The 72089-nt window shown below is 39.4% G+C and overlaps 1 long non-coding RNA gene across 1 annotated transcript; it reads left to right on the top strand.

Annotated features, from left to right (window-relative positions):
• The first annotated feature begins 50284 nt into the window (after positions 1 to 50284).
• LOC120869176 lies at positions 50285 to 68627 on the top strand. The gene is made up of 3 exons (XR_005722457.1): positions 50285 to 50295; positions 50592 to 50596; positions 68479 to 68627. It is a non-coding gene; the product is annotated as an uncharacterized LOC120869176 (long non-coding RNA).
• Positions 68628 to 72089: the final 3462 nt, after the last annotated feature.

The following is a 72089-nucleotide window of genomic DNA, read 5'->3' as shown; positions in this document are numbered from 1 at the left end:
TCAATGTAAATGGGATGCAGAAATAGGAATATAGTAGTTTTGATGTTAGCAATACTAGACTTTTGAGTTAATTAATTTTCTATTTGTTATAAATCACTGTACTCCTTTTTCCTTGTTATAAATTGTTGTATCCTTGCTATGTAAGAATGTAACTTTATTTAGTGCTTTCTGAGAGTGGCACCAGACTTTGGGAAGAACAACACTGTTAAGGCAAATAAGTCTTCTGGTTGACAAACCCTTATCAGAAAAGGGCCATAAAATGTTAACTGGCCTTCTGGCCAGAAGATGATGTAAATCACCTAAGACTTATGTATACAACTAGGTATGCAGAGAGAAACCCTGGTCTCGATAAGAGTCAGGGCGGTTGACACTGCATAATTTTGTATTATCCATTGATCTCTATGTAAAATCAAAAGTATATAAGGCCTTTCCAGACAATAGAGGATGGGCAAGTTACTGGACTGGTTTCCCCCGTGTCTTCTTTACTCTATTTTCTGGCTGAATTCCCATCTGGGACGTGAAGGCTCGCCATGTCTACTTACTTGCCCTGGCTTCTAAGATCCGTGAGAGAGGGACCCCAAGGCGGGGCACCCTCCGCTATTCAAACGGGCACCGGTGACCTAACGTAGATGGTGCAAATCTCTTGTCCTGAGATTTTATTAGTTCTCCACGTAAACCAAGTTGTTCAGCCTCTTTTCTCCACTAAATTTTCCTGCTATACTATTTTCTCTTAATTTCTTTTATATTTCTAAATAAATAAGTTTTTCCTCTCCTACTCTGTCTCCCCTTCGAGTTACTCTGGATCCACTGGGGCTGGACCCCGGCAGTCACCAATCTTAAAAGTCACCAATCTTTCAGCTCTTACCTCTCCACTATTCTTGTTTCCCCACTACTGCTAACCCAGTCTATGTGACTGTTGAAGCTCCAGACACCCCTAACATGTATCTCTGTTCCTGTATTTCTGTAACATGTATCCAGGACATGGATTTAGGAAATAACTCCAACTTACCCAGCAAATCACTCTGCACTTTGTGGTTTGTGCTGATTCTGTGATATTCCACTGAGACGACTAACAGGATCTCATTAAGCAAAATGTGCAGAGTTCTGGTGAGGTTGACTATGTCTATGACCCAAGAGCACAATCCTGCAGCAGTTTGTAATTGCCTACCTGCCAAGTAAGAATAGAAGCTACGTGAAACAGGGACCATATTTGTTTCCTCCTGTAAGTTTTCACCAAGAATCTCTGCACAGATGCAGGAGAGCAAAGAAAGACTGAAAATAGTAAAACCTCTTCTGAGAAATATTTGCAGAACTCCATTCACTTGATTACATTGTACACCTATTCTTTACAAACTGTAACATGAATAAGGTAGGACTTCCTCGGTGGTCCAGTAGCTAACAGTCCACCTTCCAGCACATGGGACATAGGTTTGATCCCTGGTTGGGGAACTGGGAACCCACGTGCTGTGCGGCAGCTGGGCTGGAGGGCCACAATTAGAGATCCTGTGTGGTGCAACTACTGAGCCTCGTGCCACAGTAAAGAGCCCCCGTGCCACCACGAGGATCTCGTGCAGCCCAAATTAAATGAATAAATACATTTTTTTTTTTAAAGAAAAGAAATGGATAAGGCAAGATCCTCCCATCCCTGGACTCACAATCAGACAGAGTGAGGTAACAGAGGAGAGGAACAGATCAGCAACATACACGGAGATACAAGACAAATAGTCCTCTAAGAGACCGATATGGATGTGTGAGTATGCAAGGGAAAAGGAAACTACTGACTCATCCTCTCATGTTCCATAACAGCTACTGGCAAGTTGGTTTTTTAGTGAACCTTGATAAATTTGGAAAGATAGTCAAGTACTGAGCAAGACACAATTTGTAATTCTTGGCACATGTTGTGTTATTGGCTCCTTGGGTCTGGGACGGTATTGAGAAGGGAAGTATCTGTAAACAGAATGAATAATGAGTAACCATAATATATTCTCTGTTAGTTTTACATCAGATGTTTGGAATGTTGGCACTAATAAAAGCTAATTTAATTTTGATTCTCTTTTGAACCTATGATGTTATAGTGCAGACCCCTTTCAAACTAGCCATATTCCTAACGATGAAAATTGGGTGTTGGTGTAATAATTAACCTAGTGTTGTGCTTTTGATACCTCTCTTTTAATTAACAAAATCTTTGAAGTTTGCTGGCAATTTTTTATTTTATGAAAAGGCCAATAATGGTAATAAAAAGGTACCCATGTGAAATTGGCCACCCAGTCTTAAAGCTTTTCATCTTTGAATTGATTTTCACATCTCAACCTATTATGGAGGTGGACAGATATTATTATACCCATTTCACAGATGAGGAAATTGAAACTGAGAGCTTTGGAGACTTGCCCAAGCTGGCAAGAATGACTCCCACACCAAGACTCTAAAGGCGCTTCCAGTCATAATAATCACAGTGGTTCAGTTCTCATGACACAACTTCTTTCAAGCTAGGTATTACTGGTACTTGGGACCAGATAATTCTTGATTTGGGGGGCCCTCTCCTGAGTATTGGAGGATGTTTAGCAGCTTCCTAGGCCTCTATACTTAGGTGCCAGTAGTGGTCTCCCAGTTATGACAACCATAAATACCCCCTGATGGACAAAATTGCCCCTGCTTGAGAACCATGGACCACTTGAGAATCAGGATTCATGACAAATGAGTTTTGCTACACAGCTTCCTCTCTACTGAATCCAGACTGAATCCTCAATTTCTTTAAAAAAAATTATAAAAATCTCCAGTGAATTTTGGGCTTCCCTGGTGGCTTAGATAGTAAAGAATCTCCCTGCAATGCAGGAGACCCAGGTTTGATTGCTGGGTCAGGAAGATCCCCTGGAGAAGAGAATGGTTGCCCACGCCAGCATTCTTGCTTGGAGAATCCTATGGATAAGAAGACCCTGGTGTGTTACAGTCCTTGGGGTCATGAAGAGTCAGACATGACTGAACGACTAACACTTTCACAGTTTCATGGTGAATTTACCTCACTATGAGCTGATGTCAGCAGCTTGCAGGTTACTGACTGCACAGTGAGAAGGCAAGCTGCCTGAGAACAGGAGTCAAGTCCATTTTCTTCAAGAACTCTTTGTTCAGTGAATGAAAAAGTGGAACGCTGGTGCCAACAGGGGCCATCACACTCTACACAATTTCATTCTCCAGCCATCTATATTTTAGGAATTAAAAGCCTCTTACTACAGGTGAGGCCAAGTTTAGAGAAATTAAATAACTACTATAACAGTTACCAGAGAAGGCAGTGGCAACCCACTCCAGTACTCTTGCCTGAAAAATCCCATGGACAGAGGAGCCTGGTGAGCTGCAGTCCATGGGATCGCTAGGAGTCGGACATGACTGAGTGACTTCACTTTCACTTTTCGCTTTCCTGCATTGGAGAAGGAAATGGCAACCCACTCCAGTGTTCTTGCTTGGAGAATCCCAGGGACGGGGGAGCCTGGTGGGCTGCCTTCTATGGGGTTGCACAGAGTTGGACACAACTGAAGCAAGTTAGCAGCAGCAGCAGCAGCATAACAGTTACAGGGGCTTCCCTGGTGGTTCAGTGGTAAGGAATCACCTGCCGATGTAGCAGACCTGGGTTCAATCCCTGGGTTGGAAAGATCCCCTAGAGAAGGAAGTGGCAAGCCACTCCAGTATTCTCGCCTAGAAAATCCCACGTACAGAAGAACCTGGTGGGCCACAGTCCAGGTGGTCACAAAAGAGTCAGACAGAAGAGCAACTAAACAACAATAACAAGTTGTCAGCCTGGATTTAGTACCCAGATCAATCTGATTAGAGAGCCTTTATGGATTCTTTCACACCAGTGTCCATTCACATGTAGTTTCATATAACTATTAGATGAAATAAAGTTAATTGGTCAAGGTTAGCATTGTCTTTCTAATGACACAGAATGGAATGGAATAAGAAAAGGATAGAAAATATCTAGTTATGTGTAATTAAGTTAACGTATTATTTGATTAAACTTTTCCTTCAGTTTGTGAGTGTGTTAGTAGTTCATAATGCAAAATACACATCTTCCCTTGTATGTCAGAAACATTAGAAAAGCACTGCCATATTACCTATTCTTTGTTTTCTAATGGCTAGAAAATGTCTTACTGGCATTCTCAAATTAATTCATTTTCTTAAATTGGAGGTTTTCTCTACTAGTCCAGCCTACTTATCACTGACTAGCTGGTATCCTGTGCTAATATTAAATATGGGGGAAGTTGAAGAATGACATCCTGCTTTTAGGGCTATTCTGCATTCTTCCGGAATAGGAGGGTATTTTGTCTCTCTCTCTCTCTTTTTTTTTTCTTTTTTTACTGTTTAATATGGTTTTTTTTACAACTGTCCTTATTTCACCTTTTTCTGTTGTTTTGGAGATCTGTCTATAACAACAAATCCAAATGTATTGCCTTTCCTGGACTGTAGCACATCATTCCACTACACAGATAGTCTCAGTATATGACCATTCCGCAGCGTCTCTTTTTTTCCCCTTTGTCTCTTTTCCTCTCCTTCCTCCTCCTCCCCTCTTCTTTTTGCCTCCTCCTGGTCCTCCCACCCCTTCCTCACATCCCTCCCCCTCTCCTCCTCTGTCTTACGGTTTCACCTCAGTAGTTTCACCTGTTTCACCTCCTTCTTCTTCATTCTCTCTCTCTCTTACCATCACGGTGCCCCTGTAAATACAGAAGTATACCTAAGACAGCATTAGAGCAATTTGGTGGAACTAAGGGCACCTGTTTTAATTTTCACGGATGTTGCTAAGTTACTTTTCAAAGAAATCATAAAAATTCATTTTTACACTTAATTTTTGAAAGTGTATTTTTCCCATAGCCTCATTAACACTGTATAATTAAAACTTCAAGCATCATTTTCCCATTTTTAAGATAGGAAATCATATCTTGTTGTTAATTTATTTTGCATTTTTTCATTACATATAAAATTGAATATTATTTCATATATTGCAAACCCTTTTTCTTTCCTGCTTATGTCCTCACTTCACCTTTTCTATTTATTTGATATTTTTCTTATTGATTAATAAAACTTCCTTCATATTGAGGCCACTAGTTCCTACAATATGCATTACAAATATTTCCCCTGCTTATGATCTCTATTTTACCTTTGTTCTCCAAATAGTGAAATCTTGTTTCAGTTCAGTTCAGTCGCTCAGTCGTGTCCAACTCTTTGTGACCCCATGCATTGCAGCACGCCAGGCCTCCCTGTCCATCACCAACTCCCGGAGTTCACTCAGACTCACGTCCATCGAGTCAGTGATGCCATCCAGCCATCTCATCCTCGGTCATCCCCTTCTCCTCCTGCCCCCAATCCCTCCCAGCATCACAGTCTTTTCCAGTGAGTCAACTCTTCTCATGAGGTGGCCAAAGTATTGGAGTTTCAGCTTTAGCATCATTCCTTCCAAAGAACACCCAGGGTTGATCTCCTTTAGCATGGACTGGATGGATCTCCTTGCAGTCCAAGGGACTCTCAAGAGTCTTCTCCAACACCACAGTTCAAAAGCATCAATTCTTCGGTGCTCAGCCTTCTTCACAGTCCAACTCTCACATGCATACATGACCACTGGAAAAACCATAGCCTTGACTAGATGGACCTTTGTTGGCAAAGTAATGTCTCTGCTTTTCAATATGCTATCTAGGTTGATCATAACTTTTCTTCCAAGGAGTAAGTGTCTTTTAATTTCATGGCTGCAGTCACCATCTGCAGTGATTTTGGAGCCCCCCAAGAATAAAGTCTGTCACTGTTTCCACTGTTTCCCCATCTATTTCCCATGAAGCAATGGGACCAGATGCCATGATCTTCATAATTATATAAATTTGTCACTATAAATTATATTACATATTACCAATATTCTCTTCCAGAACTTTATTTTTAATTACATTAAATAATCAAGTAAGGTGCAATTTATAAAGGGATAAAGAGAAAAGGAAATCCAACTTTGTTTTAAGAAAGATAAACTGGTGTTCCCAGAAATTTTTATTAAATAATCTGACACATTTTTTTTTTTACCATTTTCAAATGTCTCCTTTGATACGTTTTCAAATACCATGTGTATTTTGCATAATTCTTAGACTCTATCATTTTCTATTGATCAGAACATGTTAGTGTCAGAATGTCATTTTGAAAAAAGAATTAATTATTGCTTTCACTGTGATTTGAATTTACTCACACGGATTTGAATCCATAAACAGATGAAAGTTCATTAAAAGTTGGGGAGTGTCGTCTCTGATGGTCTTCAGAAGTGAACTATTAAAAGTTTAACGCCTATAGAAACTGATTTTTCTTTGGGATCTTCCACTTACTGCTTTATGGTTTTCTCTCTGTGTATTATGCATCTGAACAGAAAGGTTGTTGGTTGGCTTGCACCATCTTCATTCGCTTCCTTAATAAACATATTCTAAGACTCTACCATATATAGACACTGTTGTACTTCCTGGGCCTACAACACTGAACAATTAAAATGGATCTTCACAATAATCTTGTAGTGGGTGGAGATAGAGGTCTGGTGTAGAAAATAACAGAATTCAGGTGTACCAAAACCTATGATGGAAAGGTCAATGTTTAGATAAAGAACAACTGAGATGAAGCCAGCTGAGACAGTGTCAGCCAGGAAGGAGGTGACATCTGAGTTGGTGTCTCAGAGCCATGAGAGGCATTACTCTTCCTTGTCAGCATTGTGCTGGGCTCCGCTCAGAGCCTATCATGTCTGGGCAGGTATTTACTGATGAATAAATCAATCAAATATAGCCACAGGTTCTGGCCTTGGCTATGGGAAGCACTTTTAATTTATGTTGCCTTTAAAGTTCTATTACTGAAGAGCTGTTTAGACAAGTCCAATGGTAGTTTTTTACTTTGAGGAGGAAAGAGATTTTCCTTCAGTTTTTATTCATTACTTATTACAAAAGCGATTTTGCAATAACTGATTTCAACATTTCTCCCTGGGTTTCTAAATCATCCTGCTCCCAAACAAGCCTGAGCAAGTTTCCAAAACAGGGTTTTTCCTTCAGGCCTGCCATCCCAATCTGCCACCAGGAAGCTTTACACATCCCACCTTTGTGGGGCACAGAGTGGAAGTGAGAAGGAAGTGAAAACAAGCCCAGCGGGTCCAGGCGATGCATTTGCAGAATCTTGCTGCTCAGAAAACATTTCTTGTGAATGCCAAAAGCTCATGTTTAGATGTTGTTTTTGAGGCTTGATTTGCAGTGGGTTATACAGGAGCCCCATCTTGTGCTTCTCCAAACATATTTTCACTGGATAATTTTTAAGGCAAAGAAATTCAAACACAATTATGAAACTTTCTTTTCATTGGTTACTTGAGTAGCAAGATACACAATAAAAAAAAAAAGAATGCACAAAATGGCAAGTGTTTGAGTCTTGGGCCAGTTTCTTCTTTCATTTTTATTATGATTGAAAGCTAGCTTTTTAAAATTTTACGCTATAGTTTCTTTTTATGATTATTGATTTCTATTAGCATCATAATTGTAAATACTTGATATGAATTTCTCGCTTTGATCTGTCCTACTTGTCAATCAACAGTCTTTTCAGCTCTAGATTCTTTCTTTCCTTCTTGACATTTGCCATTGTTTTCAGCCCTGAATGCCTTGCCTGCTATTCTCAAAAGCTGCCCAGAAACACTAAGAGAGTACATTGCAGTATCAAGTACCATGGCTTCGGGCTTTGCTGCAGCTGCCCACTTTCTGAAAGCTCCCTTTATTCTTTGCAACTACACTTATCCAATTCAGACTGACAAATATCAGTTCTTTCGCCCTACCTTTTATGCAGAAAAAAAAAAAAAATCCCCCAAACAAAATTGAAAACCCTGGAAGTGTAATAAATCCCCCCCTCTGCGTAGCGTACATGAATATACCTTGTAATTGCCTTTCCCTGTGGGTTTCAGTCCTTTGCCCTTTTATCCTTCTCTTTTGTACTCTGGCTTCCTCAGCATTACTATTCCTAGCCTCGGAATCCAACTTGCAAATGCAGAAAATGTACCCACCCATTTCAGAAAAACTGAATGGCTCACGTTAAAGGGACCACAGCACATCACCTAGCGATGCTGCTCCCTTAAAGCACCCATTGCTGGGGTCACGAGAAAGCAGCAGGTTTTGGATTCAAGACTAATGACGTAGGAGCTCAAGAGCATACTGTGGAAGCAAATGTATAGTAGTAGAGCATAATAGAGTATATGAATTTGTCTATACAGTATATAGGTTATTTTTCTACCAGTCATCATACTTGTTTACATGGAGAAATCTAAATTTTGCCAATCATTACCTCTGGAGCAATATCCCTTGCTGTATGAATCTGTGCTGCTTCTCTGCTGTCTCACTTGCCAATTTTAAGTAAGAATAGCTATGCTATTAGGAATAGCCATATTTCACTGTATATAATTAACACGTGAGGAGAGTGGCCTTGGGTAGGTCATTTAAAGCTGCAGTCCCCAACCTCTTGCGCACCAGAAACTGGATTCGTGGGAGACACTTTTTCCATGGACAGTGGAGGGGGATGATTTCAGGATGGTTCAAGCACATTACATCTATTGCACACTTGGTCTCCATCGTTATATCAGCTCCACCTCAGATCATCGCATACTAGATCCTAGAACAAATGTAATGATTTAAAGCAAACGTAAAGATTATCCAGTCTCCACTAAGTGGAAGGCATGAGCTATAAGAGCCCATTAGTTCATATAAGCCATTAGACAAAAATCAAGTCTCTCCTTACATAGTTACAAGGAAACTATGGTGTCATTCTGAGGTCATTTTTGTCATTTTATTGAACAATTCAAATGACCATTAAATTCTTACAGAGCCACGGGCACCAGGGCACCTTCAGGTTCTTGGACTTCAAGGACTTAGGGCTGGATAGGATCATAGAGACAGGATTGGAATAAGGGATCCTTTCTGAGGCAACGTTCAATGGCTCTATAATTTAATCCTTTGCTACTCAAAGAGTAGTCCATGCACCAAGAACATCAGTATCACTGGCACCACTTGAAAGCTAATTTCAAATGAAGCATGTCAGTCCCTCAGTCGCCTCTGAATTTGCATTTTTTACAAGATCTCCAGATAATTCATGTGTACAGATACATGCAAGTTTGAGAACCCTTGATTGACCCTAACCTCTTGTTTTCCTGAAGAATAAACTAATGATGGAAGAAATGTAATGCATTTCCCAAGGTTACTGAGTGAGTTTGCAGTTAAAAGACCTAGGACTACATTATATGAGTCATGATGTCCAGTCTGGATAGCCACCACCTTTTCTTCTAGGTGTCTGGTTCCTTCATGGATATCTCAGGGTTGGCCAAGGCCCCACATGGGCCAGCCTTCTCCAGATAGCTTTAGTCATTCCCCAAATCACCTCTTCCATCAGAAATTTCTCCAGTGGCAAAGGTGGTCTGTATCTGAACTGTCCAATAGCCATATGTGCCTACCAAGCATTTGAAATGGCCTCACTGCTCCTGGGGAGCTGGAGGAAGGCAATGGGAGAAGAGTGAGGTCTCCATTTCTAGGGTACACTTACCACTTGACTTCAACAGGAAAGAGGAACTTTGGGACTTTTGTTTGGATAGCTAGTATGGGGACAGTTTCTCAGCTTCTGTTCTGGTAATTTGTATCTGTTGCAGTTTTCACGAAGACTGCACTGAAAAAACAAACAAACAAAAAAAATCTCTGGACAGTACTTATGGACTGGGATAAAAGGCTAAGAGCCTTTGAGGTCATCTGGGACACTAACCATTCTTTTGAAAGGACATAAACCAGCCATTAACCTACTGTTCCTTAGGCAAATGCCATGTCCTTGTTCTTGTTTTTGTTTTGAGGATTTTCCAGAAAGAGATGAACAGAGTGCTACTCCTTGTGGTTCTCCTTGCTGTGTAGGAGTGGAGATTTAACCCGTCTGACTTAGGAAAATATTGTGAAGTGTTTCAGAAAGAATCATAGAGACCAATCTAGTTACCATTTGGTTGATTAGTGCCCAAAATATCCTCAGTTTGTCATTGCCGCCTCCTTCCATGCACTTCTGCAATATGATTTTGTAGCTGCTTCTATCAAGAGGTGACATCTACTTCATTACTGATAAACCTGAGCTGACCTTATGATTTTCTTTGGTCAGTAAAATGCGATGGAAATGACTAAGTGCCAGTTCTTGCATCCTTCCATTCTCTTTCATGGAACCTTCCACTGGTACATCAATAAGCTTGGACTAGTCTCCTGGAAGATGACAGACCCATCCACTAGAGGCAGAGGCCCTGTGTCACCCAGCTTAGGTCAACACAGACTAGCTACCCGCAAGAACCCACCCGCTGACTACAACATGTGAGTGAGCCCAGTCAGGATCAACCACGCCCAAGTCATGGCAATCAAGGGACCCTGTTCATTTGCACTTGTGAAAAACAAAAGGTGGTTGCTTTAAGCAATGAAATTTGGGGAGGTAATTTGTTACAATATTGTGGCTATACCAACATAATCATATTTGACTTTTAAATGTCATTTAACATCTCTGATGGAAAAAAAATAGTTTTTTAGGTCATGATCAGATGAAGTTCCTTGGAATCAAGGTCCATCAGAGATGGTAGGGACATTAACATTAGTCGTCAATTATAGACGTTTTATCACTGAGGAAATGGAGGCCTAGAGAAGGAAAATAAATAACCCTGGAACAAACAACTAGTCAGGAGCAGCACAGGACACAGGTCTCCTGTCTCCAAGGTCTTTGCAAGTCCTCAGTTTGTTCTTTCACGAATATGCTGAGTTTTGCTAGTCTGCCAACCAGCAAGCCTTTGAAAACACAGCCTTTAAAAAAGAGATTACATTTGCAGAGACCGGTGCTTCCGACTCTACAATCTGATTCTTTGATTTCTAAAGACCCTCTCAATTCTTTGTTAAAAGAAATCCCAACTTTGACATCTATCTTTTATGAAAAGATGAACGGATAGCCTTTGCCATCACCATGGCACTGCTTACTTAATCAACCATTGTGTCTGTTGGTAATCTGTCAAAAATTGTGCATGTTATAATAAAAAACAAAGTATGTTTTCTACTCACCATTGAGTGAATTTCTTCACTGGTGTGTATTCACTTCCCTGGCAAGTTAGTAACTCAGCTTGTTTGCTTCCATTCTTTCTTTAGCTCTGATGGTCATTATTTGCATCTCAGAGTTTACAAGACATTTTCATGCAAATTATATGATTTGAATTTCCCCATAACCCATTTTTATTCCCAGCAAGAAAATGGAAGCTTAGAGGAGTTACATGATTTGTTCGAGGTCATGTGGACTGGAAGAACAATAAGTCATAGTTCTAGATTTTTATTCAACAGTCTGGTTTCTATGGATGATGTCACCTTGCCAATTTATAATCTGTACCTGTTGGATATGTCTAGATGCCAGGCAGGCCCAGTTTCTCCTTTCTTACTGAAATATCCTGGTCCAAACTGCTTCCCAAGAAAATAGCCCTGGGTTCCTTTTGGCAGCAGGGGCTTCTATGAAGGGTGACCTCAGATTCAGGGCCTTTCTTCTTAGCTACACGATGGACCAAGGATTGAACTCCAAACTGTGGGGAAAAAAAGAATCTGTGCATCTGAAAAAATTGAGAGGTAAACCCAGAAGAGAAATAATAGACAACTCCTGGTTCTATCCTGTTTCTTTGGAACTTTCTGTTTCCAGTTCTAATCCCATTTGTGTCTTTAAGATAAACTCGATTCTGCTTAACTGGACATGAGTCCAATTCACACAGTCACTTTTCTTTTGTACATTTCAAATTTTTCAGTGTGATGTCATTCATCATGGAAAACCAATCTATCAAGTGAATTTCAATCAAGTGCCATGATCTCAATTTCACAAAGGAGAAAATCCTTGCTGCCAATCTTCTGTTGATGTTTCAGGGCAGTATACATATCACTTCACACTCACTACACCACATTGGTTTCCTAGCTTCTCAAAGGTGATCAACAATGGTCAATGCCTTAGTTAACCATCAATACTTTAGTCCAAGTTTGACATGACAACACCAAACTTTTTATTGCTGTTTCTCCAAACAAAATGTATAGAGCCTGACCATTTACTCAGATAGCAGTGGACGGTCTAAGGTGAGTGTACAGATTGGATGCATTTCATCTTTATGAAATCTTCCCTCCAGGAGATGCCAAACAGACTGATACGTGTCTCTTTAAATACTAGCCAACACTGATCGCTTTTGATGAGGAGGAAAGCTTTGATTTTGAGAATGTGTCTTGCACTTCTGCAACTATAGGAAGAGATGTTGACAAGGGATACTCATTGCTATAGACACCATCACCGCTGACTTAGTGACTGAGCATTTAGGAATACTAGCACTGGTCCATTTCTGGGGGTCACAGTACTCTTCTGGCAGGCTACCCTGGCTCAGGAGCTCCCTGACAACCTTTCTGAAACTGTCTCAGGCTGCACAGTGATCTCTGTGCCCCTAGAACCTTCCTTCTTGTACTCTCTCCTTTATAGGAGGTAGACGTAATTATGGTTTCACAGTTCTCCCAGTCTTCCTTGGCTCTCTCCCCATTTTCTCTCAAGGCATTTCCTTTAATAACCCCCTTGCATGGTTAATCACATTTTCACATCTGATGCTTGGAGTACCTGGACAAGAAGGTAGATGAGTTTTATATGCTTAAGTCAGCAGCTGCTATATGTACATGTATGTATATAACTTTGAAAATGAACTTGAAAATTATTACATACTCTGATGGTGGTTCCAATACCATATCTTGGTCAGATATCAGCAAAGGTCCAGTTTCCTCATTTTTATTCCCTGATCAGAAAAAATCCAAGATGAGCCAAGCACAGATGTTGACCTGGATGGACAAGTCAGGCCCATGCAGGACATATAGTGGGCATGATAAGGCAGTGGTGGATGTGTCCACTGAAGTGCCTTGTCCAGAAGGCTTTTTTCTTTCCAATCACAGAAGTCTCTTTCTATACCTAGAGCCTCAAAGAAGTTAGAACTGGCAGAAGCAGTCAGTTTTAAATCCAGGGCCCTGAGTAAAAATTTGGGAAGGAATGCCAAGAAGAAAGCGTCCTCCCCCTTCCTGCTGGCCTCTGATTCAAATTAAATAGGGACGGAATAAAGATACCATTAACTGTTTTCCCCCTCACTGTTCTGTCAAATTGAAAACTGCTTCTAATGGTCATCCAGTAAGAACACGATCTGTAACTCACTCCGCTTAAGCCTAGAGCATCCTAAACACAGGTTAAGCAGACTTGTAAGTGTGAATAGTAATGCCTGAAGCTTTCATTCCTTCTTATTTGATTCAGTGCAATGGGCTTCCCTGGTGGCGCAGTGGTAAAGAATCCGCTTGCAATGCAAGGGACACAGGTTCAGTCCCTGGGTCAGGAAGATCCCACAGAGAAGGAAGTGGCTAACCCACTTCAGTATTCTTATCTGGGAGATCCCATGGACAGAGGAGCATGGTGGGCTACTGTCCATGGGATTGCAAAAGAGCCAGATGTGACTCAGCGACTAAACAATAACAATGTAAGGGCAGCTCTATCTGAATTCTTCTCTTATTCCACTAATTTACGTATGGTTTCCCTGGTTCCATAATCCATCTAGTCAGTATCCTGGAGGGTAGATTGAGCCCAAAGTATGTTCTACCCTTGAGCATTATTTTTAAAACTATAATGAGCATACTAATGCCCTGAGGATCTTGTTAAAATACAGATTCTAGTTTGGTAGACTGTTGGTTAGGGTCTGGGCTCCTACATTCCTAAAAAGAGAAGGGACCATATTGATACTGTTGGTTTGAGGCTGTAAAGTTAAGCTTCTCAAACTTTAACATGCCTCAGAATCACCTGGAGAGGTTGTTAAAATACAGATCCCTGGGTCCCATCCCAAAGAAGTTGATTGAGTAGGTCTAATGGGGGGAACCTGAGATTCTGCATTTATAATAAACTTTCAGACGATGTCAGTGCTTTTGGTCCCTGGTCCACATGTTGAGTCATAAGGGTTTAATGAACATATCTAATGGAAAAGTCCCATAAAACCTGATTATTCCTTCTGTGTAATTATTTGATTTGCCTGGGAAAGTGGGTTTGGGAATCATCTGAGTATTTTTGCTTGGGGCAAGATGCAGTCTTCTTTCAACTTAACCTTATAAGCTATGGGCAAATGCATAGGACTAAACACATCATAGGTTTTGGATGTGAGTGGAAATCATGGGAAAAGATCAATAGCATAGGTTTCAAATCAGGGGACCTTGACTCACCACAACCTCTCTAGGACCCCTGTTTTTAAGCTTTCTTATCCTAAGTAAAACTCCCTCAGAATTACCTAAATTCCACAACTTGTATTTTACCTCGGCTTTAGGACTGCTTCTAAGGTTGCCAGGACAAAAACATGGGACTCAGAAAACATCGAAAGCTGCCTGGCACTGGGCCCATGGAAATTCTGATAAGAATCAAGACCTATTTCTGGAGAGTGAGACTATACATTAAACATTGAGCAACTCTACATCTCTGCATAATATTAATACAATAACTCTATATCATCCACATGTCCTGTGTGCTAGGGGTTGTGATTTGTTTTCTACATGCACAGTCTCACATAAATCTTATACCGATCCAACTAGCAGACAGAAAGCTGAAGCCATGAGCCACTGAGTCACAGGTCTGTTTGTCTAAAATCTGGACCTTAGACCTTTGCTATTGAAAGTGCGGCCCATGCACCAGAGGGATCAGCATCACTCAGGAGGTTCCAAAAACATTGAAACTCAGGCCCCACCCCTACTTGACTAGAATCTTCATTTGAACAAATTGCAAGTGATTCCTGGGCATTTTAGGATAACACTTGGGCCCAATCTGCTGTATCATCTCTCTACCAAGGAAGGATTTTTGCAGACTCATCTTCTTGTTTGGAAATGTTCTAGCACAGATCCGGTGAGACATCAAAGGCAGTCATTTTCATCCCTGGCAAAAGGATGGTTTGATTGCTTTGGGAGGAGAACTGCTTGGCAGCACATCAGAGTTCAGGGAGCTACGTGTGCTGATGCAGGCAATTCTTGGCTTCTTGGGGCTGGACTTGGGGACTGATGTGCAGTGGTGATCTAGGAGCAAATTAGAGTCTATTAAAAGCAGGGCTTTCCCTTGTGGAACTTGCTTCTGCTAAGGGAGTGCTCCTCAAATCTTCAGTTAATACAAAGTTCTTTAAGAGTGGAGACTAAGAAAATGAAGACCCCCCCATCTCATTTGGCTTTTAGGGAACATCACAGAGATAAGAGTAATATCAGGGACTTCCCTAATTTTCCAGTGGTTAAGACTCTACCTTCCCAAGGCAGGGGGTACAAGTTTGATCACTATCAGGGAACTAAGATCCCATAAGCCACACAGTGCGGCCACAAAAAAAGAGAGAGAGAGAAATATTTTTCCTGGGAAGAGGAGACAATACTGGGCAGAGGAAATCAGTATCAGACTATAGCAGGGGGTCCACTTTGGGGAAAATGTGTGAAACAGAAGAGTTTGCCATCCTCCTTGGTTTTGGTGGATTGAAACAACAGTCATTTAGAAATTCACAAATCCGTAATTGACCAGTACTCTGCTCACCTGGTCCTGGTTTAGCTGAGGACAAAACTCTCTCCTGGTTTCAGCTGGGACAGCCCTACTGTAGTTCATGTGTCTCTCACTTTCCTACAGTCTAGCCTGGTGGCACAGTGGGATGCCACAAAATGAGTAGAACCATTCAGGATATCTTGAAGTCTAAACAAACCAGGCATACTGTTAACTGTGCTATATTCTACGGACTAAGGTGAATTAAAAGGCCAGTTTATATATAAAAGCTCTCCCTCTTGATGGGAGGAGCCGCAAGGTCACGTTGCTGAAAGGGCATGGATACAGGGTGGAGAACTGGGACTTATTTTGTAATCTGCTCTACTTCTACTAACTGCTTCTCATCTGTCTTTTTTTGATATAGTTATTAGTACACTGGTTCTTGCCTAAAGATTCCATCTTGTTGTTCATGGGCTTAGTGCTCCTCCTGGCTCGGTGCATTTGAAGACCTCTGTGTGCATTTAGAGGTGCTGGTTAGCCCTAAATTTGGTTGCAAGCCATCAAATACAAAGGAAGCAGGAGGAAGAAGCAAGTCAAGAGAGCTCAGAATTTTCATAGAAGTTAAAATCTCAGTGAGATACCAATCCACTCCTAAAATGTGCTGAATGAAAAAAACAGGCAACTGCACATGTTGGCAAGGATGTAGAGTAATTAGAACTCTCATATTCTACAGATGGAAAGGTAGATACTTTGAGTAATTTGTTGGCATTATTCAATAAAGTTGGTGCTATGCATATTCCATGCCACAGTGATTCTACCCCTAGATACAGATCCAGCAGAAATGTCAAATAAGGTCAACCAAGACTGTTCATAGCAGGATTATTTGTAATACCACCAAACAGGAAATACTTCACTTGTTTATTCACCATAGAGTGGGTAAATGTATCATTGTGTATTCTTACAGTGGAATATTTATACAGCAATGAGAAGCAATGGTTTGTAACTGCTTATAAGGATATAATGAATTTCACAGAATTGGGTAGAAGATGTCAAGAGAGAACTTGTTACACGTCTATTTATTCACATTCAAAAATAGGCAAAACTGATCTCTGGTATTGGAATCAAGTATAGTGGTTTTCCATGAAGGCATTTGGGGTTCTGGTTCTTTAATCCTGGGGCTTCTCAGTTCCTTAATCCAGGGGTTGCTTACATGAAGTGTTTACAAAGTAAAGATTTCAGCACCTTCCACTTAGGACCAGTATGCATTTTCATTTGAATACTATACTTCAATAAGAAGGTTTTAGAGAAGAGATATGAAATGAGATAAATCTGAGTTCAAACCCAGTTCTATAGTCTGGACTTCAACAAGATTTCTGACCTCTCTGAGCCCCAGTTTCTTAATATTCAATATGATCATGGCCTTTATGATGATCATATTTTAAGATGTGTGAAGCTCTCTGTGGGCTTCCCTGGTGTCTCAGATGGTAAAGAATCCTCCTGCAATGCAGGAGACCTGGGTTCGATGCCTGGGTTGAGAAGATACCCTGGAGAAGGGAAAGGCTACCCACTCCAGTATTCTGACCTGGAGAATTCCAAGGACAGGGGAGCCTGGCAGGCTACAGTCCATGGCGTTGCAAAGAGTGGGACTTAACTGAGAGACTTTCACTTTCACAAAGCTATCTGTGCCCAATAAATGTTAATGCCTCCCCCTGCTTGCTGTGGAAAATAGCTAAAATTGCACTGACTTTCCCAGATGCACAAAGTACTATGTTTTCATTACACTATTACACAAAATCAAATTCTCAGTTTTGCTTCCAAAAAAGAAAGACAGCAGGGGTTAAGGGACATGTCTGAACTTTTCTTATTTCATTACTTATGACTGTGAATATTCTGAGTGTTATGTATTCAACGGGTACATACTTTATATGTCCTTCTGTCACCACCATTTATGATACTTATTTTTCCCCTTTGGTTTTGCAGATCATTTTGTTGCTAGCCGCCATGCCGTGCTAAGTTGCTTCAGTCATGTCTGAACACTATGGACTGTAGCCCGCCAGGCTCCTCCGTCCACGGGATTCTCCAGGCAAGAACACTGGAGTGGGCTGTTATTACAGCATATCTAAATTATTAACAGCATTTAGAATATTGGGTTGATCAGGGCATTTTATAGCAGTGAAGTTATTACTGTAATGAATACATAGTATAAATCTTTACTCTATTCAACCTAGGGACTTAGAGCTATTCGGTTTTCAGCCTCCAGCTTAAAAATGACCCTGAGGTATAAATGGGTGAATCAGGCACGAATAGTCTGCTGGGCTTCTCACTGTTTGTTCCAGAAGAGGGGGAATAGTACCTGTGGGTGGCTGGGCCAGGAGGAAATCCTGACTTTTCTCTGTTCTTGATGGCAAACTCTCTGGGGGTATCTCCTGAGAAAGTGGAGGAGAAAAAAAAGCCTGGGGGAAATTTCAAAGATGCTAGGAAAAATTGGCTGCTCCCCAAAGCTCTTCTCCACGGTGATACTCACACACACATGTGCACGTGCGTGCGCCCTCACACACACACACACACACACACACAAGTACACATGCGTGAAATCCATGCTTAAATCCTATGTTGCTAAGACAGATTGTTGTAAGCCAGCCAATGTTTAGACCTTCGTGAAACCACAGCTTTGACAGGAAGAAAAATCACCCTAAAGACTTGATGAGCTAGGGAAGCTGACTTCATCTATTTCATAATTTTACTTAGACCTCAAGCCTGATTTGTCACATCCTGATCTAAAGGAGAATCAAGAGTCATTTAATAATAATAATAGCATATAATTATTCTTAACAACTATAACCTTAAAGTGCTATGTGAAATCTATATTCTCCCCAACAGCCCTATAAAATTAGCTGTTCTCGAACTATCATTTTATAGGAAAAGAAACTGAGCCTCTGAGAGGTAGACTGAATAGAACTCAAGCCACCAGATCCTAACCTGGGACTTTGTTTATACATTTTTCAAGTCTACTCAAATAGTTGTCTCATTACTATCTGTTTAATACTTTGATGGGTGTAATAGGACTTGGGCAGGAACCACAGAGGCAAGCTAGGAAAAAATATGCATGCATAGTAGACCTAGGGCCTGGGACATCATGCGGTATGATAGAAGTGGCTGAAGTTACATGAGGTTTAAGGTTTGAGTTGTGGAAGCCTGTTTGTGGATAAAAGGAAATTAGAAGGGACCTGGCTGAGAGAGACTGAGGATTAGGAGAAAATGCTTAGACATCTGGGGACAGGAGAACGTCTAAGTGGAAACTGTCCTTTTGGTGAGTTGACATGTCATACATCTAGATATCCTGACCCTTCACTAGAGGGGGTAACTGCTGAAGTGGAAACATTGGATGTTATCTCTATTGGAGGGAGAATGGAAAAATTAAGAGCAAATGTTGAAGGTTGAGTCTGGGAAAAAGCACTTGTTTAGTAGGGGCAGGAAGAAGGCCTGAGAAATAGGAAACGAGAAGTTAAATGGTATTACATTGTTAGATTAAGAAGTCCAAAGAGTTAAATTTCAGTGCTGTTGCCGGCAGTCACGAGCACAGATGGAGAACGAGAGTCACTGATTAGCAGGTCATCTGGTGCTTTTAGCATAATGGCATCTCTTGTCGCACTGGTAAGTCTCTGGAGCGATATTCTGTAGAAGGTGGATGTCGGGTGCTTACACAGTGGTATTTTGTGAGACCTGGAGAGTACAGTTATAGGTCATATGTAAAATTTGAAACACTAAAGATAAAAGGAAGAACTGTAAGGTAGAAAACAACAGGATTTTTTTTTTTTCCCCAGTTTGGTTGATATGCATGTTTTTCTTCCATGCTTTCTTATGTTGTTAAGAACAAGGAAAATTCTGTGCTATAGACAGAAAGCAGGGGGGAAGCTGAAGTTTGAAGGTACTAATTGTGGAAGCAGGATACACACTGAAGAGAAAGCCTGAGAGGCTATATCACAGACCAGTGTTTCTTAAATTTGACTGTGCAACAATATCTGGGAGAATGGATTCAAACTCCCAGGCCCCAGGATCCGACAGTCAATCCAGTTAGCTTGTCAGTCTAGCAAGTCAGTCTAGTCTCTCAAGCACCTGCATTTCTAATTAGTGTGATGACTCAGGCGGCCCTAGGGCAGCTCTGTGGCAGCACTTCCAATCCTCATTTCTCTGTTACATTCAAGACAGTTTCAAGACACCCAGAAACTGTGCTGTCTCTTGGCTTTCAAGAACTATTATGTTGTAATTTTCAGCCTCATTGCTGACACCTTCTCCTTTCCAACCGGGAAACATCCAGGCACTGGCTTTATGACCATTTTCTCTACCCAGCATGCATGTGGTGCTCAGTCACTCGGGCGCGTCTGACTCTTTGTGACCCCACGAACAGTAACCCACCAGGCTCCTCTGTCCATGGGATTCTCCAGACAAGAATACTGGAGTGGGCTGCCATTTCCTTCTCCAAACCTTGGCCTTTAGTCAAAGTCTCTTTGGTCATTTTCAAATGCGATTGCACAGAGGTGCTGTGATTTCTAACAAGGAGGAGAAAAAGAAAACGGAAATGAAGTAAGCAGGGGGCATGGAGAGCTTTCGGGTGATGCCATCTGAACTAACAGTCCCTTTTCATTGTCTATAAAAGGAGATGCCTTTTCTTAAAGTCCTCTGAAATGATGAAGTGCTCATCAATAAACATCGATTCCTTTTAAATCATAAAGTTTGCCGGTTTGTCTTCCTCTATCTCACCCTTTACGTTTTCCCCAGAAAGCAACTGTCACAAAGTAAATCATTTATATCACTATTTTCAGACATGAAGGGACCACCTTCTCCTTGCTCGTTTATTACAATTCTTGCTGTCTCTACCTGGAATTTTCTACCCCATTGTAGCGGTCCTTGGACTCTTTGATCAATAAAAATTGACAAGAGGCCAGATGAGAAATGCAGCAAGGTTCTACTGGGGCTTGTGATGAAGCAAGTAACCGATACCTTGCTCGCTCCCTTAAAGCTGGTCCCTTAAATGAGGTGAGAGTCACGGCAGGTCCGGGGGTGGCTAGGGTGGTCTGCCCAGCCCCTGGTTGGTGCTGTGTGCAGGGATCATGTATAGTACCCTGTTTTTGCTCTGGATCCCTCAGAAATGGCAGCTGGGTTTCTGGTCTTTTGTGTCTTGTTCCCACTTTGCCCCAGCAGCTGCATTCATGCAGTTATTTTAGTCTCTTATAGTTTCTTTGTATCATGTTGTTCCTGGAGGCGTTTGTCCAGATACAAGCACTGCAGCAAAGGATCCCAACCTGTCTCACTACCTCTCCTGAAAACTTTCCCTCCCTAGTCTCACCTGACTACAGTCTTCCCTGTCTAATGTGAGGCCACACAGACCAACCAGGGACAGATACTTGTCCCTTCATAAGCAAGATGTGCTCATCGTGATTAAATCTGGTCCCCCAAATATTATAGTAACAACTGGAGATGCTGAACTGAATTGTGAGATAATGCTAAGAAATTAATAATTTTGTTGAGCAATATAATAATACTGTGGTCATATAGAAAAATGTACTTATTTTTTAGAGATTTATACTGAGTTAGAGTATCGCATGGGTAAATTTCTCTTTCCAAAGTGAAAAAAGAGATAGAGCAAATGTGATAAAACATTTAAAAGTATTAAATCAAGGTGGTAAGTATAGGAGTTTACATTATCCTCTCTACTTTTCTGTATAGTTAAAAACTTTGGCATTTACATAGTAAAAAAGAAAAGCCATCATCTACTGAATCATGGATTTGGTGACCTGGTCCTATATTCTGGGATACTCATTAAAATAACTGTGTTAAATTAGTTATTTAACTTAGGTTATAAGATTATTGACTAATGTGGTTTTGGTCCACACTTCAGAATTTGGCTGTTCCCTGTCTCTTGGAGGCAGTGTATATCTTTGATTAGAATCTGGATGGGCTTGCCTTACACCCAATTTTTCTCCAAGACTAGAATGGGCAGCATCCATTCACAGCATGAAAATGGCAAGTGAGTGAGTGAGTGAAGTTGCTCAGTTGTGTCCGACTCTTTGCGACCCCATGGACTGTAGCCTAACCAGGTTCCTCTGTCCATGGGATTTTCCAGGCAAGAATACTGGAGTGGGTTGCCATTTCCTTCTCCAGGAGATCTTCCCGACCCAGGGACTGGACCCAGGTCTCCTGCATTGTAGGCAGACGCTTCACCGTCTGAGCCACCAGGGAAGACCGAAAATGGCAAAAGCAACAACAAACTCTCAGAGTTCCTTCGTGAAACTCATGCTTTGCAGCTAGGATTCCAGCAGCAGGAAGAATGGGGAGGTTCCAGCCCAGACTGGCTTGCTCCACACTTTAGGTGGCTGTCAAAGCTGAGGGCAGCCTTTTTCCTCAGGTGCAGAATCAGCCTTGGGAGAGATGTTTGGCCAGACAGTCTCTCAGCTCGTTCCCCAGTTACTGATATCTTTACTTGCAGGGCTTTACAGAAAAACTATGGGAGAGAGAAAAGGCTTGACTGGAGAGGCATTAAGAAAGAGCTGGCCTTGACCAGCAGTGGGGCTCCCTGCTCCATAAGAAACTCTGTCATGCACTCTCCTCTGGGTTAGTCCAGCTGACCCCTGTGAGGAAGCCCCAGAGAAAGGAAGGGTCTGGAGCGGCTGTATTCCAAGACAAACAGTGAGGGGCAAGAATCAGCTTGGCAGAGAGATAGCTGTGGGATGACGCTGGCAAACTAGAATCCCTTGAGGATGGATTTGAGGAGATGACTGAAGGGAGCCATTTCTGAAGAGGAGCTACTGTTCTTCAGAAACACAGGCCCTGTAGTGAGTGCAGCAGAAAGAAAGAGACTGAGAGAATAGGACAGAGAACATGATTAGTGCTCCCTGCAAACTGTTTCCTGAAAGCACTGTAGAATCTTCCATATATAAAGAAGCCTCTTGCTATTCTCACCTGCATGTGTTTTCCTAAGTTGGAAAAACAACTTAACTTTTGAGCTGTTAGTTTGTTAATGAAATGGGAGAAGACAGGGAACCAGACGATCTCCAAACTTCTTTTTAGCTTAAATTTCCACCTATTACCAGAATGAAGTAATGGGATGGTAACTGACCCAATAGAGTCCTTAAAGCTGGTTGCCATGCTGCTTTGAACAAGTTACAGAAAAATTAATAAAATATTGACCTCAGTTAGTGGCATGTTCAGAGGACGCTTAAGTAGAAGATTATTTTAACTGTTAAAAGCTGAATATATTCTTTGTGAAGTCTGCCTTCAGATATTTCTGGCTACTCATGTTTAACCCTAAGCAAAAGGAATATTTCTGTTGAAAAAGTATTGGTCTTCTAAAATAGAGTACTCTGAGATTATAAACTTATAGATGAATGCTGAAAAGAAAAGTGACATTTTGAAAAGTGAAATGAACTTTCAAGTCGACAAATATTGAAGCTCAGGGCCCTGCGGCTGCATCAGAATTCAGAGAGATTAGTTGGTTGGATGACATCACCGACTCAATGGACATAAGTTTGAGCAAACCCATGGAGGCAGGGAAGGACAGTGAAGCCTGGTGTGCTGCAGTCCATGGGGTCACAAAGAGCCGGACACGACTGAGTGATTGAGCAACAACAACCCTGTCATTACATATTATTGAGTTCCCAAGAAAAATACTCCTGGACCTGATGGGTTCTCAGAAGGGGCATCCTGGTGAATTGGGGACAAGCAAGCATGGGATGGTCCAGACCACAGACAGTTCCTAAAGGGTGCAGAGAAAACCTGACTCTGAAACTTGGCGGCGTGTTGGACTTCCACTGGGAGGTTTAAAAATGCTGATGCCTGGCTCCCGCTTGCAGTGGGTCTGATTTAACTGCCCTGGGGTGTAGCCTGGACATGAGGATTTTTCAAAGCTCTCCATGTGACTCTAACATGTACCCAAGTGTGAGAACAAGTCTGTGGATCCCTGGGACCACTTCCAGCTAGAGAATCTGGCTTTCTGAACAGAGCCCCATCCCTACCCTGGAGGAACCCTCTAATTGCTTTGCTATTTCCCATCTTCTTCCTCTTAGAAACTTTTGCCTTTCTTCCTTGAAAGAGAACTAACTACAATAAACAAAAAGAAACAAGCAATTATCATGTTCAGGCAGGAAACAAACACTACCAATGACAGACATCTTAATTTATGTGAGTAGGTCTATAAACAAATGCTGTATTAAAAGCCTCGGGGGGGGGATTCCCTGGTGGTCCAGTGGTTAAGACTCTACTCTCAGTGCAGGGGGCCCAGGTTCAATCCCCTGTTAGGGAACTAGATTCCACATGCCACAAGTAAAGAGCCCTCAAGCTATAACAAAGACTCAGAACAGCAAAATAAATAAATAAATACATTTTCCTAATTAAATTTAAAAGCTTTTGCACAATGAAGGAAACTATAAGCAAGGTGAGAAGACAACCTTCAGAATGGGAGAAAATAATAGCAAATGAAGCAACTGACAATGAACTAATCTCAAAAATATAGAAGCAGCTCATGCAGCTCAATTCCAGGAAAATAAATGACCCAATCAAAAAATGGGCCAAACAACTAAACAGATATTTCTCCAAAAAATACATACAGATGGCTAACAAATACATGAAAAGGTGTTCAAAATCACTCATCATCAGAGAAATGCAAATCAAAACCACAATGAAGTACCATCTCACCCTAGTCAGAATGGCTGCTATCAAAAAGTCTACAAACAATAAATGCTGGAAAGGGTGTGGAGAAAATGCAACCCTCTTACACTGTTGGTGGGAATGCAAACAAGTACAGCCACTTTGGAGAACAGTTTGGAGGTTCCTTAAAAAACTGGAAATAGAATGGTCATACAACCCAGCAATCCCACTGCTGGGCATACACAACGAGGAAACCAGAGTTGAAAGAGACACGTGTACCCCAGTGTTCATCGCAGCACTGTTTACAATAGCCAGGACATGAGAGCAACTTAGATGTCCATTGCAGACAAATGGATAAAAAAGCTGTGGTACATATACACAATGGAGTATTACTCAGCTATTAAAAGGAATACATTTGAATCAGTTCTAATGAGGTGGATGAAACTGGAGCCTACTATACAGAGAGAAGTCAGAAAGAAAAACACCAATACAGTATATTAATGCATATATATGGAATTTAGAAATATGGTTATGACAACCCTATATGCGAGACAGCAAAAAAGACACAGAGATAAGGAAAAGAATTTTGGACTCTGTGGGAGAAGGTGAGGGTGGGATGATTTGGGAGAATGGCATTGAAACATGTATATTACCATACGTGAAATAGATCGCCAGTCCAGGTTCGATGCATGAGACAGGGTGATCAGGACCGGTGCACTGGGATGACCCTGAGGCATGGGATGGGGAGGGAGGTGGGAGGGGGTTCAGGTTGGGGAACACATGTACACACATGGCTGATTCATGTCAATGTACGGCAAAACCCACTACAATATTGTAAAGTAATTAGCCCCAAATTAAAATAAATTAATTAAAAAGTAAAAGCCCAAGGAATGCCCTTCCCCTGACAATTAGAACAAAAGCTCATCCTTATGTTGGCCTGTGGTCTGATATTTGAGTCAACTTTGGTCCTCCCAGAGTTTGTTAGTGTCTGATGGAAGTCACATTATTTGTTTGAAAGCTAAGGCCGTTTTAACAAAACGATCTCACCTCGATAAGAGATAAGGGATCAGCAAACTATAGCACCATGGATCAAATCCAGCCTGCCGCTTTTGTTAATAAAATTTTATTGCAATGTATCCATGTTCATTTATTCACTGATTGTCTCAGGCTGCTTTGGCACTACAACAAAGATGAGGAGTTGTGACAGAGGCTTCTGACCCGTAGAGCCCAAAATGTCTACTATGTGGTCCCTTATAAATAATGTTTGCCAGTCCTGTAAATATGGACATTTCTAGGCTGCGGTGTTAGTGTTTGTCTGCAGTGGTAAATTGATTTTAAAAATATGGGGAGTTCTGAACCCTTCCCTAAATTCTTTCCAATGTGACCTAAACTGGAACCCATTTCACCAGCCATTGAAACTGGGCTAGTCTGGTGTGTCGTTTTGAAGGCTTTGAATTCTGGGAGTGTGACACTGGCCCCGTCCCGAGTCTAGGCTTCAGAAGCCCTTGCAAATGTTCTCGTGCTCTCTTGCAATCCTTCCTCTGAGAATAAACCTGTCGGATGGTGAGAGACACAGAGCCCAGTTACCCCACGGGCTCAGCTCAGCCAACCTCAAGAAGCACAGTTGTCCTGCTGAGTGTGGCTGACCACTGGTGTGGTCACATGTGCGTGATCCTAACCAGAAGAAGTATCTAGCCAGATATAGCACGGAGAGCTCATCTGCAGATTCATGGGTTAGATAAATATTTGATGTTTTAATCCACTACATTTTAGAGTGGATTGTTATACAACAGTTCATGTGGTAGGAGCTTCTTCTCTTTTCTCTTTGTTTCCAAAGTCAGAACACCTCAATCTTGCCCACAGACTGAAGTCTGAAACAAGAGAAGGGAACTACCTATAGAAAGAAAAACAGTAAGCATTCTTTCACCAAAAGCTAAGAAAACTGGTATCTATTACACAGAGTGAAGTAAGCCAGAAAGAGAAACACCAATAGAATACATTAATGCGTATATATGGAATTTAGAAAGATGGTAATGATGACCCTATATGGAAGACAGCAAAAGAGACACAGATGTAAAATATAGACTTTTGGACTATGTGGGAGAAGGTGAGGATGGGACAATATGAAAGAATAGCATTGAAACACGTATATTACCATATGTGAAATAGATGACCAGTGCAAATCCGATGCATGAAGCAAGCACCCAAACCTGGGCTCTGGGACACCACAGGGATGGGGTGGGGAGGGAAGTAGTGGGAAGGGGTTAAGAACTGGCCATATTGTTAAAATCAATCAGAATGCGGGGACACATGAACATGGCTGATTCATGTCAATACATGGCAAAAACCACCACGATATTGTAAAGTACTTAGCCTAAAGTAATTAGCAATTAAAATAAATAATTTAATTTTTTAAGTTTTTTAAAAAGTTAAGAAAACAAACATAAAAATAATAACTTGGATTTAAACAGGAATAACAAATCTGAAGGGGCCCACATACAAATACGTTTTGATAGCTTCTTTAAAGAAACTAGGCCATGCCATGTGGGGCCATCTGAGACGGACAGGTCATGGTGGAGAGGTCTGACAGAATGTGGTCTACTGGAGAAGGGAATGGCAAACTACTTCAGTATTCTTGCCTTGAGAACCCCATGAACAGTATGAAAAGAAAAAAAAAAAAGACACTGAAAGAGGAATTCCCCAGGTCAGTAGGTGCCCAACATGCTACCGGAGATCAGTGGAGAAATAACTCCAGAAAGAATGAAGGGATGGAACCAAAGCAGAAGCAACACCCAGTTATGGATGTGACTGGTGACCGAAGCAAGGTCCAATGCTGTAAAGAGCAATGTTGCATAGGAACCTGGAATGTTAGGTCCATGAATCAAGGCAAATTCAGTTCAGTCAGTCAGTTCAGTCACTCAGTCGTGTCCAACTCTTTGAAATGCCATGAATCGCAGCACGCCAGGCCTCCCTGTCCATCACTGACTCCCAGAGTTCACTCAGATTCATGTCCATCTAGTCAGTGATGCCATCCAGCCATCTCATCCTCTGTCATCCCCTTCTTCACCTGCCCCCAATCCCTCCCAGCATCAGAGTCTTTTCCAATGAGTCAACTCTGCATGAGGTGGCCAAAGTACTGGAGTTTCAGCTTTAGCATTATTCCTTCCAAAGAAATCCCAGGGCTGATCTCTTTTAGAATGGACTGGTTGGATCTTCTTGCAGTCCAAGGGGCTCTCAAGATTCTTCTCCAACACTGCAGTTCAAAAGCATCAATTCTTCGGCACTCAGCCTTCTTCACAGTCCAACTCTCACATCCATACATGACTACTGGAAAAACCATAGCCTTGACTAGATGGACCTTAGTCGGCAAAGTAATGTCTCTGCTTTTGAATATGCTATCTATGTTGGTCATAACTTTTCTTCCAAGGAGTAAGCGTCTTGTAATTTCATGGCTGCAGTCACCATCTGCAGTGATTTTGGAGCCCCCCAAATTGGAAGTGGTCAAATAGGAGATGGCAAGAGTGAACATTGACATTCTAGGAATCAGTGAACTAAAATGGACTAGAATGGATGACCATTATATCTACTACTGTGGGCAGGAATCCCTTAGAAAAAATGGAGTAGCCATCATGGTCAACAAAAGAGTCCAAAATGCAGTACTTGGATGCAATCTCAAAAAAGACAGAATGATCTGTTTGTTTCCAAGGCAAATCATTCAATATCACAGTAATCCAAGTCTATGCCCTGACCAGTAACACTGAATAAGCTGAAGTTGAATGGTTCTATGAAGACCTACAAGACCTTGTAGAACTAACACCCAAAAAAGATATCCTTTTCATTATAGGGGACTGGAATGCAAAAGTAAGAAGTCAAGAAACACCTGGAGTAACAGGCAAATTTGGCCTTGGAGTACAGAATGAAGCAGGGCAAAGGCTAATAGAGTTTTGCCAAGAAAATGCACTGATCATAGCAAACATCCTCTTCCTACAACACAAGAGAAGACTCTATACATGGACATCACCAGATGGTCAACACCAAAATCAGATTGATTATAATCTTTGCAGCCAAAGATGGAGAAGCTCTATATAGGAGGTGACTATGGCTCAGATCATGAACTCCTTATTGCCAAATTCAGGCTTAAACTGAAGAAAGTGGGGAAAACCACTAAACCATTCAGGTATGACCTAAATCAAATCCCTTATGACTATAAGTGGAAATGAGAAATAGATTTAAGGGATTAGGTCTGATAGACAGAGTGCCTGATGAACTATGGACGGAGGTTTGCGACATTGTACAGAAGACAGGCATCAAGACCATCCCCCAAGAAAAAGAAATGCAAAGAAGGAAAATGGCTGCCTGAGGAGGCCTTACAAATATCTGTGAAAACAAGAGAAGCAAAAAGCAAAGGAGAAAAGGAAAGATATACTCATTTGAATGCAGACTTCCAAAGAATAGCAAGGGGAGATAATAAAGCCTTCCTCAGTGATCAGTGCAAAGAAATAGAAGAAAACAATAGCATGGGAAAGACAAGAAATCTCTTCAACAAAGTTAGAGATACCAAGGGAACATTTCATGAGAGATGGGCTCAATAAAGGACAGAAATGGTATGGACCTAACAGAAGCAGAAGATACTAAGAAGAGGTGGCAAGAGTACACAGAAATACTGTACTAAAAAGATCTTCACAACCCAGACAATCATGATGGTGTGATCACTCACCTAGAGCCAGACATCCTGGAATGTGAAGTCAAGTAGGCCTTAGGAAGTGTCACTATGAACAAAGCTAATGGAAGTGACAGAATTCCAGTTGAGCTGTTTCAAATCCTGAAAGATTCTGTGAAAGTGCTGCACTCAATATGTCAGCAAATTTTGAAAACTCAGCAGTGGCCACAGGACTGGAAAAGGTCAGTTTTTATTCCCATCCCAAAGAAAGGCAACGCCAAAGAATGCTCAAACTATCGCACAATTGCACTCATCTCACACGCTAGTAAAGTAATGCTCAAAATTCTCCAAGCCAGGATTCAGCAATACATGAACCATGAACTTTCAGATGTTCAAGCTGGATTTAGAAAAGGCAGGGGAACCAGAGATCAAATTGCCAATATCTGCTGGATCATTTAAAAAGCAAGAGAGTTCAGAAAAACATCTATTTCTGCTTTATTGACTATGCCAAAACCTTTGACTGTGTGGATCACAATAAACTGTGGAAAATTCTGAAAGAGGTAAGAATACCAGGCCACCTGACCTGCCTCTTGAGAAACCTGGATGCAGGTCAGGAAGCAACAGTTAGATCTGGACATTGAACAACAGACTGGTTCCAAATAGGAAAAGGAGTATGTCAAGGCTGTATATTGTCACCCTGCTTATCTAACTTATATGCAGAGTACATCATGAGAAATGCTGGGCTGGAAGAAGCACAAGCTGGAGTCAAGACTGCGGGAGAAATATCAATAACCTCAGATATGCAGATGACACCACCCTTATGGCAGAAAGTGAAGAAGCACTAAAGAGCCTCTTGATGAAAGTGAAAGAGGAGAGTGAAAAAGTTGGCTTTTTTGGAAAACTAAGATAATGGCATCCTGCTCATTACTTTATGGCAAATAGATGGGGAAACAGTGGCTGACTTTATTTTGGGGGGCTCCAAAATCACTGTAGCCATGAAATTAAAAGATGCTTACTCCTTGGAAGGAAAGTTATGACTAACCTAGATAGCATATTGTACAGCAGAGATATTACTTTGCCAACAAAGGTCTGTCTAGTCAAGGCTATTGTTTTTCCAGTGGTCATGTATGGATTTGAGAATTGGACTATAAAGAAAGCTAAGCACCGAAGAACTTGCTTTTGAACTGTGGTATTGGAGAAGACTCTTGAGAGTCCCTTGGACTGCAAGGAGAGCCATCCAGTCCATACTAAAGGAGATCAGTCCTGGGTGTTCATTGGAAGGACTGATGTTGAAGCTGAAACTCTAATACTTTGGCCACCTGATGTGAAGAGCTGACTCATTTGAAAAGACCCTGATGCTGGGAAAGATTGAGGGCCGGAGGAGAAGTGGATGACAGAGCATGAGATTGTTGGATGGCATCACCGACTAAATGGACATGAGTTTGAGTAAACTCTGGGAGTTGGTGATACAGGGAGGCCTGGCATGCTGCAATTCATGGGGTTGCAAAGAGTTAGACACAACTGAGCTACTGAACTGAACTGAATTGAATATATGCTTATTTCCTAGTTTTGTCTGGGTAGTGCCAAACCAGTAAAGAAAGCTTCACCTTTACTAAATATTCCCTCTGCCTAAAAGTCTCTATTTTTAGTTTTTTAAGGAACCTCCATACTCTTCCCCATATTGGCTGTACCAATTTACATTCCCACCAACAGTATAGGAAGATTCCCTTCTCTCCCCACTCTCTCCACCATTTTTTGTTTATGGTTTGTTGTTTTTTACTTGCTAACTCAAGTGTGACTCTGCAACCCCATAGACTGTAACCCACCAGGCTCCTCTGTTCATTGGGTTTCCCAGGCAAGAATACTGGAATGAGTTAGTCTTTTCCTTTTCCAGGGGATCTTCCCTACCTAGGGGTCGAACAGGGATTGGCAGGTGGATTCTTTACGACTGAGTCACCAAGGAGGCCCATTTTTGTGGATTTTTTTTTTTTATATTTACAATGGATAACCAACAAGGACTTATTATACAGCACAAGGAAGTCTGCTCAATGTTATGTGCAGCCTGGATGAGAGGGGAGTTTAGGGAAGAATGGATACATGCATACATATGGTTGCATCACTTTGCTTTGCACCTAAGCTATTACAATTGGTTATACTCCAATATAAAATAAAAAGTTTTTTAAATTTTTTAAATAAAAATAAAAGTTTCAACAGCTGGCTATATTATGGAATATTTAGGTCTCAGTTAGGTGTCAACTCTTCATCAAAGGTTCTACTTTATGAGCCAATTTACAATAGCCCCCTAAGAGTTTTCAGATTATTGTGTTTTATTTTCTTCTGGGTAATTTGGTTATATTATATATTTATTTTTTATGGATATACCTATTTGTAGTCTGTTTCTCCCCAAGGAATATGCTCCATGAGTGATGAGGAACTTCATGCTTCTTATATGGTGCTGTATTCCTAGCACTTAGAATAGCATCTTAGTTCAGTTCAGTCACTCAGTCATGTCTGACTCTTTGCAACCCCATGGACTGCAGCACACCAGGTTTCCCCGTCCATCGCCAACTCCCGGAGTTTACTCAAACTCATGCCCATTGAGTAGGTGATGTCATCCAACCATCTCATCCTCTGTCATCCCCTTCTCCTCCTGCCTTCAATCTTTCCCATCATCAGGGTTTTTTTCTAATGAGTCAGCTCTTCACATCAGGTGGCCAAAGTATTAGAGCTTCAGCATCAGTCCTTCCAATGAATATTCAGGATTCATTTCCTTTGGGATTGATTGGCATGATCTTGCAGTTCAGGGACTCTCAAGAGTCTTCTCCATCACAATTCAAAGGCATTAATTCTTTGGCGCTCAGCCTTCTTTATGGTCCAATTCTCACATCCATACATGACTACTGGAAAAACCATAGCTTTGACTATATGACCTTTTGTCAGCAGAGCAATGTCTCTGCTTTTTAATATAATGTCTTGGTTTGTCATAGCTTTTCTTCCAAGGAGCAAGTGTCTTAATTTCATGGTTGCATTCACCATCTGCAGTGATTTTGGAGCCCAAGAAGATAAAGTCTGTCACTGGTTCCACTGTTTTCCCATTTATTTTCCATGAAGTGATGGGACCAGATGCCATGAGAATAGTGCTTAGCCCATAGCAAATCTTGATTAGTATTAAGAGAAAATAATTCATAATATTACTATTACACTAAGGGGACATGTCTTCCTGTCAGCAATGCTGGCCACATTTTCACTGGAAAATAAGGCAGGTCACTCTCTCTATTGGGGAACTAGATGCAGATGAAGTTTTATTCTGTAGGACCCACAACAAACCACAGGCCAATATATCACCAGAACCCAAGGATTCGGAAGGCTTAAAATTCACAAGCCTGGGAAGACACCCAATTAACAGAGATTAAAGTCCAAATGTGACTCACACACCTATTGGAAATGTTAGACAATGTCAAACAGTACCCAATCTGGTTTTGCAACTAGGTTAATGTTCTGTGCATCCTGGGGGAGGCAGGGGGAGGGGAGAGGTTGAATTCCATTTTAAAAAGAAACATATGAGACACTTTGCTTCTCATTAAGAATTGTACTTCATAGGTTTCATCTATGCTCTCCAGCCCCAAATGATTGAACCAGCATTAATGCCAAAAAATTGGAGGTGTCTTAACATGCATTAATTGCTTAATGGCCATGTTGTGTGCTTGAAAAGGGCGGGGAGGTATTTAAGTTGCTTAAGGACTTTACATTTTCCCATGGCAAAATACCTGTGATTTGGTTATGCTATAATTACAGAGTTACATAAACAAGGCTTTGGAAACAACTGAACTGGCTCCCTGGGTAAAGGCATTTTTTGTCCCTCCAGCTGGCTTGTTCAGGCCCTTCCAGTGAAGAAAACTACCACCACCAGCCTTCATTCTGCCTTTTAGAAGTCAACCTTGCATTTATCTCTGCCTTTTTGTGTGTGTTGCCAAGTGTAGGTTATGGGGCTATGGGAGTATGTAGAGGGAAGATTTGAAAAATACCTAAAAAAACAACAGTATTGTTTAGAAACCATTTCAAAACAAGTTTAAATATAAGTCATTAGGACAAGCAGGGTAAACAGAAGAGCCTGGTTACCTTGAAGAAAGAGCCTAGGGATGAGAAGCCCTCAGAGTAGTGTGGGATTTGTCTTGTAAAACCAGTTGATCGAATATTTATTACTGTATAAGGAAGAGCTTTGAACCCATGTGGTTTGTGTTCCCGTATCCCAGAAACGTGGTCCTTCAGGGATGAAGCTGGTAAATTTCTTACCCAGAGTTCTCTTGAAGTGGTAAAAAATACTCTGCGTGTCAAGAGAGGTCCTGAGCAAGGGAAGATGGCAGTCTGCCTTCCAGAGAGAGCATGCCAGTCAGGACAGCTGAGAAACAAGCCCAGAGCCTGGCCTCGGGTTTACATGGAATCGGGAGCCTGGAGGTCCTTTTTAAGATCCCCTTTAAAGCAATCCTCTCTTGCTTACATACATTTACAAAGAAGATCAAAGCCAACTGGACTATATGTTAGCATACTTATCCAAAGGTAACTTTCAGAGTACATTTTCTTTCAGTTTCCTAGATTTCAACTTTTTGTATGTTATAATCCTTATGAAGTTTGGTGGTGAACCATTTGTCATTTGTTGGTCCAAGTTTCCCACTGAGAATTCTTATATCTATTCTTAATTAAAAATAAATATCAATTGAAAATATACATTACTTAGATATTTGCAACTCTTTATCTTTTAAACCTTTGGAATTAAATCCAATGAGCCTTTCATTTACTAAATAGCTAAACCAACAAACAGAATGAGCTCAAATCAGCTCATTTTGTCATTAGACTTATTGGGAATTCTTCTAAAGCTAGAATGTAAGGAGATCAGTTGGGTGTCTTTGCCTTAGATGCTGGGGTGTATTGATGGTTTTCCTGGTCCAATCCATGACTTTGCCGCATCCATGCCCTTTGCACTAAGACAATGAAGCTCTTCCTGCCAAGAAATAGAATCTATTTCCTCTCCCGTTGACTCTAGACTTCTGGTGACTTGTTTCTGGAAATAGAACTGTGGCACAGAGAGGTCTTGCCTACTCCCCACCTCTCTCCAGAAACTTCGGCAACCTCTGTGTGAGCCAGCCCAGTCTAGCCTTTTGGAGGATGAGAGGCAGTAGTCTCTCAGTACAAAACAACCTAGAGTCAGCCAACTCCCAAATAGCAGAGAGAGCCCTGCCAAGATGAACAGAGCTGTCTTGAACCTGTGACTGACCACAGATGCAAGAATGACCTCATCTAAGCCAGCAGAACCACCTGCTGGCATGTTGTAATATTGTAATTTATAATTAATAATTAAGAAATACGTATTTTGTCTTTGTCTTCTTTTCTGGCATACAGCTGCTAAAACCTTTAGAATTCCTAAGTATTGAAAGCAAAAACAAAAAAATAAAAAGGATGTCTTCTGTTATGTGAATGAAGTTACTTTTGGACTTCACCTAAAGATGGGGACTAGTTGCCAAGGGACCCAACCATGTGATTGGTTGTAGGAGTCTCTGATTTATATTCAGTCAGCTAGAAGCATAGACAACAACCTGGACTTGTGATTAGAATCTGAAAAGAAGAGCCAGTTTTTAGAACTGAGCCCTTAACCTGTGGAATCTGATAGTATTTCCACACAGATGGGGTCAGAATTGAGTTGAGGGCTTTCCTGGTGACTCAATAGTAAAGAATCCACCTGCCAATACAAGAGACCCAGGTTCGAGCCTGGTTCAGCAAGATCACAAATGCCATGGGGCAAGTAAGCCCATGCCCCCCAACTATTGAGCCTGTGCTCTAGTGCCCAGGAGCCACAAGTGATAAGCCCATGTGTCAGAACTACTGAAGCCCACACACCCCAGAGCCCACGCTCTGCAAATAGAAATGCCTCCACAAGGAGATGCCTGCACACCTCAACTAGAGAATAGTCCCCACAACCAAGACTATAGTCTCCACAATGTGCACCACAACCGAGAAAGGCCAGAGTGGCAATGGAGACTCAGCCCAGCCAAAAATAAACCTAGTAAAAAAAAAAAAAAAAGAATTATGTTGAATTGTAGGACACCTATATGGTGTGTAAAAATTGCTTGGTAGTATGGGGGAAAAAACCACACTAAAATTGGTAACCAGAACTTTTGCATATAAACTCATGCACAATGAAAGATGCTTATTGCTTGAGGCCCTGAGTTCCAAGGTGGTTTGTCATATGTTAACACTAACAGATACCAATTTTTTAAAAAGATATTTTTAGCATCACTGTAACACCAGTGGAGGTAAGGCAGTGAAGACATCAACATCCTTACTATGTATATAAAGATACCAAGTGGAACATTGGTCAGTAACGACCAAATGTGTAATGGAAACCAGTGAGGTTCCAGACGGTTATTCTAGGATCTGGGGACAAAGTAGGAAATCCAGTTGACAGGGTGCCTGTCCCTGGGTTCTTAGAATATATTAAAATTGGCAGACATTTCAAATTATTGAAATTAAAAGGACAATGAAAAAGAAAAGAACAGTGATTTTCAATCTTTGCAACACAATAGAATTATTTGGAGAGATGTAACAGTATCACCAACAGAGGGTCTGATCACAAATGAATTAAATCAGAATCTGTGCACAGTGAGGATTGTGAATTACTGCAGAGCAGTAATTCAATTAAATATTGAAAAGCACTGCAGTTCTTTTCAAAGAGCAGCCTGTAGACCAGTAGTGTCAGCATCACCAGGAGCTTATTAAAAATGAGTATCTCAGGTTCTGCCCCTGATCTGCTGAATCAGAATCTGAGGATGAGACATGGGGGAAGATACCTGTCTTCTAACAAATTCTCTGTGTGATTCTTTCTTTTATAACTCTGTGCTTTTATTTATTTGTTTTTAATTTTTTGGCCATGCAGTGCAGTGTGTGGGATCTTAGTTCCCCCATTAGGGACTGAACCTGCATCCCCTGCATTGGAAATGCAGTCTTAACCAGTGGACCATCAGGCAACTCTTCTTTGTGTGACTCTTTTTTCTTTTCACTTGCAGGCTAATTGCTTTACAATGTTGTGTTGTGTTCTGCCATGCAACCATACAAATCAGTTGTAATTATATACATATATATTATATAAAACATACACATATATATGCATGTATGTGCTATTGGGCTCAGTTGCTTCAGACATGTCAGACTCTTTGCAACACCATGGACCTTAGCCCTCCAGGCTCCTCTGTCCATGGGATTCTTTAGACAAGGATACTGGTGTGGGTTGCTATGCCCTCCCCCAGGACATCTTCTCGACCTAGAGACTGAACCGGTATCTCCTGCTTCTCCTGTGTTGCAGGCAGATTCTATACCTGCTGAACCATATATATATATATACACACACACACACACACACACATATATATATATCCCCTCCCTTTTATAGCATTGACATACACACACTATCATACGTAAAATAGATAGCTAGTGGGAAGCTGCTCTGTAACACAGGAAACTCAGCCTGGTGTTCTGTGATGACCCAGAAGATGGGACAAGAGGAGGGGAGGGAGGGTCTTTGTGATTCTGATCCAAGCTAGATGTTGGAAGGCAGTAGCTGAGAATTGTATGGCAGTAAAATCTGACATTAACCATTGAAAACTTGAAGCAATTACATACAGGAACACACACACAAATACTATAAGAAGAAAGTATATGTTTGTGGTTGTTTTCTTAGACCTAAAGATGAGACTTTCATTTATGGAGATTTCAGCCTTTGATGTCGGTGATCTACACAACAGAAGCTCATATAATAGGTATTTTAACTTTGTTCATAATGTAAATATTCTATGACCTACTCTGCTTAAATTCCCAGAAATGTTTTTCCCCAATACCAGACCATATAACTTTATTTAGTACAGTACCCTAAAGCCATGAAATTAAAAGATGCGTGCACGTTGGAAGAAAAGCTATGACAAACTTATGACAAAGATATTAAGTAAAAATTATAGACATTACTTTGCTGATGAAGGTCTGTATAGTCAAAGCTAGGAGTTTTTTTTTCCAGTAGTAATATATGGATGTGAGAGTTGGACTGTAAAGAAGGCTGAGCATTGAAGAATTGAGGCTTTTGAACTGTGGTGCTGGAGAAGACTCTTGAGAGTCCCTTGGACAGCAAGGAGATCCAGCCAGTCAATCCTAAAGGAAATCAACCCTGAATTGGAAGGACTGATGCTGAAGTTGAAGCTACAATACTTTGGGCCACGTGATGCAAAGAGCTGACTCATTGGAAAAGATCCTGATGCTGGGAAATACTGAAGGCAGAGAAGAAGGGGACAACAGAGGATGAGACGGTTGTATGGTATCCCTGATACAATAGACATGAGTTTGAGCAAACTCTGGGAGATAGTGATGGACAGGGAAGCCTGGCGTGCTTCAGTCCACACGGTCACAAAGAGTTGGACATGACCGAGCAATTGAGCAACAACAGAAACCTAAAGATACTAGGTCTATAGTTTTCAATTTAATTTGTTATAAAATATTTTAAGATTCATCTTGTTTCTGAAAAAACTTAGAGGCAAACTCAGATTTAGTTTTCCTTGTGAGGTCTCTTGCCCTCAAAGAGATCCTAGGTCCTGATTTCCCTGCGACAGTCCTAGTTTATGCCTTGTTCTAGCATCCCCTTTCACTCTTAAAAGGGTCTCTATTTAGATAATAAATTACATCATCACTCTAGCTAAGAGCTGTAACAGTATTGTCTTTTGGAAGAAAGTGAAGATGCCACCTGTAAGCCAGGTCTCTCGGTGCTTTGTCAAAGATGCATTTTCCCTCTGGTGCAGTTGTTGTAAATCTATTACCATATCTACAGTATCTAAGATGCCTCTAATAATAAAAGTCATACATACCCCAGTGTTCTAGTATCATTATTTACAATTGCCAAGATATGGAAACAACCTGTGTCTATCAGTAGGTGAATGGGTAAAGAAGGTGTGGTATACAATGAAATACTCCTCAGTCAAAAAAATAAAAAAAAGAAAGAATAAATTTTGCCATTTGCAACAATATGGATGAACTTGGAGGGTCTTATGGTAAGTGCAATAAAAAAGTGAAAGACAAATACTGTATCATATCATTTATATATGGGATCTAAAAATACAACAAATTAGTGAATATAATAGAAAAGAAGCAGCTCACAGGTAAGAGAACAAAGTAATGATTACCAGTGGGAAGAGGAAAAGGAGAGTTTTAAGGGCAGTAGATTAAGAGATATAAACTATTATGAATAAAATAAGCTACAAGGATATATAATGTATACAGAGAATATACCAATATTTCCTAACTATAAATGGAATACATCCTTTAAAAAATAGTGAATCACTATATTGTAAGCCTGTAAAATATAATATTGTACACCATCTATACTTTTATTAAAGAAACAATAAATCATTATTATTTTATGCATTACTAAAGAAAAACTGCTGCTAATTAATCTATAACACAATGATTTCTTATCTTTGATCCTGGCATGTAATAGGTAATTCCTTTGCAGTAATAAAACTAAACTTTCTCTCTTGGGTTCTAAGATGAACCTGGTTATCACTTTGCAACTATATAAGAAATTATGGTAATTCCTCCAATAATAAATATTTACTATCAAATTTTATATCCTTGTCTTCTTTTTCCATGGGAGTATATAATAACATGTTCAATGCTGAATCTAGTATCATATTTTTGAAGATATTTTAAAGAGTAATTAAGGACAATAACATTTGTAATCTGGCAATGTAAATAGCTCAAGCAGTGTGAGGATGAGAGGACTTATCTGACATGGAGAAACTGCTCACCTGGGCAAGGAAGGGCAGTGGGTGTCACTTGAATAGGGCGTGTCCAGGGCGATGGGCTCTGAGCCTCTCTGAAATGGGAAGTCTCTCCTTATGCTTATTGCAGGTGCTGTTGAGATGGTTTGTTGCATCACCAACTTGATGGACATACATTTGATCAAGTGCCAGGAGCTGATGATAGACAGGACTCCATGCTGCAGTCCATGGAGTCGCAAAGAGTCAGACACAACTGAGCAACTGAACTGAGCTGAGAGTGACGGACAGACTTCAAACTGAAGGCAGCTACCATATGGATCCACAGACTGTCAAACAAATAGACGGATACGTAGGCAGATAGACGCATAGCTAGATAGATAGAGAGATTCCGTCTGTTCCAAGAGGCATTCCAATTTCAGTTTTAGCAAAATACGAAAAAAAAAAAATGTGTGCATTAGTCAGAGAAGGAAATGGCACCCCACTCCAGTACTCTTGCCTGGAAAATCCCATGGATGGAGGAGCTTAGTAGGCTACAGCCTGTGGGTCACAAAGGGTCGGACGTGACTGAGCAACTTCACTCATTTCACTTAGTCGAAATGAAAAATGACATTTAGGAAACCACCAATTCCAGTTTTCAAGAATTCAGCCACACCAGCCTGAAATGTAAATGTTGTGGGAGAAAAAGCAGACCACAGACTTCTGAGACTTGGTCATCATGAAACGTGCACCACAGGATGAAGGAAATGCAGGAGGCTGAGAAATACCAATAACCTCAGATATGCAGAGGACACCACCCTTATGGCAGAAAGTGAAGAGGAACTAAAAAGCCCCTTGATGAAAGTGAAAATGGAAAGTGAAAAGGTTGGCTTAAAGCTCAACATTCAGAAAACGAAGATCATGGCATCCGGTCCCATCACTTCATGGGAAATAGATGGGGAAACAGTGTCAGACTTTATTTTGGGGGGCTCCAAAATCACTGCAGATGGTGATTGTAGCCATGAAATTAAAAGATGCTTACTCCTTGGAAGAAAAGTTATGACCAACCTAGACAGCATATTCAAAAGCAGAGACATTACTTTGCTGACTAAGGTCCGTCTAGTCAAGGCTATGGTTTTTCCTGTGGTCATGTATGGATGTGAGAGTTGGACTGTGAAGAAAGCTGAGCACTGAAGAATTGATGCTTTTGAACTGTGGTGTTGGAGAAGACTCTTGAGAGTCCCTTGGACTGCAAGGAGATCCAACCAGTCCATTCTGCAGGAGATCAGCCCTGGGATTTCTTTGGAAGGAATGATGCTAAAGCTGAAATTCCAGTACTTTGGCCACCTCATGTGAGGAGCTGACTCGTTGGAAAAGACTCTGATGCTGGGAGGGATTGGGGGCAGGAGGAGAAGGGGACGACAGAGGATGAGATGGCTGGATGGCAACATGGACTTGATGGACGTGAGTCTGAGTGAACTCTGGGAGTTGGTGATGGACAGGGAGGCCTGGCATGCTGTGATTCATGGGATCGCAAAGAGTCGGACACGACTGAGTGACTGAACTGAACTGAAGGCTATCGGCAGCACTCAGAGGCACATGGTCACACGCAAACCCCATCCTTTCACACAACAAAATTACTTTCTTTTGTACCCAAGTGCAGCCAAGGCCCTCTCCAAGCCCTGGTGTGTGGTCAGAAGGGGAAGAATAGACCTCATAATAATGGAGGAGTGGGAGCTTTTGAAGCTAGCAGAATTTATAAAAAGATTATGTGAAAGAGGCATTGATAACATTTGTTAGAAAAGTCAGTGTTTGCTTAGTAACAAATTAAGAATCTATATTTTATAGAAAATTTAACTTTATCTAACCGAAGACCACAAGGCCATCTTATCATAGGGGGTGTTATTTCCTCATCAAAATAAAGTAAAAGTACATAGAATACAAAGAAAATTCAGTATGAAGTACATTTCTTTCTGAGATGTACTCCTTGTGCGTATTGTAGGTGCTGTTGAATACTAAACAATGAAAATGTGCATTGCTTATTTAGAAATTAACTGTATGTTTCTATTATTTAAAAATGATAATAAGGGTGCTCTCGTTTCTGTGTCTGCCAGCAGAAATCATGATGTGCATTTGAAAATAATACAGCATAATTTCCTTAAAAATATTGTGTAACTTTTCAACTCTGATGTATATTTTCTTGAATTACATAAGTAGTGCAGTTTTCATCTTTTTTTTTTAATGTTCTTCCTCTCCCTTACAAACTTTGTATTTTTACTTGTGAATTTTGTCTGTTACTTTTCTAACATATTTTATCGTAACACCTCTGCAAAAGTCAGTACTTCAGAATTCTCTGAGCGAGCATAGGTTCTCTAAAGGAAAAGTCTAACTGTTCATATTATCATTGACGTTGACTATCATGAGATTTTGATTAAATATAACCTGTAAATTTTATTAATGGCAGGCTCCACAAAACAGGGAGGTTAGAACTGCATATACACACTATAAAATAGCACAGAGAACTCTATACTCTGTAATGGCCTATATGGGAAACAGATCTAAAAAACAGTGCATACATGTATCCGTATAACTAATTCACTTTGCCATACACCTGAAACTAACACAACATTGTAAATCACCTACAACTAAATAAAAATTAAAAAAACCAAGTATCTGGTCCTACAAGTAACATCAAAACATGATGGCCTCATTTTATGGATAAAATGTCTATATATTTTTAAAAATCTGCAGTTTGCTGGTTAAAATTGACTGCCATTTTTCTTTTTATTGATCTTCATTGCATTTCTTGTTTGGATCAGTAGATATTTAACTAGTATGAGTGGTAGCTGTGATTTTAATATGCACCATAGAAATAAGCTAGACACACAAAAAATTGTGTTGTGTGTGTTTCATTCCATCTATGTGACAGTCAAGAAAAGACAAACTAATATATGGTGACAGCAAGATCAGTGGTTTCCTGGGGCCAAGAGTAAAGTATGAAGGGACTGCAAAGCACAAAGGAAACTTTTAGTTATAATGGGAGTTTCTGAATCTTGACTGTGGTGGTGGTTACAGCATTCACACATTTCTCAAAACATAACAAATAGTATCATTTGAATGAATACAGTTTATTATGTTTAATTTTATCTTAAACCTGATAAAAATATACTATAATATATTGTAATAGTGATATACTTAAATAATGTTTTCTTAACAGCTAGGAGCATACTTAGAAAAGAATCATCTTTGACACATTGCATGAAATGAAACTAAGCTTTCATCCTCAGATTAAGCCCATCCATCACCCAGGAGATACCAGGGTGTCTAATAGGTTTGCTGGCAGGCATTCTATACCATTTGCAAATAAGACTGAAGTGAGCAGATGAAGCCTGGGTTTTCAGAGGTGATCACTGTGGACGGACATATCTCCTGTAGCAGTCATTCTTGTCTGAGGTTTAACCCTACTCAAGCAATGCCTATTGGCCCTCCTTGCCCAGGTGAGCAGCTTTTCCATGTCAGTTACCCAATGGATAGGACTGGATGGGGGTTAAAAAAAACTCATCAAGGTGTTGTATATTTCCAGTAGGATTGGAACTCATATCCTTATAAAGCAAGCGGGCTTACAATCTCACAAAACAACGGTATCAAATAAAACACCACATGCACTCACATACAAATGTGTGTGATGTTCAGCATTCCCATATTAATGCACGTTTATAAATACAAGTGTCCCAAATGTTTAAAGACAAGCCATGCTATTTAAAAATTTCTCTGTTTTAAACATTTGTTTAAATTTCATTTTGAGGTAAAATATATTCACAGCAGGCATAAGAGACTTGGGTTCGATCCCTGGGTTGGGAAGATCCCAGGGATGGGAACCCACTCCAATGTTCTTGCCTGAAAAAACAGTCTCACGGACAGACGAATCAGGCAGGTTGCAGTCCATGGGGTCACAGAGTCGATGTGACTGAGCAACTCAGTATGCACACATACGTACAGCAAAATGCAAAAACATGAGTGTTACACAACCAAATTTGGGTCCACTCCCCTGAGGATAGTAAAGCCAAGCTACTGGCACTTGGTCGAGGTGAAGAAAAGCATAAGGTTTACTATAGGGCACCAGGCAGCTGGTGCTTGAAAGACCTGAACACCCTGCTGGCGTTCAGGGAAAGGTTTTTAAAGATAGGGTGAGGAGGACTCTGTGAGGTCTGTGATCGGCTTGTGGACATTCTTCTGACTGGTTGGTGGTGAAGGTGAATCAGGAGTCAAGAGCATCAATTCTTGTTCCAGTTGCTCTGGAGTCTACATGCTTGTGGGTATCATACAGCTAACTTTTCCACCTGGTTGGGGGCAGGGGTTCAGTATTTGTAAAAGAGCTCAAAAGGACACAGCTCAGAATATTATATATAGCCCTTGAGGAGAATATTATCTAAAGTCTTTGCCTTTGTTTAATCACTACCATTTTGTCTTGCTTGACTATTTCCTTTTTACCTTTTCTTCTGCTTTTTTTTTTTTTTTTTTTTTTTGCTTCTCTATTAAATGTATTCTTTGGAACTCGGGGAAGACCTAGGTAGGCTAAAGATTTTATAAGTGAGAGGCAAATATAAGACATGAGGGGATGGGGTCTGTTCTAGGAAGGCCCATAGGGTCCTGCTTGGTTACAAAAGTGTAGAATTTATCATTTTTTACAAATGGCAATAGTCACAAACCACACCCTTATAGATTTAGGATGGCTTCATACAGTATAACTTTTAAAATTACACTTTAACTGATTGTTTGTTGCTGGCTATAAAATGCAGTTGGCTCCTGACATTCTTTTAATAACCAACAGCAATGACAAACCCTTCTATTTAAATGTATCCTTAAGATTTTAAATTTTTTAGATAGGCATTTATATCAGCTTCACATAATTAAATTTTTTTGTTTTATTCCAAGCCATAATTCTTTTTTCTTTTTCTTGTATAACTATACTCCCTACAACACACAATGTTAATAGTGAACAGACGCAGTTCATCAAAGACAAAAATGTCTGTATTTTTCCAGAAATCAATCCTCTAACTTTTAACTTTTAGTTATAATATTTACTGTTTTTTTTTAAGATGTCATTTATCTGGCTAAGGAAATGCTTTTTCCTATTATTAGTTGCTACAGTTCCTTTTTTTAACCACAAATGGCTGTTGAATTTTATTTAATACTGTTTCTTGTATCCATTTAGATAATTCTATATAGCTTTTCTCCTTTAATATGCTAATAATGTGAGTAATGTAATTTTATTTTCTAGTGTGAAATCAATTTTATAGTCTTGGCATAAATCCAATTTGATCAAAGTAGTTTACCTTTTAATACATTGTGGAATTTGATTTGAAAAATATTTAATATTTTTATATTTATGTTTATGAATTGTATTGGAGTGTACATTTTCTTTTTTATAATACCCTCTGTTGGTTTTGTTATCAAGAGTATATTTTGTTCAAAAATGAGTTGGATGTTTCTTCTTTGTCTGTATTCTGAAATAGTTTTTGTAAGACTGAAGTAATCTATTCATGAAATTCGTAGTAGGATTTGTCCTTTAGTATTTGGTAAAACTTGCTGCTTTTTTTTGTTTGTTTGTTTATAATTAAACTTTATCTTTTTAAACAAGGTTTTTTTAAGTTAAAAAAATAATGTATAGTTGCTATAAGCTTCACACTAAGCTTCCCCTAGTATTATTAATATCCTGTATGGCACATTTGTTGCAACAATGAACTTATATTAATACTTTATTGTTAATTTAGGCCCATACTTTTTTTCAGATTATTTTAGCTTCTACCTAATGCTCTCTGTCTGCTTCAAGATCCCATCCAGGATGCCATATTTAGTCATCATGTCTCCTTGGCTGTGACAATTTCTTAGACTTTCATTTTACCTTGACAGTTTGTGAAGTACTGCTCAGGCATTGTGTAGAATGTTTTGCATAGGAAGTGTGATTTTTTTCCATGACTCAGTTCAGTTCAGTTCAGTTGCACAGTCGTGTCCGACTCTTTGCGACCCCATGAATCGCAGCACTCCAGGCCTCCTGTCCATCACCAACTCCCCGAGTTCACTCAGACTCACGTCCATCGAGTCAGTGATGCCATCCAGCCATCTCATCCTCTGTTGTCCCCTTCTCCTCCTGCCCTCAATCCCTCCCAGCATCAGTCTCTTCCAATGAGTCCACGCTTCGCATGAGGTGCTTAGACAAGGACTATAGGTTTATGGGAGGAAGACCACAGAGGCACAAAGCTGTTTTCACAGCATCATAGTAAGGGCACATGCTCCCCACATGGTTTGGTCACTCGATGTTGACCTGGACTATCTGGCTCAGGGAGTGTTTATCAGCTGTGTCCTCTTCCTTTTTTCAGAGGTAGAAGCATGCTTCACCTCTTTGCTGCTCAAAGTGTGGACCATGGATGAGCAGCACTCACATCATCTGGGAGTTTGTTAGAATCACAGAATCTAAACTCAATCCCCAAATGGCTGAATCAGGATCTGCAAGTTAACTGGATCCCTGTTTGAGTCATATTTTTCTCAACTTTTGAGAACACTGCTCTAAGATAATCTAGCACAAATTCTGGTGATGTTTTTCTGTAAAAGGCCCAGTGGTAACTATTTCTAGCCTTGTGGGCAATACAGTGTCTGTCACAAAGACTCAACCCTGCCCTTGTAGCAGGAAGCAGTCATAGATGATAGATAAACACATAGGTGTGTTGGCATATATTTTAAAAATTTACTAATAGACACTGAAATGAAAAGAGGAAAGATGATTATCCTTTGGACTCAAGCGATGGTGGTGATGGAGAATACAGAGAAAATTAGTATAGCCTGGAGGTGTGAGGAAGTAAAATTAATTTGATTTGGTGAACAATTGAATGTAGGAGATGAGGGAGAGGACACAGTTTTAAGAGTAAGTCTAAGAGTCTGGGTTATAAAACTGGATGGAGAGCCCTGGCATTAATGGAGGTGTGTCACTGGAAGAGGTCTTGGTGAGGAAGACCTTTATTTATTTACATTATATTGAGTTTTAACATCCTTGGTTTTAACTAGCCAGTTAGCTCTGGACTAGAACTTGAAATAGATCAGTTAAGCAATCTGGGCTATAACATCTTCATCTTCTTGTAGCAATAATAAAATATTACTTATAGAAATTATGTATAGAAAATTTCTATACATTTTAGGAATAGAAAATATGTAGTAAAGGAATTAAAGATGCAATAGAATTTGTAATAGTAGTTGTTATAATGCACAAAAAATTAGCATCAAACTTTCTGCCAGTGACTGTTGGCTTGTTTTGCCAGCATTTTATGGTGCTAAATTGTCCATGTGATGTATCTTGGGCCATATAGTTTTGACAGGAAAACTTTGAAAGCAATAAATTGACCTCAAAAAACTGCAAGTATAAGATTTTAGCCATAGTTACAAACTAATGGGTAAAATTTCTTTACACAGGACTGTTTCAGACCACGTCTTCAAAGGTTCTGTTTCTCAATTTTTCCTGCCCGCTAGAACTACCTAAGGAGCTTCTAAGGATCCCAGTACATGGGACAGTTAAATTTTAATCCCAATTCTCATGCCTATTAAATCAGGATTTCTAGAGGGTGGTGATTAAATGTTATTTTTTTCAAGACCCAAATAGATATGGTATGCAGTCAATAGTGAGACTGGGGTGAAACCCAGACAGTGAGGCCAAACATATATCAAGCCATCCACTGAGACACTCAAAACAGTTTGGGACTATGGACTATGGAACAGAACTTTCCTTCTCTCTCTTGGGGTCTGGTCATCAGGAAGAACAAAGGATCATGGTGTCTTAGGCTGTCCATGATGAATCCCACTAGACATAGCCTTTGGGTGTTGGGGCTGCTCCAGACTCCAGCTAATATTTGAGGACATTCTTCTTTTCCTATATTCCTCACCTTAAGATTATGAGTCAAGAGGATAAATGTGGGAATCCGAAATCTGTGGTTTGAACAGAATGGACACTATTTGTGATTCTGAAGACAAGGCAGGTTTGAGAATCAATGTCCTAACCATTGTTTCTGCAAGTGTGGTACTTGGTGGTGGTGGTGGTGGTGGTGGTGGTGGTTTAGTCACTAAGCCATGTCCAACTCTTGTGACCCCATGAACTGTGGCCCGCCAAGTTCCTCTATCCAGGGGAATCCCCAGGCAAGAATACTGGAGTGGGTTGCCATTTCCTTCTCCAAGGGGTCTTCCCGACCCAGGAATCAAACCCAGGTCTCCTGCATTACAGGCAGATTCTTTACCGACTGAGCTACAATGGAAGCCCGAGTGGTACCTGGACCAGTAGCAAAAGCATCACTGAGGAGGAAAACACAGTCTCACACATTCCAGGTCCATGAATCAGAACACATTGTAACCCAATCCCCAGGTGATTCATACGGGTATTAAAATTTTAGACACACTGCCCTAAAATGGTATATCCCAAAGAGATCTTCTAGACTACCTAAAACATGAAGTGCTAATTAATAATGGTCTACTCTAAACTTTACCAATCAAAATCTCCTGGTGGAGGGCAGGGGGTGGAAATCGATTCATGTTTGACAAGATCAGCTACTGACTCTTATGACAAAAGCTACAGTTTGAGAATCTTAGACCTAGAATTGGTTTAGTGAATATTTGCTCAGGCCACTCTAAGGAGCTGGTCCAATATCACAGGGTAAAATGTTGTAAGTTAGGTTATCAGCTCTAAGACTCAAACATTAAAGAGTTAGAAACAACTGACTGCAGACTTTTATTGTGTACAGACTACCAAACCTACCACATATTGGTCTTCATGTGTGGGCCCGAAAGCCTTACTCATGGGCCAACATGTTAAACAGGCATGACTCAGAGGACGAGGTCATAAGGGAGTTTTATTTTTCTTTCCCACTGTCCCTTTTGGCCTGTTTTGGGTTGGAGAGTGGCAGATACTTCCTCTGCCTTCAAGTGACTACCCAGGTGTCCATCATGGTAAGTACAGTCATAGAAAGTTATGTATCATTTCAAACCACTTAGTCACAATTGAATACTTTAAAACATCTACCTGTAGAAAATGATACAAACCCTGAACTAGTTTGAACATTAGCATATATTTCCTCCTTGACTGGGGATGGCTATAAGCTGGCCACATGCTTTTGGAGAGAAGCTTTGGCTGTCTTCCTCTTTTTCCCTTTCCCTTCTCTCACTCACCAGCTATGCCACTGACATCATTTAGAATGAGCAAAGGGAGGCGAGAAGGAGAACATTGAGGGCAGACAGTTCACAAATTCACTTTCTTCAATGCTGGTGGAGATGGAAAGCATGCACTCATGGACACTTTCATTGATTTTTGTTGGTTATCCTACTTGACTAATTCACCTCCCATGAGGTGGATGACACATCCTATTTTTCTAGGTGTCTCTCTTCCCTCAGTCACTAGTTTTCTGGACACTCATTCACCACAGACACTCTCAGATACCCAACAGCCTACAAAATAGTCACCTTGGAGAAGAATCAAAGTAGCTTTAGGCTCATATCCTTCAGTTTGACCCTCATATGGGTCATCAGAAATGAGTGCCTCCTTTTCCCACACTGTCTCATTTCCATTGAAAGTGAAAAGTGAAAGCTCAAGTTGCTCAGTCGTGTCTGACTCTTTGCTATGCCATGGACTATACAGTCCATGGAATTCTCCAGGGGATCATCCCAACCCAGGGATCAAGCCAGGTCTCCCACACTGCAGGCAGATCCTTTACCAGCTGACCCACAGGGGAAGCCCAAGAATATTGGAGTGGATAGCCTAGCCCTTCTCCAGCGGATCTTCCCAACCCAGGAATTGAACCGGGGTCTCCTGCATTGCAGGAGGATTCTTTACCAGGGAAGCCCCCATTTCCATTGGGAGTATGGTAATTTCCTAAACTTGGTCCTCATTCTTGCTCTGTCTTCTTGACCTAAAAACCACAGACTCTTGACCTTAGAATACTCAGATGGAGGTCAAACTCCATTATTTTTCTTACCATGAGCACCATCACTTACCATGTCCTTCAAGTGGTCCTGATGAAAACACTCTCTTTTCTGACTTGCGGGGCAGAAAAAAAGTATCCTCTTCCTTCCTATTATGGACCTATGCCTTAAAGCACAAAACTATCCCTAAAGAAACTCTATTACTAATTTCAAACACTGGACTCTTTATCTCTTATTTTTATACAGATTCAAAAGTCATCGAAAAGGTTCTTGATTAATTGTTTTAAATGTTTTGCCTATAACATGGCACCTACGTTGAAAGCTGATATCTATCACATATTGCTATATTAGATGAAACTTCCAATTCAACATCTTACTATACTCTGAAGCATACACATTTTATATCTCTAGGCAAAAAAAGTTGGATCAAAGCTAAAGTAATAAGTTGTAAGCATAGTGATTAATTCAATCAATTTATCAGCACATTTTTATAGGAAGCTGATTAATATATTAGGATTTAATAATCTCTGAAATTTTAGAAAGTCTAGACATTTATTATCCCCTTCTGTTATTTATTGTGTGATTGACTACATAAAAACAAGCAAGAATGATAAAGAAGCAATAAAACTTTCTGTTTACAGATGGCAATATTGTCTTTGTAGAAGAAATGAAAAAAATCGGCAAAAAAAGCCTCCCAGAACTAATCAGTGATGTAGCAAGGTTGCAGAATACAAGGTTAACATAACAAGAGTCAATTGTTTTCCTATATACTAGCAATAAATAAGTGAATTTGAAATTAAACAACCAACATTGTATACATTAGTACTCCCCAAGAAATACAAATGCTTAGTATAGCAATAATATATACAAGATCTACAGAGGAAAGCAAAACCTCTAATAAAAGACATTTTAAAAAGAATTACATTTTTCTCCCTTTGTTTCTCGATGACTCTGGCTAATGGTTTGTCAATTTTATTTATCCTTTCAAGGAACCAGCTTTTGGCTTTGTTGATTTTTGCTATGGTCTCTTTTGTTTCTTTTGCATTTATTTCTGCCCTAATTTTTAAGATTTCTTTCCTTCTACTAACCCTGGGGTTCTTCATTTCTTCCTTTCCTAGTTGCTTTAGAAAAGAGTTAGGTTATTTATTTGACTTGTTTCTTGTTTCTTGAGGTATGCCTGTATTGCTATGATCTTTCCCCTTAGCACTGCTTTTACAGTGTCCCACAGGTTTTGGGTTGTTGTGTTTTCATTTTTATTCATTTCTATGCATATTTTGATTTCTTTTTTTATTTCTTCTGTGATTTGTTGGTTATTCAGCTGCATGTTGTTCAGCCTCCATATGTTGGAATTTTTAATAGTTTTTCTCCTGTAATTGAGATCTAATCTTACTGCATTGTGGTCAGAAAAGATGCTTGGAATGATTTCAATTTTTTGAAATTACCAAGGCTAGATTTATGGCCCAGGATGTGATCTATCCTGGAGAAGATTCCATGTGCACTTGAGAAAAAGGTGAAATTCATTGTTTTGGGGTGAAATGTCCTATAGATATCAATTAGATCTAACTGGTCTATTGTATCATTTAAAGTTTGTGTTTCCTTGTTAATTTTCTGTTTAGTCAATCTATCCATAGGTGTGAGTGGGGTATTAAAGTCTCACTATTATTGTATTATTGTTAATTTCCCCTTTCATACTTGTTAACATTTGTCTTACATATTGTGGTGCTCCTATGTTGGGTGCATATATATTTATAATTGTTATATCTTCTTGGATTGATCCTTTGATCATTATGTAGTGGCCTTCTTTGTCTCTTTTCACAGCCTTTGTTTTAAAGTCTATTTTATCTGATATGAGTATTGCTACTCCTGCTTTCTTTTGGTCTCTATTTGCATGGAATATCTTTTTCCAGCCCTTCACTTTCAGTCTGTGTGTCCTCTGTTTTGAGGTGGGTCTCTTGTAAGCAGCATATACAAGGGTCTTGTTTTTGTATCCATTCAGCCAGTCTTTGTCTTTTCGTTGGGGCATTCATGGAAGCAACCTAGATGCACATCAGCAGATAAATGGATAAGAAAGCTGTGGTACATGTACACAATGGATTATTACTCAGCCATTAAAAAGAATACATTGGAATCCATTCTAATGAGGTGGATGAAACTGAAGCCGATTATACAGAGTGAAGTAAGCCAGAAAGAAAAACACCAATACAGTATACTAACACATATATATGGAATTTAGAAAGATGGTAACGATAACCCTGTATGCAAGACAGCAAAAGAGACATAGATGTATAGAACAGTCTTTTGGACTCTGTGGGAGAGGGAGAGGGTGGGATGATTTGGGAGAATGGCATTGAAACATGTATAATATCATATATGAAACGAATTGCCAGTCCAGGTTCGATGCATGATACTGGATGCTTGGGGCTGGTGCACTGAGACGACCCAGATGGGGAACACGTGTATACCTGTGGCAGATTCATGTTGATGTATGGCAAAACCAATACAATATCGTAAAGTAATTAACCTCCAATTAAAATAAATAAATTTATATTAAAAAAAGAATTACATAAGAAATACCCCATGTTCATGAACAGAAAGCCTCAATATTATTAAGATGTCAGTTAATCCTAATTTGATTTATAAATTCAATGCAATCCAGCATGTTATTGATATTTTGTGGATATTGACAAATTGATTCTAAAGTTTATTTGAAGAGCTAAAAGACTCAAAATAGAGAACAAAGTCAGAGGGCTGAAATTATTTGATGTCAAAACTTTCTGTACAGCTAGAGTAATCAAGCAAGTTTGGTACTGGCAAAAGAACAGACAAATAAATGAATGTAAACTGCATAGAAACCTCGGATATGTGTGTGTTCTCACAGAGTCGCTAGACTCCTTCTGACCCCATAGACTGTAGTCTGCCAGATTTCTTTGTCCATGGCATTTTCCAGGCAAGAAAATTGGCAGATTGCCATTTCCTACTCCAAGGGATCTTTCTGACCCAGGGATAGAACCCACATCTCTTGCATCTTCTGCATTGGCAGATGAATTCTTTACCACTGAGCTACCTGGGAAGCCACTGAGCTTGGATATATCTACATAAATATAGTCAATTGATCTTTCAAAAAGAAGTAAAGAGAATATAGTGGAGAAAAGATAATCTCTTTAGCAAATAGTGCTGGAATTGAACATGCACATGCAAAAATAGATAAATACAAATTTAGACATAGACATTACACCTTTCATAAAAATTAACTCAAAATTGATCATAGATTTAAAGGTGAAAGGCAAAACTATAAAGTTACTAGAAGCTAACATAAGAGAAAATATATATGACCATGAGTATGGTGATGACTTTTTAGATATAACACCAGAGGCATGATCTATGAAGTAAATAACTGATAACTTTGACTTCTTTAAAGTGAAAGAACTTCTGCTCCATGAAAGATACTGTCAAGAGAATGAGAAGACAAGCCATAGATAAGTAGAAAATATTTGCAAAAAAAAAAAATACATCAGGTAAAGGACTATCATCCAAGGTATGCAAAGAACTCTTAAAACTCAACAATAAGAAAATTAACAATCTTATTTTTAAAAAGTGGGAAAAACCTAAACAGACACATTACAAAAGAAGATATACAGATGTTAAATAAGCATATGAGAAAATGCTCCACACCATACGTCATCAGAGAAATGCAAATGGAGACAAGGAGATACCATTCCACACCTGTTAGAATGATTGACCACCACCATTGCTGACAAGGATGTAGAAAAGCAGGAGTTCTCATGCATTTCTCATGGGGATGCAAGATAGTAAAGCCACTTTGGAAGACATTTTGGAAATTTCTAGCAAAACTATACCTATTCTTAAACAATCACACTCCTTTGTATTTACTCAAATGTGTTTCAAACTTATAACTATACAAAAAAGTGCACATAGATATTTATAGCAGCTTTATTTATAATTTTAAAAACTTAGAAGCAACCAATATGTCCTTCAGTAGGTGAATGGATAAACTATGGTACATCCAGAAAATGAAATATTATTCAGCACTAAAAAATGACCTATCAAGCCATGAAAAGACCCAGAAGGTTAAATATATACTATTCAGCAAAGAATCTAATCTGAATAAGCTACATACCGAATGATTCAAGTTAACCCTTGAACAACTTAGAGGTTAATCCACATAAAACTTAGAGTCAGCCCTCCATATCCAGGTTCTTCTGCATCTGCAGATTTAACCAACTGTGGACAGGGTAATACTGTAGTATTTACTACTGAAAAGTACCTACATTTAAATGGACCTGGGCTTTCCAGGTGGCTCAGTGGTAAAGAATCCACCTGCCAGCGCAGGCGATGCAGGAAATTTGGGTTCAATCCCTGAGTCAGGAAGATCCCTCTGGAGGAGAAAATGGCAACCCACTCCAGTATTCCTGCCTGAAAAATCTCATGGACAGAGGAGCCTGGCAGGCTACACTCCATGGGTTTGCAGAGTCAGATGCAACTGAGCAATAAATGGACCTCAGTCCAAACTCTTATTGTTCAAGGGTCAACTTTATATATACTGCAAAAGGCAAAAACCATGGAAACAGTAAAATTCTTACTGATTTACAAGTGTTAGGAGGGAGGGAGAGATGAACAGGCAAAGCACAAGTGATTTCTAGGGCAATGAAACTATTCTCAATGATTCTATGGGGGATACCTGTTATCACACATTTGTTAGAATCAATAGAATATACAACACCAAGAGTGCTCCATGACTTGGGGGTGAAATGATGTAAATTCATTGACTATAACAACTGTACCACTCTGATGTGGGATGTGGATAGTTAGGGAGGCTCTGCTTGTGGGGTGGAAGAGAAAGGGAGTATATAGAAACTCTCTATACTTTGCACTCAATTTTTCTGTGAACCTAAAACTGCTCTGAAAAGTCTACTTAAAATATTTTTTAAAAAACCCAACAATATCAAGCGACTTTTCCATAAATAACAAAAATACACCAAGTTCTGTGTTTGGCTATATCTGTAAACTACTTTAGAGGATGCAGCTAATGGTAAATGCAAGAGTGGGAAACGAACTATACCAAAGTAGGTAAAATGACAAGGATCTATGTCTCAGTTGATTTTATAAACATTGCTCAGGACTCCAGGGTTGGCTCACCTATGCTTGAGTGATATTCTCAGACTGACTCAGCTGTGTGCATTGACAATTCAGGGGCTGGATGAGGGGCAACAGGGACCCAATGGTCAGAAAATAATTTTGTTTTCATGATAATCAAAGGACAGGAGGAATATAAATCATTTGGTATTTCCCTCAAGTCTTTGTTTAAACATTATATTTTCACCATCACTTAAAACCAGTTCTCTTTCAGCACTTCTGATCACCATTTTTTTGGGGTCAAAATATTGATTGTCTTCTAACTACAACATAATTTATACATTCATTACTTTTTAAAAAATAGTCTTCTTCTCCCTCCATTCCTCCCCCACTGGAATATAAACTCTATAGAAGTAGGATCTTCATAATTTTTGTTCCCTGATCTCTCCCACCTACCTAGAACAGTGCCTGACATTTAGTAAATGTTCAATAAGTACATTTAATATAATTTAATTGTGTGTGTTGACTCTTTTCCTTGAAGGTGATAATTCTATCATTTCTTTCTAAGGAACTCTTCTCCCTACATTTATTTTATTCCTCCAAGTTACTTTCCCTTCCTTTCCCTCCAGAACATTGAAAAGTCATGGAACTGAGGCAGGAAAAAGAGACAGGAGTTTGACATATTAACCTCATCAATGAGGAAGTAGTTTTTCCTCTGTAGTTTTTATAAGCATTAAACTGAAGATTAAACAGTGAAAAGAGAATATATACTCTAGACATAAAACTTAATGAATTTTCACATTATCAACATCCTGGTGTACTCAGCTGTCAGTCATTACCTATTTCCGGAAGTACACTTGGGCTGCCTCCAGAGAGAAACCCTGCCTTGAATATTAAAACTAATATTAAAACTAAACATACAGTTTAGTTTTAGTGCTCCTTTGTGTCTCATTTCTTTAACTCAACATTTTGTTGTGAAATTTATTCATACTACTGTGTGGAGTTGTAGTTTGTTCTCATTGTACATGATACTCCATTGTGTGAATGTACCTCAGTTAATTTACCAGGCAGCCTTCTCCTCTACATTTTACACCTGAAGCATGTTGATTGGGATTCTCCTGACTCTCAGAGGTCAATTAAGCTTAAAACTCAAATGAAATGTGACCAAGGCCAAATCCTTTCTCAGTCCCCATAAACAATGCTAAAGTGGTTAAGATGGATTTAGGTGCAAAAAGAAAACTGAGGTGAAATACCAACAAGCATTAGTTATAGATCATATATATTTGTTTCAGGTAGGAGAGTCTTCTGCTCTTGTCTGGTCCCATTCGTGTGTTTGTGGTTGTCTGTGAGCTGGGGAGGTTTATTTTGGCTGGATTCTCTTGTGTTTTCACCATGCCTAGCCTCATCTGCTCTACCTCATCTGTCATTGTCCTCTGGTGTTGGTCTGGACTTGTCCACACAGTAGTGGAAAGGTTATGAGAGAAAGTGGGAGTACACAAGCTTTCCAAGGTCTAGACTCAAAATTAAACATAACTTCCTCCATATTCTATTGGCCAAGACAAGTCACGAGAACAGTCAAGACACGACTAGGGTCACGGTGTGGGGAGTGAGACAAGGTTTGAAAAAAATTTCCTGTTGGAAGGATTACAAAGTCACAGTGCAAAGGGCATGAAGCAATTAAGATATTTTTGGTACTGTGCTATGACACTATGTCTTAAGATAACACATAATAGATCAGATTATCTCCCCTTTAGGACAATTCTTGATATGTTTCCATATCAAACCATGAAATGAAAATGCTTTTCACTCATTCATATATTAACAATTATTTGAATGTCTTAGGTGTAGACACTTGATCTACATTTCTGGAGCTTACCATTTGATCCCATAATCAGAAGTAAAACTTTGGATTCTTTTTCTTTGGAAAATTGGACTTTTGAAGCCACATGGCTAGAGAGCCAGTCACAATTGATTAATTTTTTTCTATGCATTTTGGCATAAATTGTAACCAGTATTTCCTCAAAAATAGCTGTAGGAAAAAAAGTTAGTTACTAACCATCTGAAATAGGCACCATTTGAGTATTTGTCAGCCCACCAGCTACAAAGGGTGAGCCAACGATCATTAGTAAGTATGACCTGAGGACTTGTTAAAAATGCAAAATATCAGGCCCTGAACCAGTCCTGTTGAATCAGAATCCCTAGTGGTGGAACCCAGGAATCCCACTGTTTCCTAGTTTTTCAGGCAATATCGGGTGATGATAAGTGAAAGTTTTTGAACCACTGATTTAGGGGCCAATTTTTCAAGACTTTTCACCATTAAGAACAAAAGGAATTTAATGTTTCTTTATCATAGTTGGAATAAAGTAGTGGCTTTGATACAATTATATAAAAGTCATATTTTTTCAATCAAAAATGTATTCACATTCTGTTGTATTCTGAAAATTATATTTTTGGTTTATTTGTTCTCTTTCCAGAATAAAATATATTTTCTTCTGGATATTATACAAGGAGTTTTGAGAAGAAGAAACAAAGATTAGACCTTGACCTCAATATTTCATTAAAGTATAAAATTCAGAGACTTCCTGGCACTTCAGGGTTTAAGACTCTCTGCTCCCAAGGCAGGGGGCATGGGTTCTATCCCTGGTCAGGGAAATAAGATCCTGTACACCACAGAGCATGGCCAAAAAGAAGCATAAAATTCATTGTGGACACTACTTCTTTTCATATTATTAATGTTACTCCTTTTAAACTATTTCTTTGATTATTTTTGATTCTTTATATCATTTAATATTAATAATATGAAATTTTATTATATCAAGTTTTTTGTTTTCTATCTGACATTGATATTCACTCTTCCTCACTGCATTCAGTCAGACTCATTTTTCCCTCCATCATAAATCTCCATGGAACATTGACTGCTTTTAATACAGTGCATGTCTATCTTGACACATTTGATCTTTTTATTCTTTTCCAAAAACTTACCTTAATAGCCCATGACATTCTTCTTTTCCTTTTCCTTCATTGATCAGGTTAAGGTTTTCTTCTCTTTTTAAAGTCAGGCTATAAAAGTTCTCAAATTTATTGCTTAGTCAAAATCCACTGTGGATGAGGTGACCCTTCAGGATTTTATTCCAAGTGGTAACTGAAGATCTAATATGCATTCACCTTTGTTTCTTCCATTTTATGAGCCATCTTGTAGGGTCAGGTTGCCAGGGAAAGAGAAGAGAAGGCTGGAGCATCACTCAGTTGGTGGACAGTGTCTAGAGTGACTCCATGATCCTTGCCTCCTGTTTTGCACCCTTGTGTGAGCCTCTCCCTTGGTGCATAGGACTGTGAATAGCTTCCAACTAAGAGTATGGCAAAGGTGAAGGAATGTATTAAATATTCATTTCCTGAATGTGATCTCATTTTATAAGGTGTTTAACTCATCTTGGTAGGAAACTTTCTCTTCCTTGTTGGCTTTGATGAAGCAATCTGCCATGCAATAAGCTTTGATATGGAGAGTACCATGCACACAGCAGGGAGCTGAAGGTAACTTCCAGTCACAGTGAAATGAAGTGAAGTGAAGTCGCTTAGTCGTGTCCGACTCTTTGCGACCCGATGGACTGTAGCCTACCAGGTTCCTCTGTCCTTGGGATTTTCCAGGCAATAGTACTGGAGTGGATTGCCATTTCCATCTCCAGGGGATCTTCCCGACCCAGGGATCGAACCCGGGTCTCCCGCATTGTAGACAGATGCTTTACTGTCTGAGCCACCAGGGAAGTCCAGGGAAGTCTAGTCACAGCCAACAAGAAACTAAGGCTCAGGCTGGCAGCTTGCGAGGGACTGAATGCTGCCAACAACGGCATAAACGTGGAAGTCGATCTTTTCTCAACTGAGCTGACACTTTGACTGCAACCCTATGGGACCTGGAAGCAGAGGCCTCAGTTAGGTAGTATCCAGACTTCTGACCCTTAGAAACTCTGAAATAATAAATGTGTGTTGTCTTAAGCCACTAAGTTTGTGTTCTTTTTGTTATTTAGTAATAAGTAACTAATCCCCTACCTTAGCACCTCATGTGAACACATAGTAAATATTCTGATTTCATTACGTGGATGACTATAACCTTCACTGAGAACTTGTATTATGACAAAGCATCTCAATCATGGGACACGCTAGAAGAGTTTTGTCTCGACTGCTGTAAAGATAAAAATCTCTGTTTTCAAGTGAAAAATCAGATGAGAGGAGGACTATGATTTTTTTTAGCCAGTCGTATTGTCTTTACTCCTTCATGGTTGTCATGGTGAGTATCAGTCTACAATTCATCAGAGTTTCCTAGTTTAGGAAAGTATGCTAGGAGATACATCAGATGTTCAGTGAGTTGGAAGATGGCGCTGCTAATGGTGATGAGGAATATGGTAAGATAAACTTCTGTTGCTTTCCTTTAACATTCATGCTCTTCTTGTGAGATGGGGAATGAACACAAAATCAGCAATAATAACAGCAAAACTTAACTTCCTAAGCTGGAGTTGTTCAAATAGGGAGGAAAATAAAAGAACAATTTCATTCCTTGCTAATCTAGAAATCAAATACTGTAATTCTCTGAAATTTGGCAGTCTGGTTCCTTCTGAACAAAGAAGCATTAGCATGAGTCTTTTGCTATGGAGACCTCATGACACTCATAAAACATTTCATTGTGGTTTTTCAAGTGAAATAGGAAGTCGTTTCTAAAGGAATAATAAAATGGCATTATCTGAAGAAATGAAGAAATTACAGAAATTTGTTAACATCAGCATTTCTCAGAACATGGGAAATGTCAAAATAGGTTCAAAGCAGTAGGCGTTCTAGCTGATAATTCTGTTACATGGTAGCACCCAAGGCTATTTCTTGAACAACTAAAAGTTATCCACCACTTACCAAACATACATCATCTACTGAAACTTCCCCTAATTTTTCATTTATTAGTTTATTTTTCAAGACAGAATTAAACCCTTTTTGAATTCACTAAGAATTATGCCAAGTTAACACGCCACACTCATGGCCGTACAGCATATATTTATACTCTGAACCTCAGATAAAAAGATTCACACTTTTAAATATTATAAACAGAAAATTGGAGCAAATAAGTCAATACAACTAAAATTTTGATTTTAAAAATTTGTCATCATATTTAATTTTAACATGCAAATGTGACTCCACGATACCACATTCTCACAACTCTCAAACTTCATGTTCTGTGCTTCTGGTGTCTTATTTAATAAATCTTTTATTTACCAAAAATTATAAAGATGTTTGAATATGGTATCTTCTGGAAGTCTTATTAATTTACTGTTTATATTTAGATCTATAATCCACCTGTAATCATGAATATTATGTGGTAAGTCTTTGCACCAAGGCCCTCTGATATCTTCTCTACTATAATAAGTAAGTCTGTTTCTGGACTCTTCCTTATATTGAAGTGGAATATTTATTTGTCCTCATGCCAACATGATGCTATTTTGATATGTTTTGTAATACATCTTGATATCTTATAATGTTTAACCTTCAAATTGGTTCTTTGTGTTGAAGACTGGCATCAGTTTTTCTGGCCTGATGTATTTTGCAGTCAGTTGTATCACCAGTCTCCCTGGTGGCTCAGACAGTAAAGGATCTGCCTGCAATATGGGAGACCTGGGTTCGATCCCTGGGCTGGGAAGATTCCCTGGAGAAGGAAACAGCAACCCGCTCTAGTACTCTTGCCTGGAAAATCCCATGGATGGAGGAGCCTGGTAGGCTACAGTCCATGGAGTCACAAAGAGTTGGACATGACTGAGCGACTTCAGTTCAGTTCATATCACTGTGGTTTTCTTTTTCTCCCTTGTGGTAGGATTATACACCTACACTCTTGCCATGGTCTCATGATTGGCATTTGTTGACTTCAGGCTTTGCTATATGGCTTGATTTTATTGATAGGAGATTGGCAGATATAAGATGAACAAAGGCTTCAGACATGTTTGTTTAGTTGGCTTCTTGCAATCCTGATATCAGGAGAAGAGTATCACCTGGGTAAATGGTGTCTCACAGCCAGGATTCCAAACAGACTAAAGCAGGTGGATCAAAACTTCCCCAGCTGACCCATAAACCACAGCCTAACACAATCACCCCAAACCTTCCAGTGTAAATGTGTGCTCCTTTTAAAAGACATGTTTATTCTCCAATTTATTTATTTTTGATGAACTATATTAAAATAGATTCACAAGGAAATCTTTGGTGGTCCAGTGGTTAGTTTTCCAGTAGTGGTTGGTTTTCCAGTAGTCATGTGCAGATGTGAGAGTTGGACCTTAAAGAAGGCTGAGCTACAAAGAACTGATGCTTTCAAACTGTGATGCTGGAGAAGATTCTTGAGAGTCCCTTGGACTGCAAGGATATCAAACCAGTCAATCCTAAAGGATATTAACCCTGAATATTCATTGGAAGGACTGATGCCAAAACTGAAGCTCCAATAATTTGGCCACCTGATGCAAAGAGCTGACTCATTGGAAAAGACCCTGATGCTGGGAAAGAGTGAAGGCAAGAAGAGAAGGGGGCAGCAAAGGATGAGATGGTTAGATAACATCAGTGACTCAATGGGCATATGTTTGAACAAACTCCAGAAGATAATGAAGGACAGGGAATTGGTATGCTGCAGTTGATGGGGTCACAAAGAGTCAGACATGACTTAGAAACTAAACAATAACAACAATCAGTGCTTAGGACTCTGTTCTTCCACTGTAGGGAGCACAGGTTCAATCCCTTGTCAGGCAACTAAGATCCCTGCCAAAAAAAAGTTTTCCATTTACAGAAACATTGTAATGTTAGAAACATTTATAGAGTTCCCATATATCCAATCTCCCCTTATTAAAATCTTATATTAATATGAGTGAGACCAAGCAAAATCAGAACAATCTCCTACCCAAAATAGAGAGATATGTTCTATAATTAATGCTAGTCATTTTTTACCCTCGTTTTCTCTTCTCACCTGAATCTACATTTACCCCTTCCTTTATCACTGTTTATCATTGTTTTTATTTTAGAACAGTGTTGGATTTACAAAAGTGCTGCGCAGCTAGTACAGAAGTTTCTAATATACTTTACATCTGATTCCCTACTATGAACATTTTATACTGGAATGGGACATTTGTCACAAGTAATGAATATTTTACAATATGTTTAAAGTCCATACTTTATTCAGATCTCTTTAATTTTTACCCAATGTCCTTTTTCTGTACCAGAATCCCATCTAATATGCCAAATTACATGTAGTCATGTCTCTTTAAGCTCCTTTTGACTGTGACAGTCAGAGTGATCCTGTTTTTGATGACCTTGACAATTTGGAGGAATATTGCTGAAGCTTTCAGGAGTAGTACTCTTATTGGAATTTCTGTGATGTTTTTCTCAAGATTGAACTGAGGTTATGGGTTTTGAGAAGGAAGGCCACAGAGGTCAAGTGTCATTCTTATCTCATCATGTTAAAAGTATATATTATCAATATGACTTACCACTGCTGATGTTAACCCTGATGACCTACCTGAGGCAGTGTTTGTGCCCTGAAAAGTTACTGTTTATTCCTCATCACTAAACTATACTCTCTGGAAGGCAGTCTCTATGCACAAGCCACATTTAAGGACTAGGAGGTTATATTCCTCCTCCCTAAAGGAACAACACAAATAAATTGCAATTAAATAAATTACATTGTAATTTTTTTGCACAAATGTATCTATTCTCAATTCATTTATTTGTTAAACTATTAATTCATATCAAATTAGACTCATGTATATTTATTTTATATTGTGGGTTATAATACAACACAGGGTTATGTATTACATGTTCAACTCATCACAACTTCAGTCATTAGGAGCTCTCTCAGTTAGCTCCTGTGTCATCATCGTGTTTTCTCAAAAAAAAAAAAAAAAAGTCACACTTCCTTACTCTATGGCACTACAAAATACAAAATAAACTGTGTGTTTTGGGTACAGGAGTCCGCTCAAGTGACAGAGCCTGAAACTACATGTGTATACCAACATGTGTACATATAAATATCTATAAGTATTTCTATATGTAGCATCTATATTTATAGTAAGCTCAGGAGTTTATACCAATGTCTCAAACTTTAGCCCAGTTCCACATGTTTCTTTCTAGACCTCTCCCCTTGCTTATCAGTACTGCCCAATCCAACAGTGAAAAACCTGGCTGTCACTATTGGCCATCTATTTACTTAATTTTCCAATTCCAGTACATATATATAAATAGTTATATAGAGCTGCTAAAACATGCCTCCATTGAATACATACTTATTAACTAGGGTACCGTGCTTATGTACAGTTCCTTATTTATTTATTTGCTGAAAAAGAAAGTTTGCTTTATTTCCGATGCCTGCTAGTAACTGGGAGTGGGGTGGATGAGGGGGTGGGGCAGGGTGGACTCCTGTCTAAAGGTCGACTCCCCTTCACTTACAATCAGTAAGCAAGAGCTTTCATTGACACAAGCTAGGGGGCTGTTACATGTAGAAACAGCACAGTCAGTTCTGATGGTCATCTTAAAATTGGTCATGTGGTGATCTGACCAACGTTATCTTGACTGTTTTAAGTACAGTTAATTTTCAGTTCTGGGGCCTTCTCAGGTGGCATTAGTGGTAAAGAACCCCCCTACCAATGCAGGAGACATAAAAGATGCCAGTACGATCCCTGGGTTGGCAAGATTCCCTGGAAGATGGCATGGCAACCCACTCCAGTATTCCTGTCTGGAGAATTCCATGGACAGAGGAGCCTGGAAGGCTACAGTCCATAGGGTTGCAAAGAGTCGGACACAACTGAAACGACCCAGCACACACACACACACACAATCTTCAGCTCCAGGGTCAGTCCCATTCCTTGAGGCCAGTTAGAATTGTGGCAGTTTATATCATGTCTACAGCCTGGTCATCATGTAGTTAACTTCTTTCACCTAGTAGGGTTTCAGTATGCATAACACAGCTTATAAGACATGGCTCAATATTATCTATAGCCCTTGCTGCTGCTGCTGCTGCTAAGTCGCTTCAGTTATGTCCAACTCTGTGCTACCCCATAGAGGGCAGCCAGCTAGGCTCCCAGTCCCTGGGATTCTCCAGGCAAGAACACTGGAGTGGGTTGCCATTTCCTTCTCCAATGCATGAAAGTGAAAAGTGAAAGTGAAGTCGCTCAGTCGTGTCCAACTCTTAGCCACCCGATGGGCTGCAGCCCACCAGGCTCCTCCGTCCATGGGATTTTCCAGGCAAGAGTACTGGAGTGGGGTGCCATGCCTTGAGGATGAACTAAAAGTCCTTGACTATGCTTAATGACTAAACAATTATTAATTGATCTCCTTTGACTGTTTTCCTTTGTTTCTATGTTTTCTCATTTCTTTGATTAAACTTTTTTAAAATTTGTTTATTTTTAAATTGAAGGATAACTGCTTTATAGAATTTTGTTGTTTTCTGTCAAACTTCAACATAAATCAGCCATAGGTATACATATATCCCCTCATTTTTGAAACTCTCTCCCATCTCCCTGTCCATCCCTCTAGTTTCATACAGAGCCCTTGTTTGAGTTTCCTGAGCCATACAGCAAATTCCTGGGGGCTATCTAGTTTACATATGGTAATGCAAATTTCCATGTTACTCTTTCCATACATCTTCCCCTCTCTTCCCATCTCCCCATGTCCATAAGCCTATTCTCTATGTCTGTTTCTCCATTGCTGCCCTGTAAATAAATTCTTCAGTACCATTTTTCTAGATTCCGTATATATACATTAGAACATTATATTTATCTTTCTCTTTCTGACTTACTTCAATCTGTATAATAGGTTCTAGGTTCATCCACTTCATTAGAATTGACTCCAATGTGTTCCTTTTTATGGCTGAGTAATACTCCATTCTGTACACATATCACAACTTCTTTACCCATTCATCTGTTCATGGACAGCTAGGTTGATTCCATGTTCTAGCTACTGTAAATAGTGCTGTAATGAACAAAGGGATACATGAAGCTTTTTCAATGTTATTTTCCTCAGGGTATACGCCTAGGAGTGGGATTGCTGGGTCACATGGTGGTTTTATTCCTAGTTTTTTTTTTTTCTTTTTTTTACTTTATTTTACTTTACAATACTGTATTGTTTTTGCCATACATTGACATGAATCCGCCATGGGTGTACATGAGTTCCCAATCCTGAACCCCCCTCCCACCTCCCACCCCACCTCATCTCTCTGGGTCATCCCTGGGCACCAGTCCCAAGCATCCTGTATCCTGCATCGAATATAGACTGGCAATTCATTTCTTACATGATAGTACACTTGTTTCAATGCCATTCTCCCAAATCATCCCACCCCCTCCCTCTCCCTCAGAGTCCAAAATCTGTTCTATACATCTGTGTCTCTTTTGCTGTCTCCCATACAGGGTTATCATTACCATCTTTGTAAATTCCATATATATGTGTCAGTATGCTGTATTGGTGTTTTTCTTTCTGGCTTACTTCACTCTGTATAATAGGCTCCAGTTTCATCCACCTCATTAGAATTGATTCAAATCTATTCTTTTTAATGGCTGCGTAATACTCCATTGTGTATATGTACCACAGCTTTCGTATCCATTCATCTGCTGATGGACATCTAGGTTGCTTCCATGTCCTGGCTATTATAAACAGTGCTGCGATGAACATTGCAGTACATGTGTCTCTTTCAATTCTGGTTTCCTTGTTGTGTATGCCCAGCAGTGGGATTGCTCGGTCATAAGGCAGTTCTATTTGCAATTTTTTAAGGAATCTCCAGTGTTCTCCATAGTGGCTGCACTAGTTTGCATTCCCACCAACAGTGTAAGAGGGTTCCCTTTTCTCCACACCCTCTCCAGCATTTATTGCTTGTAGACTTTTGGATCGCAGCCATTCTGACTGGTGTGAAATGGTACCTCATTGTGGTTTTGATTTGCATTTCTCTGATAATGAGTGGTGTTGAGCATCTTTTCATGTGTTTGTTAGCTATCTGTATGTCTTCTTTGGAGAAATGTCTATTTAGTTCTTTGGCCCATTTTTTGATTGGGTCGTTTATTTTTTGGGGTCATTTATTTTTCTGGAATTGAGCTGCAGAAGTTGCTTGTATATTTTTGAGATTAGTTGTTTGTCAGATTTCCAATATTCTGGGAGGTGGCTCATAGAGGATCCTGCTGCGATTTATGTCGGAGAGTGTTTTGCCTATGTTCTCCTCTAGGAGTTTTATAGTTTCTGGTCTTACATTTAGATCTTTAATCCATTTTGAGTTTATTTTTGTGTGTGGTGTTAGAAAGTGATCTAGTTTCATTCTTTTACAAGTGGTTGACCAATTTTCCCAGCACCACTTGTTAAAGAGATTGTCTTTACTCCATTGTATATTCTTGCCTCCTTTGTCGAAGATAAGGTGTCCATAGGTGTGTGGATTTATCTCTGGGCTTTCTATTTTGTTCCATTGATCTATATTTCTGTCTTTGTGCCAGTACCATACTGTCTGGATGACTGTGGCTTTGTAGTAGAGCCTGAAGTCAGGCAAGTTGATTCCACAAGGTCCATTCTTCTTTCTCAAGATTGCTTTGGCTATTTGAGGTTTTTTGTATTTCCATACAAATCTTGAAATTATTTGTTGTAGTTCTGTGAAAAATACCACTGGTAGCTTGATAGGGATTGCATTGAATCTGTAGATTGCTTTGGGTAGTATACTCATTTTCACTATATTGATTCTTCTGATCCATGAACATGGTATATTTCTCCATCTATTAGTGTCCTCTATGATTTCTTTCATCAGTGTTTTATAGTTTTCAATATATAGGTCTTTAGTTTCTTTAGGTAGATATATTCCTAAGTATTATATTCTTTTTGTTGCAATGGTGAATGGAATTGTTTCCTTAATTTCCTTTTCTACTTTCTCATTATTAGTGTATAGGAATGCAAGGGATTTCTGTGTGTTGATTTTATATCCTGCAACTTTACTATATTCATTGATTAGCTCTAGTAATTTTCTGGTGGAGTCTTTAGGGTTTTCTATGCAGAGGATCATGTCATCTGCAAACAGTGAGAGTTTTACTTCTTCTTTTCCAATTTGGATTCCTTTTATTTCTTTTTCTGCTCTGATTGCTGTGGCCAAAACTTCCAGAACTATGTTGAATAGTAGTGGTGAAAGTGGGCACCCTTGTCTTGTTCCTGACTTTAGGGGAAATGCTTTCAATTTTTCACCATTGAGGATAATGTTTGCTGTGGGTTTGTCATATATAGCTTTTATTATGTTGAGGTATGTTCCTTCTATTCCTGCTTTCTGGAGAGTTTTTATCATAAATGGATGTTGAATTTTGTCAAAGGCCTTCTCTGCATCTATTGAGATCATCATATGGCTTTTATTTTTCAATTTGTTAATGTGGTGAATTACATTGATTGATTTGAGGATATTGAAGAATCCTTGCATCCCTGTGATAAAGCCCACTTGGTCATGGTGTATGATCTTTTTAATGTGTTGTTGGATTCTGATTGCTAGTTTTTAAAGGAATCTCCATACTGTCTTTCATAGTGGCTGTATCAATTTATATTCCCACCAACAGTGCAAGAGCATTCCTTTTTCTCCACACCCTCTCCAGCATTTATTGTGTGTAGACTTTTTGATGATGGCCATTCTGACTGGTGTGAGGTGATATCTCACTGTAGTTTTGATTTGCATTTCTCTGATAATGAGCAATGTTGAGCATTTTTTCATGTGTTTGTTAGCCATCTGTATGTCTTCTTTGGAGAAATGTCTCTTTAGATCTTTTCCCCACTTTTTGATTGGGTTGCTTGTTTTTCTGATATTGAGTTGTATGAGCTGTTTGTATATTTTAGAAATTAATCCTTTGTCAGTTGTTTCATTTGCTATTATTTTCTCCCATTCTGAGGGTTGTCTTTTCACCTTATTTATACTTTGATGCATTGGAAAAGGAAATGGCAACCCACTCCAGTGTTCTTGCCTGGAGAATCCCAGGGATGGGGGAGCCTGGTGGGTTGCCATCTATGGGGTCGCACAGAGTCGGACACAACTGATGCGACTTAGCAGCAGCAGCATAGTCTCCTTTGCTGTGCAAAAGCTTTTAAGTTTAATCAGGTCCCATTTGTTTATTTTTGCTTTTATTTGCATTACTCTAGGAGGTGGGTCATACAGGATCCTGCTTTATGTCACTGACTGTTCTGGCTACGTTTTCCTCTAAGAGTTTTATAGTTTATGGTCTCACATTTAGATCTTTAATCCATTTTGAGTTTATCTTTATGTATGGTGATAGGAAGTGTTCTAATTTCATTATTTTACATGTAGCTGTCCAATTTTCCCAACACCATTCATTGAAGAGGCTGTCTTTGCCCCATTGTATATTCTTGCTTACTTTGTCAAAAATAAAGTACCCATAGGTGCATGGGTTTATTTCTGGGCTTTCTATCTTGCTCCATTGGTCTATATTTCTGTTTTTGTACCAGTACCATGCTATCTTGATGACTGTAGCTTTGTAGTACAATCTGAAGTCAGAAATGTTAATTCCTCCAAGTCAATTCTTCTTTCTCAAGACTGCTTTGGCTATGTGGGGCCTTTTGTGTTTCCATATGAATTGTGAAATGTTTTGTTCTAGTTATGTGAAAAATGCCATTGGCAATTTGATAGGGATCACGTTGAATCTGTAGATTGCATTTGGTAGTATGGGCATTTTCACAATATTGATTCTTCCTACCCAGGAACATGGAATATCTCTCCATCTGTTTATGTCATCTTTGATTTATTTCTTCAGTATCTTATAATTTTCTGTGTACAGTTCTTTTGTCTCATTAGGTAAGTTTATTCATAGATATTTAAATCTTTTTGTTGCAATGGTGAATGGGGTTCATTCCTTAATTTCCCTTTCTGATTTTTCATTGGTAGTATATAGAAATGCAAATGATTTCTGTGTATTGATTTTGTGTCCTGCAACGTTGTTAAATTCGCTGATTAGCTCTAGTAATTTTCTGATACTACCTTTATGGTTTTCTATGTACAGTATCATGTCATCTACAAACATGAGAGCTTTACTTCTTTTCTGATCTGGATTCTTTTTATATCCCTTTCTTCTCTGATTGCTGTAGCTAAGACTTCCAGAACTATGTTGAATAATAGTCATGAAAGTGGACACCCTTGTTTTGTTCCTGATCTTAGGGGGAATGCTTTCAGTTTTTCACCATTGAGAATAATGTTTTCTGTAGGCTTATCATATATGGCCTTTACTATGTTGAGATAGGTTCCTTCCACGCCCATTTTTGGAAGTCTTTTAATCATAAATGGGTGCTGAATTTTGTCGAAGGCTTTTTCTGCATCTATTGAGATTATCATATGGTTTTTATCTTTCAATTTGTTAGTATGGTGTATCACACTGATTGATTTGCATATTTTGAAGAATCCTTGCATCCCTGGAATAAAGCCAACTTGATCATGGTGCATGAGCTATTTGATGTGTTGCTGAATTCTGTTTGCTAAAATTTTATTGAGGATTTTTGCATCTATGTTCATCAGTGATACTGGCCTGTATTTTTCTTTTTTGTCTGTTGTCTTTGTCTGGTTTTGGTATCAGGGTGATGGTGGCCTCATAGAATGAGTTTGGAAGTGTTCCTTCCTCTGAAGTTTTTTGAAAGACTTTTAGAAGGATAGGCGTAAGCTTTACTCTAAATGTTTGATAGAATTCTCCTGTGAAGCCATCTGATCCTGGTCTTTTGTTTTTTGGGGAGATTTATAATGACAGCTTCAATTTCAGTGCTTGTAATTGGGTTTTTCATAATTTCCAGTTCTTCTTGGTTCAATCTTCAAAGATTGAACTTTTGTAAGAATCTGTCCATTTCTTCCAGGTTATCCATTTTATTGCCATATAGTTATTCATAATAGTTTTTTATAATCCATTGTATTTCTGCATTGTCTGTTGTAACCTCTTTTTCATTTCGAATTTTATGTGATTTGATTCTTCTTTTTTTTCTTGATGAGTCTAGATAATGTTTTGTCAATTTTGTTTATCTTCTCAACCAGCTTTTAGCTTTATTAATCTTTATTATTGTTTCTTTCATTTCTTTTTCATTTATTTCTGCTCTGATTTTTATGATTTCTTTCCTTATGCTAATTGTGGGATTATTTTGTTGTTGTTGTTCTTTTTCCAGTTGTATTAGGTGTAAAGTAAGGTTGTCTATTTGATGTTTTTCTTCTTTCTTGAGATAGGATTGTATTGCTATAAACTTCCTTCTGAGAACTGCTTTTGCTGTATCCCATAGATTTTGACTTGTCAGATTTTCATTGTCATTTGTTTCTAGAAATTTTTGGATTTCCCATTTGATTTCTTCAGTATCCTGTTGGTTATTTAGAAATGTATTGCTTAATATCAATGTGTTTGTTTTTTATTTACAGTTTTTTTTTTTTTGTAATTGATATCTAGTCTCATAGCTTTGTGGTCAGAGAAGATGCCTGATACAATTTCAATTTTCTTAAATTTACTGAGGTTTGATTTGTGACCCAAGATATGGAGATGTGGTCTATCCTAGAGAATGTTCCATGTGCACTTGAGAAGAAGGTGTATTCTTCCACATTTGGATGGAATGTCCTGAAGATATCAATGAGATCCATCTCATCTAATATATTATTTAAGATATGTTTCCTCATTAATTTTCTGTTTTGATGATCTGTCCATGGGTGTGAATAGGGTGTTAAATTCTCCTACTATTATTGTGTTACTGTCAAATTTTTCTTTTATGTCTGTTAGTGTTTGTCTATGTATTGAGGTGCTCCTATTTTGGGTTCATAGATAATTACAATTGTTATGTCTTCCTCTTGGATTGATCCCTTGATCATTATGTAGTGTCCTTCCTTATCTCTTGTAATCTTCTCTATTTTAAGGTCTATTTTGTCTGATATGAGGCTTGCTACTCCAGGTTTCTTTTGCTTCCCATTTGATGGAATACATTTCTCCATCCTCTCACTTTCAGTCTATATGTGTCTTTAAGTCTGAAGTTGGTTTCTTGTAGACAGCATATATATGGGTCTTGTTTTTGTATTCATTCAGCCATCCTGTGTCTTTTGGTTGAAGCATTGGATCCATTTACATTTAAAGTAATTATGGATATATATGTTCCTATTGCCATTTTCTTCATTGTTTGGGGTTGATTTTCTAGCTCTTTTTCTTCCCTTGTATTTCTTGACTATTTAAGTCCCTTTAACACTTGTTGTAAAGATGGTATGGTGGTACTGAATCCTCTTAACTTTTGCTTGTGTGAAAAGCTTTTTATTTCACCATCAATTGTAAATGAGATTATTGCTGTTTACAGTAATCTTGGTTGTAGATTTTTCCCTTTCAATACGTTAAATATATCCTGACTCTTGAGAGTCCCTTGGACTGCAAGGAGATCCAACCAGTCCATTCTGAAGGAGCTCAGCCCTGGGATTTCTTTGGAAGGAATGATGCTAAAGCTGAAGCTCCAGTACTTTGGCCACCTCATGCAAAGTGTTGAGTCATTGGAAAAGACTCTGATGCTGGGAGGGATTGGGGACAGGAGGAGAAGGGGACGACAGAGGATGAGATGGCTGGATGGCATCACAGACTCGATGGACATGAGTCTGAGTGAACTCCAGGAGATGGTGAGGGACAGGGAGGCCTGGCGTGCTGCAATTCATGGGATCGCAAAGAGTCGGACACGACTGAGCCACTGAACTGAATTGAACTGATTCCCTTCTGGCCTGCAGAGTTTCTGCTGAAAGATCAGCTGTTAAACACATGGAGTTTCCCTTGTATGCTACTTGTTGCTTTTCCCTTGCTGCTTTTAATATTCTTTCTTTGCGTTTAGTTTTTGTTAGTTTGACTAGTGTGTGTCTTGGTGTGTTTCTCCTTGGTTTATCCTGTATGGGACTCTTTGCACCTCTTGAACTTGATTGACTATTTCCTTTTCCATTTGGGGGAAATTTTCAATTATAATTTCTTTAAAAATTTTATAATATCCTTTCTTTTTCTCTTCTTCTTCTGGGACCCCTATAATTTGAATGTTGGTGTGTTTGATATTGTCCCAGAGGTCTCTGAGACTATCCTCAGTTCTTTTCATCCGTTTTACTTTATTCTGCACTTCAGAAGTTATTTCCACCACTTTATCTTCCAGCTCACTGATTCATCCTTCTGATTCAAATATTCTGCCATTGATTCCTTCTAGAACACTTTTAATTTCAGTAATTGTGTTGTTCATCTCTCTATGTTTATTCTTTAATTCTAGGTCTTTGTTAATTGATTCTTATATTTTCTCCATTCTGTTTTCAAGATTTTTTTGTCATCTTTACTATCATTATTCTGAATTCCTTTTCAGGTAGTTTACCTATTTCCTCTCTTTAATTTGGACTTCTGTGTTTCTAGCTTGTTCCTTCATTTGTGTAGTATTTCTCTGCCTTTTCTTTTCTTTTTTTTTTTTAACTTACTGTGTTTGAGGTCTCCTTTTCATAGGCTTTAAGGTTGAATTCTTTCTTTCTTTTGGTTTCGGTTCTCCTAAGGTTGGTCCAGTTATTGTGTAAGCTTTGTATAAGGTGATAATTGTGCTGAGTTTTTGTTTGTTTGGTTGGTTGTTTTCCCCTTGATGAGTAAGCCTGAGTGTGGTAGTAATCCTGCATGCTGATGATTGGGTTTATATTTTTGTTTTGTTTGTCCTGCACAGGGTGCTGCTAGTGGTTGAGTGATGCCAGGTCTTGTATTCAGGTGGTTTCCTTTGTGTGAGTTCTCACTATTTGATACTCCCTAATGGCGACCCACTCCGGTACTCTTGCCTGGAAAATCCCATGGACAGAGGAGCATGGTAGGCTGCAGTCCATGGGGTCACTGAGGGTCGGACACGACTGAGCGACTTCACTTTCACTTTTCACTTTCATGCGTTGGAGAAGGAAATGGCAACCCACTCCAGTGTTCTTGCCTGGAGAAACCCAGGGATAGGGGAGCCTGGTGGGCTGCCGTCTCTGGGGTTGCACAGAGTCAGACACGACTGAAGCAACTCAGCAGCAGCAGCAGCAGCAGCAGCAGGGTTAGTTCTCTGGTAGTCTAGGGCCTTGGAGTCAATGCTCTGACTCCAAAGGCTCATGGCTTGATCTCTGGTCAGGAATCAAGATTCCACATGTGGTTTGTTATGGCATGGTGAGATGAAAACAAATACCCCAAAACAAGAAACCAAAGATGAACCCCTGACAAATGGCAGTTACAAAATCGAGCAAATAATAATTAAACATATTATTAATTAATAATAATTAACATATATACATATATACCCATAAGCAAAATCAAAACAGGGCAGCAAAAATAAAGTACAGCAGATTGACCTGGCAAACAAAGGAAATTAAAAATTATATCTACCAGTTAAGAACAAAACTAACTAAACACAAACTGGAAAAC

This window comes from Oryx dammah, unplaced genomic scaffold, assembly GCF_014754425.2.
Source record: "Oryx dammah isolate SB20612 unplaced genomic scaffold, SCBI_Odam_1.1 HiC_scaffold_10, whole genome shotgun sequence".
NCBI lineage: Eukaryota > Metazoa > Chordata > Mammalia > Artiodactyla > Bovidae > Oryx > Oryx dammah.
This window is presented reverse-complemented; position numbering and strand designations above follow the sequence as displayed.